Raw genomic sequence first — 71109 nt, forward strand, 5'->3', positions numbered from 1 at the left:
CTCCCAGATGCTCCTCCTCCTTTCTAACATAGGCAGTGATTGCTCTACATGGTGCTGTCCATTGATTGTGCTGTGTCCCACACATTTTCATATGTTGTATGTTCATTTTCCTTCACTTCAAGGCATTGAGATTTGATCTTTGATCTTTGATCATCTAGAAGGTTACTTTCTCAGTGTTTGGATATTTGTTCGTTTTCTCCTTTGGATACCTAGTTTGCTTTTTAAATATATTTTTTTTAATGTTGAAATTGTACTTCCGAGAAATTGATCGATAGGGTTGTCTTTGTTTCAGGTGTACAATAGAGCGATTCCCCTCCCCTACCCCACCTGCTGTCAGCTCGGGTTGCAGGCACTGATGTGCCTTGGAGACTCAGGTGCACCTCCCCCACCCCTCCTCCCTTCAGCTCCTGTTGCCAGGCACTGGTTTGCGTTGGAGACGGAACCCTCGTAGGGGTTCCAAGCACTTCCTAGTGGCCCAGAAGACACTGGTGATCGGAGACCAAGCCACAAGGCTCTTTGGAGCCAGCTGGGGGCCATCCAAATGCCTCCCCACACAGTTCTGGAGCCGCTGTGGGCTGTCCTGGAGCAGCTGTGGGCTGCTGGGTTGGTGATAGACGAACGTTGGCCACATGTGCCACGAGTCTCTGGGTTTCGCTGGGAGATCCTGGTGTGCACTGCAGTGGTGGTGTTCCTGGGAAAGAGTGCACTCAGCTTCCGAAGAAGAAAGGGGCAGTGTGCCCAGAACGAGGAAGTCTCTGGAAAAGGCATGGAGAAGACCGAACCGGACGCACAAGCCCGTGGAGCTGTCGCATCATCCGAGCCGAAGGCCAGTCCTCTCCCGTTCCAGCTTCTTGCTCTGGCTGCCCTGAATCAAGATGCCGGGTATTGGTCAGTGGGAAACACCACGCAACTGCTGAAGGGAGTTCGGGAAAGGCTGTTGAAGAGCCCTCACCAGCTGCCTCCTGAAAATCCCATCTGTGGAGCAGCCCGGGAAGATGGAGAAGCCCTGGTGAGGAAAACACCAGAAGGCTTCAAGGACAGCCGTGATCTGCAGGCAAGTGCAGACCCGCTGGTTCAGGAGATTGGCAGCTGTGGACAGAGAGTGCAGGACGAGGCAGGGCAGGCAGGCAGGCCAGAGCTTCCTGAAGGAGGAGTGCGGCGGCAGGCCAGCGCTGAGGGCCAGAGCCAACAGCACACCCTCAGCCAGATCCTCCTGAAGGGGATGCATGTGCTAGAGCTGCTTGGAGATCATCTGGAAGGTGGGGGCTCAAGGAGGCAGGTGGAGACTGGCTCCTCCTCCCCTGACCACGTGCCCTCAGGCGGGAGCCCCGTGAACCAATTAAAGCCGTCCAGGGCACTGAAGAAGGCACGTCAGAGGAATGAAGAGCTCCCAAGAAACCCAACAAGCCACCAAGCTGAGCAAGGACCTGTTCACCTTCGGAACACCCTCCTGGACGGTGAGATTCCGAAGTTGCGCCTGAAGCTTGAGCCAGAGCCGAAGCTGTGCGAAGAGCACCTCAGACACCTGGAGAGGAAGATGATGGAGGAGAAGGCACGCTGCCTGCAAGTGAAGAACGAGCTTGCCAAGGTGCGCAGGAAGGCGGATGCTGCCCACTGGCACTTGGGCCTCTATAGGAACATGGCCGCCGACCTGCACCGAGAATGGCAGCAAATCGCCTCCTTGCATGAGCGGGAGCGCCTCCTGGTGGAGAAGAGGAGTGAGGAGAGCCAGAAGGCTGTCCTGTGGGCAGAGAGGGAGTTCCAAAGGCTCCAGGCCCAAAACCATTGCCTCAGGCAGAAGCTGGCCAACTCTGGGCCCAAGGTCCAGCCTGTCTCCGGGGGGCCTCCTGCTCCTGCTCCTGCTGTTCCGGGCACAGCCTCAAATACCCTCAAGGGCCAAAGGCTCCCCTGAAACCCAGGAAGCCCAAGAAGGGAGCAAGGGTGCACTGGCCAGACTCCAAGTTCTCGGGTCCCCTGCAGGTCTGATTCCCTTGCCCAGCAGCCACCAACACTCACAACCAGAGCACAGAAGCTCCTGTGCTGACCCCTTCAGCCATACCCATGGCTCCTTTGACTTGAGATCCACCCCATCCTTTAGCCTGATGCTCCATATTCCCTGGAGCCGTATGAGTGTGAGAGAATATTTTTCAGTGTTCAGCGTAACACAAATAAAAATAAAAATATCCAATGGCTGAGACTACTGCTACTGAGAATGGATTTGATTAAGGGATTCTATGCCAAGCAAGGGACGGTTTGAAGTGTCTTGTATCGATCCCTTAATCGTCCCAATAACCCAGTGTGTCATGTGTGACTGAGGTTCAGACAGGGGAAACAACTTGCCCCAAGATCACACAGCTAGTGAATTTCAGAGCTCCTGTTCCAAACCAGGGTTGTCTAATGATCACCTGCTGTGCCAATAACTTCTACTACAATGCCTACTACTGTTCTTCTTCTTCTTCTTCTTCTTCTTCTTCTTCTTCTTCTTCTTCTTCTTCTTCTTCTTCTTCTTCTTCTTCTTCGGAGAGACAGAAAGGTTGACGGCGCACACATACACACACACACTCACAAAGGAACGCACACACATGCAGGCGGGGGAGGGGCCGAGTTAGAGAGATTCCTCGTCAGGCTTCGGACACAAGTGCTGAACCAGACGCTGGTCTGGATTTCCCAGATCACGTGATCAGCCCTGAACCGAAATCAGGAGCCAGACACTGAACTGACAGGCACCCTTGGGCAAGGAACTTCTAGGCAAGCTGCTGAAGGATCCCAGAAGGGCTTGGTAAAATGTTCCCCTCGTTCACGTCCTAGGATGTGATGATTCTATGCAAAGATAATAGTGCATATAATATAATCTAACATAATATATAATAATATAAGGATGCAGAGATTATAGTGGTGGCTAGCTGAGGTCAAGTCCCAGCCAAGTAGGGAGGGCAGCCTTTAAGGGTCTCCAACGATTCCCATCTTGGGTACACATCGTTTTGTGTTCCATACTCTACCTCTTGATTCGAGTCAGAACTACTGACTCCCTTGTAAAGGACAGAATGTGGCCAAAGTGATAGGATGTCCCTTCGGAGGTGAGTTGACAAAGAGACTGGTCTCCTCTTGGGCTTGCCCGCCCTCCGTCCCTCCCTCCCTCATCTGTTCCCAGGGAAGCCAGCTGCTCCTTGGGAGCTTTATGCTGGAGAGGCCCATGGGGCAAGGAATGACTATTTCTTGCTTCCAGCAGTGGAGGGCCTCTGGCTGCTCACAGCCAGCTGAGTGAGCTCAAAAGCAGACTTACCCCCAACAAGCCCGCAGATGACTGAAGATCCAGAGGCCCTCTGGACTGCAGCCTTGGGAGAGATCCTGAGCCACAGGGACCTGGCTAGTTGCACCTGGATGGCTGGCCCACAGAAACCATATCAGGTTATGAATGTTGTTTTAGGCCCATTCGTTCGGGGAAAACCTTCAAGAAAGACAGGAGTGGGAAGCCAAATGTCGGGCTTCTGACCCACCCCCCCTCTCCTGGGGTTGAAATTCCAGGGAAATCAAGAGATGGTAGAAACGCCTGAGAGATGAGGGTAAACAATGGAAGAGAGAGGACATCTAGTCTGATCGCCATGGATCTCTCTGAGAGGACATCCTCCCACTTGATCCTCCTGTGTCGAAGGGTGGCAAATGCAGGGGGAGACACCTGGCAGTGTGGTCCAAGTCGGCTGAGAGCACTCGACCCAGCCCCACAGAGCCTCCTAGAAGGCAGAGAAAGAGCCCAGATGTTCCCTGGGGCCCCTAGAGAAGGCCCCGAGAGAATGAGATGAGTTGAAAGCCTGGGACCTGGTCGTTGCACTTCTAGACTGGAGGGGAGATGGCCTGTGGAAGGGCCACTGCCCGCAACCCCTGTTGGACCAGACCCCTCCTGTCTGCTTTGGGAGCCTGGGGGTGAATATGAGAATGAATTCATGTAGAAGAGATGGTGTTCTAATGCTTGGTTTCAACTTCTTGAAATCCTTTCAACTTCTTGAAATCGTTGACATTCCTTTTCTCCTTGTCCCCAGGACCACCATGAATGGGAAGGGGCCTTCAAAGAAGCAAGATGAGAACATCTCTTACAAGGCTGTCCAGTGTCAATATCCAACCACTGCAGTCACTTCTACCCCCTTGGCAGCCCCACTGCTTCCATCAGGACACAGATCCGTTCCTGTACAGGTTTTTGAGCAAACGTAAGTTTGGATTTCTCTCAGAGAAATGCCAAGAGTGCAATGACTGGGGTCCTAGGGTGGTTGCAAGTCTAGTTTTCAGAGAAACTGTGTGGAGGGTTGGGTCACTCTACTGTGCACCCGAAAAGCATATTCTACTGCTTGTTCCCTGGAATTTAAATCCAGGCCTTGAAAAAGAAAAGGAACTGTGAACTGTTTTCAAGAGGGAGCTCTATCATCTTCCATTCCCAACAGCGATGCAGGAGCGATCCAGTCGTTCCACATCCTGCCTTGCATTGGGGAGTGGGGTCTCTCTCTCCCTCTCGGGTGCATTTGGTTTGCATCATGCTGATAGGTGTGCGGTGAGAGCTCATTGGAGTTTGAATTTGAATTGCCCCGATGGTAACTTTTTATGGGATTTCCATCTGTATACTCTTTGGTAAAGTGTTTCGGTCTTTTGCCCATTTTTTTTGTTTTTGTTCTTTTCAGACTGGATGGCTTGCTTCTTTGGGGGTCAACTTTTGAGGTTCTCTCCTTCCGACAGGAGTCCTTTATCAGGTATGTGGTTTGCACCTATTTTCTCCCAGTTTGTAGCTCCCCTTTTGGGTCTTCTTCACAAGGTGTTTCACACATTACAGACTTCCAATTCTGATTGTTGGATCATGTCTAATGAATCAACTCTTCTTGAACGGAACATGATTTGATGTCCAGTCGGAGGATTCTTTCCCTAGCTGTCCATTCTGGACATTTTTTTCCCTAGAAGATTTATCATTTTACATAGAAGGCGGTGATTAATTTTGAGTTAATTTAACAAATTTTTTTTTCTTTTTGAGAGAGTGAGCATGCGCATGAGTGGGGCGTGGGGTGGAGGGAGAAGCGAAAAGAGCGTCCTTAAGCAGACTCCCCAGTGAGCTTGGAGCCTGATTTTGTCCCGGGACCCTGAGAGCATGACAAGAGCCGAAATGAAGAGCTGGCTGCCTCAGCGACTGAGTCACCCAGGCGCCACGAGTTCAGTTTTGTACAGAGGATGAGCCTTCGATTGTGGTCCTCGTCCTCCTCGTCCTCCACCTCCACCTCCTCCTCCTCTCTGCCCCTCCCTCTTCTTCTTCTCCTTCTTCTTCTTTGTCTCTGGAAGTCCACTTGCTCTAGCACCATTTCTTCAAAACGCTGTCACTCCTCCATTGAATTGCTTTTCCCCTTTGTCAGAATCCCATTGACATGTTGGTGGTTGGTCTCTTTCTGGGTTTGATCCTGTTCCACTTATCTATCTTTATACTGTTCCATTTGTCTATCCCTTCACCAACACCACACATTTTGGATTACTATAGCTGTAGATCTTGAAACTGGGTGGAAGGATTCCTTTGGTTTTCTTCTTTAGTTTTATTTTCTCATCTTTTTCTAGGTTCTGACGTGGAGAGCTTATTGTTTTGAGAGAGAGAGAGAGAGAGAGAGAGAGAGACAGGGAAGGGGTACAGAGAGAGAGAGAGAGAAAGAGATTATTAAACAGCCTCCATGCCCAGCACCAGCACAATGCAGGTTCAGTCTCACAACCTCGAGTTTCATCATGACCCGAGTCAAAATCAAGAGTTGGACTAACTGACTGAGCCTCCCAGATGCTCCTCCTCCTTTCTAACATAGGCAGTGATTGCTCTACATGGTGCTGTCCATTGATTGTGCTGTGTCCCACACATTTTCATATGTTGTATGTTCATTTTCCTTCACTTCAAGGCATTGAGATTTGATCTTTGATCTTTGATCATCTAGAAGGTTACTTTCTCAGTGTTTGGATATTTGTTCGTTTTCTCCTTTGGATACCTAGTTTGCTTTTTAAATATATTTTTTTTAATGTTGAAATTGTACTTCCGAGAAATTGATCGATAGGGTTGTCTTTGTTTCAGGTGTACAATAGAGCGATTCCCCTCCCCTACCCCACCTGCTGTCAGCTCCGGTTGCAGGCACTGATGTGCCTTGGAGACTCAGGTGCACCTCCCCCACCCCTCCTCCCTTCAGCTCCTGTTGCCAGGCACTGGTTTGCGTTGGAGACGGAACCCTCGTAGGGGTTCCAAGCACTTCCTAGTGGCCCAGAAGACACTGGTGATCGGAGACCAAGCCACAAGGCTCTTTGGAGCCAGCTGGGGGCCATCCAAATGCCTCCCCACACAGTTCTGGAGCCGCTGTGGGCTGTCCTGGAGCAGCTGTGGGCTGCTGGGTTGGTGATAGACGAACGTTGGCCACATGTGCCACGAGTCTCTGGGTTTCGCTGGGAGATCCTGGTGTGCACTGCAGTGGTGGTGTTCCTGGGAAAGAGTGCACTCAGCTTCCGAAGAAGAAAGGGGCAGTGTGCCCAGAACGAGGAAGTCTCTGGAAAAGGCATGGAGAAGACCGAACCGGACGCACAAGCCCGTGGAGCTGTCGCATCATCCGAGCCGAAGGCCAGTCCTCTCCCGTTCCAGCTTCTTGCTCTGGCTGCCCTGAATCAAGATGCCGGGTATTGGTCAGTGGGAAACACCACGCAACTGCTGAAGGGAGTTCGGGAAAGGCTGTTGAAGAGCCCTCACCAGCTGCCTCCTGAAAATCCCATCTGTGGAGCAGCCCGGGAAGATGGAGAAGCCCTGGTGAGGAAAACACCAGAAGGCTTCAAGGACAGCCGTGATCTGCAGGCAAGTGCAGACCCGCTGGTTCAGGAGATTGGCAGCTGTGGACAGAGAGTGCAGGACGAGGCAGGGCAGGCAGGCAGGCCAGAGCTTCCTGAAGGAGGAGTGCGGCGGCAGGCCAGCGCTGAGGGCCAGAGCCAACAGCACACCCTCAGCCAGATCCTCCTGAAGGGGATGCATGTGCTAGAGCTGCTTGGAGATCATCTGGAAGGTGGGGGCTCAAGGAGGCAGGTGGAGACTGGCTCCTCCTCCCCTGACCACGTGCCCTCAGGCGGGAGCCCCGTGAACCAATTAAAGCCGTCCAGGGCACTGAAGAAGGCACGTCAGAGGAATGAAGAGCTCCCAAGAAACCCAACAAGCCACCAAGCTGAGCAAGGACCTGTTCACCTTCGGAACACCCTCCTGGACGGTGAGATTCCGAAGTTGCGCCTGAAGCTTGAGCCAGAGCCGAAGCTGTGCGAAGAGCACCTCAGACACCTGGAGAGGAAGATGATGGAGGAGAAGGCACGCTGCCTGCAAGTGAAGAACGAGCTTGCCAAGGTGCGCAGGAAGGCGGATGCTGCCCACTGGCACTTGGGCCTCTATAGGAACATGGCCGCCGACCTGCACCGAGAATGGCAGCAAATCGCCTCCTTGCATGAGCGGGAGCGCCTCCTGGTGGAGAAGAGGAGTGAGGAGAGCCAGAAGGCTGTCCTGTGGGCAGAGAGGGAGTTCCAAAGGCTCCAGGCCCAAAACCATTGCCTCAGGCCGAAGCTGGCCAACTCTGGGCCCAAGGTCCAGCCTGTCTCCGGGGGGCCTCCTGCTCCTGCTCCTGCTGTTCCGGGCACAGCCTCAAATACCCTCAAGGGCCAAAGGCTCCCCTGAAACCCAGGAAGCCCAAGAAGGGAGCAAGGGTGCACTGGCCAGACTCCAAGTTCTCGGGTCCCCTGCAGGTCTGATTCCCTTGCCCAGCAGCCACCAACACTCACAACCAGAGCACAGAAGCTCCTGTGCTGACCCCTTCAGCCATACCCATGGCTCCTTTGACTTGAGATCCACCCCATCCTTTAGCCTGATGCTCCATATTCCCTGGAGCCGTATGAGTGTGAGAGAATATTTTTCAGTGTTCAGCGTAACACAAATAAAAATAAAAATATCCAATGGCTGAGACTACTGCTACTGAGAATGGATTTGATTAAGGGATTCTATGCCAAGCAAGGGACGGTTTGAAGTGTCTTGTATCGATCCCTTAATCGTCCCAATAACCCAGTGTGTCATGTGTGACTGAGGTTCAGACAGGGGAAACAACTTGCCCCAAGATCACACAGCTAGTGAATTTCAGAGCTCCTGTTCCAAACCAGGGTTGTCTAATGATCACCTGCTGTGCCAATAACTTCTACTACAATGCCTACTACTGTTCTTCTTCTTCTTCTTCTTCTTCTTCTTCTTCTTCTTCTTCTTCTTCTTCTTCTTCTTCTTCTTCTTCTTCTTCGGAGAGACAGAAAGGTTGACGGCGCACACATACACACACACACTCACAAAGGAACGCACACACATGCAGGCGGGGGAGGGGCCGAGTTAGAGAGATTCCTCGTCAGGCTTCGGACACAAGTGCTGAACCAGACGCTGGTCTGGATTTCCCAGATCACGTGATCAGCCCTGAACCGAAATCAGGAGCCAGACACTGAACTGACAGGCACCCTTGGGCAAGGAACTTCTAGGCAAGCTGCTGAAGGATCCCAGAAGGGCTTGGTAAAATGTTCCCCTCGTTCACGTCCTAGGATGTGATGATTCTATGCAAAGATAATAGTGCATATAATATAATCTAACATAATATATAATAATATAAGGATGCAGAGATTATAGTGGTGGCTAGCTGAGGTCAAGTCCCAGCCAAGTAGGGAGGGCAGCCTTTAAGGGTCTCCAACGATTCCCATCTTGGGTACACATCGTTTTGTGTTCCATACTCTACCTCTTGATTCGAGTCAGAACTACTGACTCCCTTGTAAAGGACAGAATGTGGCCAAAGTGATAGGATGTCCCTTCGGAGGTGAGTTGACAAAGAGACTGGTCTCCTCTTGGGCTTGCCCGCCCTCCGTCCCTCCCTCCCTCATCTGTTCCCAGGGAAGCCAGCTGCTCCTTGGGAGCTTTATGCTGGAGAGGCCCATGGGGCAAGGAATGACTATTTCTTGCTTCCAGCAGTGGAGGGCCTCTGGCTGCTCACAGCCAGCTGAGTGAGCTCAAAAGCAGACTTACCCCCAACAAGCCCGCAGATGACTGAAGATCCAGAGGCCCTCTGGACTGCAGCCTTGGGAGAGATCCTGAGCCACAGGGACCTGGCTAGTTGCACCTGGATGGCTGGCCCACAGAAACCATATCAGGTTATGAATGTTGTTTTAGGCCCATTCGTTCGGGGAAAACCTTCAAGAAAGACAGGAGTGGGAAGCCAAATGTCGGGCTTCTGACCCACCCCCCCTCTCCTGGGGTTGAAATTCCAGGGAAATCAAGAGATGGTAGAAACGCCTGAGAGATGAGGGTAAACAATGGAAGAGAGAGGACATCTAGTCTGATCGCCATGGATCTCTCTGAGAGGACATCCTCCCACTTGATCCTCCTGTGTCGAAGGGTGGCAAATGCAGGGGGAGACACCTGGCAGTGTGGTCCAAGTCGGCTGAGAGCACTCGACCCAGCCCCACAGAGCCTCCTAGAAGGCAGAGAAAGAGCCCAGATGTTCCCTGGGGCCCCTAGAGAAGGCCCCGAGAGAATGAGATGAGTTGAAAGCCTGGGACCTGGTCGTTGCACTTCTAGACTGGAGGGGAGATGGCCTGTGGAAGGGCCACTGCCCGCAACCCCTGTTGGACCAGACCCCTCCTGTCTGCTTTGGGAGCCTGGGGGTGAATATGAGAATGAATTCATGTAGAAGAGATGGTGTTCTAATGCTTGGTTTCAACTTCTTGAAATCCTTTCAACTTCTTGAAATCGTTGACATTCCTTTTCTCCTTGTCCCCAGGACCACCATGAATGGGAAGGGGCCTTCAAAGAAGCAAGATGAGAACATCTCTTACAAGGCTGTCCAGTGTCAATATCCAACCACTGCAGTCACTTCTACCCCCTTGGCAGCCCCACTGCTTCCATCAGGACACAGATCCGTTCCTGTACAGGTTTTTGAGCAAACGTAAGTTTGGATTTCTCTCAGAGAAATGCCAAGAGTGCAATGACTGGGGTCCTAGGGTGGTTGCAAGTCTAGTTTTCAGAGAAACTGTGTGGAGGGTTGGGTCACTCTACTGTGCACCCGAAAAGCATATTCTACTGCTTGTTCCCTGGAATTTAAATCCAGGCCTTGAAAAAGAAAAGGAACTGTGAACTGTTTTCAAGAGGGAGCTCTATCATCTTCCATTCCCAACAGCGATGCAGGAGCGATCCAGTCGTTCCACATCCTGCCTTGCATTGGGGAGTGGGGTCTCTCTCTCCCTCTCGGGTGCATTTGGTTTGCATCATGCTGATAGGTGTGCGGTGAGAGCTCATTGGAGTTTGAATTTGAATTGCCCCGATGGTAACTTTTTATGGGATTTCCATCTGTATACTCTTTGGTAAAGTGTTTCGGTCTTTTGCCCATTTTTTTTGTTTTTGTTCTTTTCAGACTGGATGGCTTGCTTCTTTGGGGGTCAACTTTTGAGGTTCTCTCCTTCCGACAGGAGTCCTTTATCAGGTATGTGGTTTGCACCTATTTTCTCCCAGTTTGTAGCTCCCCTTTTGGGTCTTCTTCACAAGGTGTTTCACACATTACAGACTTCCAATTCTGATTGTTGGATCATGTCTAATGAATCAACTCTTCTTGAACGGAACATGATTTGATGTCCAGTCGGAGGATTCTTTCCCTAGCTGTCCATTCTGGACATTTTTTTCCCTAGAAGATTTATCATTTTACATAGAAGGCGGTGATTAATTTTGAGTTAATTTAACAAATTTTTTTTTCTTTTTGAGAGAGTGAGCATGCGCATGAGTGGGGCGTGGGGTGGAGGGAGAAGCGAAAAGAGCGTCCTTAAGCAGACTCCCCAGTGAGCTTGGAGCCTGATTTTGTCCCGGGACCCTGAGAGCATGACAAGAGCCGAAATGAAGAGCTGGCTGCCTCAGCGACTGAGTCACCCAGGCGCCACGAGTTCAGTTTTGTACAGAGGATGAGCCTTCGATTGTGGTCCTCGTCCTCCTCGTCCTCCACCTCCACCTCCTCCTCCTCTCTGCCCCTCCCTCTTCTTCTTCTCCTTCTTCTTCTTTGTCTCTGGAAGTCCACTTGCTCTAGCACCATTTCTTCAAAACGCTGTCACTCCTCCATTGAATTGCTTTTCCCCTTTGTCAGAATCCCATTGACATGTTGGTGGTTGGTCTCTTTCTGGGTTTGATCCTGTTCCACTTATCTATCTTTATACTGTTCCATTTGTCTATCCCTTCACCAACACCACACATTTTTGATTACTATAGCTGTAGATCTTGAAACTGGGTGGAAGGATTCCTTTGGTTTTCTTCTTTAGTTTTATTTTCTCATCTTTTTCTAGGTTCTGACGTGGAGAGCTTATTGTTTTGAGAGAGAGAGAGAGAGAGAGAGAGAGAGACAGGGAAGGGGTACAGAGAGAGAGAGAGAGAAAGAGATTATTAAACAGCCTCCATGCCCAGCACCAGCACAATGCAGGTTCAGTCTCACAACCTCGAGTTTCATCATGACCCGAGTCAAAATCAAGAGTTGGACTAACTGACTGAGCCTCCCAGATGCTCCTCCTCCTTTCTAACATAGGCAGTGATTGCTCTACATGGTGCTGTCCATTGATTGTGCTGTGTCCCACACATTTTCATATGTTGTATGTTCATTTTCCTTCACTTCAAGGCATTGAGATTTGATCTTTGATCTTTGATCATCTAGAAGGTTACTTTCTCAGTGTTTGGATATTTGTTCGTTTTCTCCTTTGGATACCTAGTTTGCTTTTTAAATATATTTTTTTTAATGTTGAAATTGTACTTCCGAGAAATTGATCGATAGGGTTGTCTTTGTTTCAGGTGTACAATAGAGCGATTCCCCTCCCCTACCCCACCTGCTGTCAGCTCGGGTTGCAGGCACTGATGTGCCTTGGAGACTCAGGTGCACCTCCCCCACCCCTCCTCCCTTCAGCTCCTGTTGCCAGGCACTGGTTTGCGTTGGAGACGGAACCCTCGTAGGGGTTCCAAGCACTTCCTAGTGGCCCAGAAGACACTGGTGATCGGAGACCAAGCCACAAGGCTCTTTGGAGCCAGCTGGGGGCCATCCAAATGCCTCCCCACACAGTTCTGGAGCCGCTGTGGGCTGTCCTGGAGCAGCTGTGGGCTGCTGGGTTGGTGATAGACGAACGTTGGCCACATGTGCCACGAGTCTCTGGGTTTCGCTGGGAGATCCTGGTGTGCACTGCAGTGGTGGTGTTCCTGGGAAAGAGTGCACTCAGCTTCCGAAGAAGAAAGGGGCAGTGTGCCCAGAACGAGGAAGTCTCTGGAAAAGGCATGGAGAAGACCGAACCGGACGCACAAGCCCGTGGAGCTGTCGCATCATCCGAGCCGAAGGCCAGTCCTCTCCCGTTCCAGCTTCTTGCTCTGGCTGCCCTGAATCAAGATGCCGGGTATTGGTCAGTGGGAAACACCACGCAACTGCTGAAGGGAGTTCGGGAAAGGCTGTTGAAGAGCCCTCACCAGCTGCCTCCTGAAAATCCCATCTGTGGAGCAGCCCGGGAAGATGGAGAAGCCCTGGTGAGGAAAACACCAGAAGGCTTCAAGGACAGCCGTGATCTGCAGGCAAGTGCAGACCCGCTGGTTCAGGAGATTGGCAGCTGTGGACAGAGAGTGCAGGACGAGGCAGGGCAGGCAGGCAGGCCAGAGCTTCCTGAAGGAGGAGTGCGGCGGCAGGCCAGCGCTGAGGGCCAGAGCCAACAGCACACCCTCAGCCAGATCCTCCTGAAGGGGATGCATGTGCTAGAGCTGCTTGGAGATCATCTGGAAGGTGGGGGCTCAAGGAGGCAGGTGGAGACTGGCTCCTCCTCCCCTGACCACGTGCCCTCAGGCGGGAGCCCCGTGAACCAATTCAAGCCGTCCAGGGCACTGAAGAAGGCACGTCAGAGGAATGAAGAGCTCCCAAGAAACCCAACAAGCCACCAAGCTGAGCAAGGACCTGTTCACCTTCGGAACACCCTCCTGGACGGTGAGATTCCGAAGTTGCGCCTGAAGCTTGAGGCAGAGCCGAAGCTGTGCGAAGAGCACCTCAGACACCTGGAGAGGAAGATGATGGAGGAGAAGGCACGCTGCCTGCAAGTGAAGAACGAGCTTGCCAAGGTGCGCAGGAAGGCGGATGCTGCCCACTGGCACTTGGGCCTCTATAGGAACATGGCCGCCGACCTGCACCGAGAATGGCAGCAAATCGCCTCCTTGCATGAGCGGGAGCGCCTCCTGGTGGAGAAGAGGAGTGAGGAGAGCCAGAAGGCTGTCCTGTGGGCAGAGAGGGAGTTCCAAAGGCTCCAGGCCCAAAACCATTGCCTCAGGCAGAAGCTGGCCAACTCTGGGCCCAAGGTCCAGCCTGTCTCCGGGGGGCCTCCTGCTCCTGCTCCTGCTGTTCCGGGCACAGCCTCAAATACCCTCAAGGGCCAAAGGCTCCCCTGAAACCCAGGAAGCCCAAGAAGGGAGCAAGGGTGCACTGGCCAGACTCCAAGTTCTCGGGTCCCCTGCAGGTCTGATTCCCTTGCCCAGCAGCCACCAACACTCACAACCAGAGCACAGAAGCTCCTGTGCTGACCCCTTCAGCCATACCCATGGCTCCTTTGACTTGAGATCCACCCCATCCTTTAGCCTGATGCTCCATATTCCCTGGAGCCGTATGAGTGTGAGAGAATATTTTTCAGTGTTCAGCGTAACACAAATAAAAATAAAAATATCCAATGGCTGAGACTACTGCTACTGAGAATGGATTTGATTAAGGGATTCTATGCCAAGCAAGGGACGGTTTGAAGTGTCTTGTATCGATCCCTTAATCGTCCCAATAACCCAGTGTGTCATGTGTGACTGAGGTTCAGACAGGGGAAACAACTTGCCCCAAGATCACACAGCTAGTGAATTTCAGAGCTCCTGTTCCAAACCAGGGTTGTCTAATGATCACCTGCTGTGCCAATAACTTCTACTACAATGCCTACTACTGTTCTTCTTCTTCTTCTTCTTCTTCTTCTTCTTCTTCTTCTTCTTCTTCTTCTTCTTCTTCTTCTTCTTCGGAGAGACAGAAAGGTTGACGGCGCACACATACACACACACACTCACAAAGGAACGCACACACATGCAGGCGGGGGAGGGGCCGAGTTAGAGAGATTCCTCGTCAGGCTTCGGACACAAGTGCTGAACCAGACGCTGGTCTGGATTTCCCAGATCACGTGATCAGCCCTGAACCGAAATCAGGAGCCAGACACTGAACTGACAGGCACCCTTGGGCAAGGAACTTCTAGGCAAGCTGCTGAAGGATCCCAGAAGGGCTTGGTAAAATGTTCCCCTCGTTCACGTCCTAGGATGTGATGATTCTATGCAAAGATAATAGTGCATATAATATAATCTAACATAATATATAATAATATAAGGATGCAGAGATTATAGTGGTGGCTAGCTGAGGTCAAGTCCCAGCCAAGTAGGGAGGGCAGCCTTTAAGGGTCTCCAACGATTCCCATCTTGGGTACACATCGTTTTGTGTTCCATACTCTACCTCTTGATTCGAGTCAGAACTACTGACTCCCTTGTAAAGGACAGAATGTGGCCAAAGTGATAGGATGTCCCTTCGGAGGTGAGTTGACAAAGAGACTGGTCTCCTCTTGGGCTTGCCCGCCCTCCGTCCCTCCCTCCCTCATCTGTTCCCAGGGAAGCCAGCTGCTCCTTGGGAGCTTTATGCTGGAGAGGCCCATGGGGCAAGGAATGACTATTTCTTGCTTCCAGCAGTGGAGGGCCTCTGGCTGCTCACAGCCAGCTGAGTGAGCTCAAAAGCAGACTTACCCCCAACAAGCCCGCAGATGACTGAAGATCCAGAGGCCCTCTGGACTGCAGCCTTGGGAGAGATCCTGAGCCACAGGGACCTGGCTAGTTGCACCTGGATGGCTGGCCCACAGAAACCATATCAGGTTATGAATGTTGTTTTAGGCCCATTGGTTCGGGGAAAACCTTCAAGAAAGACAGGAGTGGGAAGCCAAATGTCGGGCTTCTGACCCACCCCCCCTCTCCTGGGGTTGAAATTCCAGGGAAATCAAGAGATGGTAGAAACGCCTGAGAGATGAGGGTAAACAATGGAAGAGAGAGGACATCTAGTCTGATCGCCATGGATCTCTCTGAGAGGACATCCTCCCACTTGATCCTCCTGTGTCGAAGGGTGGCAAATGCAGGGGGAGACACCTGGCAGTGTGGTCCAAGTCGGCTGAGAGCACTCGACCCAGCCCCACAGAGCCTCCTAGAAGGCAGAGAAAGAGCCCAGATGTTCCCTGGGGCCCCTAGAGAAGGCCCCGAGAGAATGAGATGAGTTGAAAGCCTGGGACCTGGTCGTTGCACTTCTAGACTGGAGGGGAGATGGCCTGTGGAAGGGCCACTGCCCGCAACCCCTGTTGGACCAGACCCCTCCTGTCTGCTTTGGGAGCCTGGGGGTGAATATGAGAATGAATTCATGTAGAAGAGATGGTGTTCTAATGCTTGGTTTCAACTTCTTGAAATCCTTTCAACTTCTTGAAATCGTTGACATTCCTTTTCTCCTTGTCCCCAGGACCACCATGAATGGGAAGGGGCCTTCAAAGAAGCAAGATGAGAACATCTCTTACAAGGCTGTCCAGTGTCAATATCCAACCACTGCAGTCACTTCTACCCCCTTGGCAGCCCCACTGCTTCCATCAGGACACAGATCCGTTCCTGTACAGGTTTTTGAGCAAACGTAAGTTTGGATTTCTCTCAGAGAAATGCCAAGAGTGCAATGACTGGGGTCCTAGGGTGGTTGCAAGTCTAGTTTTCAGAGAAACTGTGTGGAGGGTTGGGTCACTCTACTGTGCACCCGAAAAGCATATTCTACTGCTTGTTCCCTGGAATTTAAATCCAGGCCTTGAAAAAGAAAAGGAACTGTGAACTGTTTTCAAGAGGGAGCTCTATCATCTTCCATTCCCAACAGCGATGCAGGAGCGATCCAGTCGTTCCACATCCTGCCTTGCATTGGGGAGTGGGGTCTCTCTCTCCCTCTCGGGTGCATTTGGTTTGCATCATGCTGATAGGTGTGCGGTGAGAGCTCATTGGAGTTTGAATTTGAATTGCCCCGATGGTAACTTTTTATGGGATTTCCATCTGTATACTCTTTGGTAAAGTGTTTCGGTCTTTTGCCCATTTTTTTTTGTTTTTGTTCTTTTCAGACTGGATGGCTTGCTTCTTTGGGGGTCAACTTTTGAGGTTCTCTCCTTCCGACAGGAGTCCTTTATCAGGTATGTGGTTTGCACCTATTTTCTCCCAGTTTGTAGCTCCCCTTTTGGGTCTTCTTCACAAGGTGTTTCACACATTACAGACTTCCAATTCTGATTGTTGGATCATGTCTAATGAATCAACTCTTCTTGAACGGAACATGATTTGATGTCCAGTCGGAGGATTCTTTCCCTAGCTGTCCATTCTGGACATTTTTTTCCCTAGAAGATTTATCATTTTACATAGAAGGCGGTGATTAATTTTGAGTTAATTTAACAAATTTTTTTTTCTTTTTGAGAGAGTGAGCATGCGCATGAGTGGGGCGTGGGGTGGAGGGAGAAGCGAAAAGAGCGTCCTTAAGCAGACTCCCCAGTGAGCTTGGAGCCTGATTTTGTCCCGGGACCCTGAGAGCATGACAAGAGCCGAAATGAAGAGCTGGCTGCCTCAGCGACTGAGTCACCCAGGCGCCACGAGTTCAGTTTTGTACAGAGGATGAGCCTTCGATTGTGGTCCTCGTCCTCCTCGTCCTCCACCTCCACCTCCTCCTCCTCTCTGCCCCTCCCTCTTCTTCTTCTCCTTCTTCTTCTTTGTCTCTGGAAGTCCACTTGCTCTAGCACCATTTCTTCAAAACGCTGTCACTCCTCCATTGAATTGCTTTTCCCCTTTGTCAGAATCCCATTGACATGTTGGTGGTTGGTCTCTTTCTGGGTTTGATCCTGTTCCACTTATCTATCTTTATACTGTTCCATTTGTCTATCCCTTCACCAACACCACACATTTTGGATTACTATAGCTGTAGATCTTGAAACTGGGTGGAAGGATTCCTTTGGTTTTCTTCTTTAGTTTTATTTTCTCATCTTTTTCTAGGTTCTGACGTGGAGAGCTTATTGTTTTGAGAGAGAGAGAGAGAGAGAGAGAGAGAGACAGGGAAGGGGTACAGAGAGAGAGAGAGAGAAAGAGATTATTAAACAGCCTCCATGCCCAGCACCAGCACAATGCAGGTTCAGTCTCACAACCTCGAGTTTCATCATGACCCGAGTCAAAATCAAGAGTTGGACTAACTGACTGAGCCTCCCAGATGCTCCTCCTCCTTTCTAACATAGGCAGTGATTGCTCTACATGGTGCTGTCCATTGATTGTGCTGTGTCCCACACATTTTCATATGTTGTATGTTCATTTTCCTTCACTTCAAGGCATTGAGATTTGATCTTTGATCTTTGATCATCTAGAAGGTTACTTTCTCAGTGTTTGGATATTTGTTCGTTTTCTCCTTTGGATACCTAGTTTGCTTTTTAAATATATTTTTTTTAATGTTGAAATTGTACTTCCGAGAAATTGATCGATAGGGTTGTCTTTGTTTCAGGTGTACAATAGAGCGATTCCCCTCCCCTACCCCACCTGCTGTCAGCTCGGGTTGCAGGCACTGATGTGCCTTGGAGACTCAGGTGCACCTCCCCCACCCCTCCTCCCTTCAGCTCCTGTTGCCAGGCACTGGTTTGCGTTGGAGACGGAACCCTCGTAGGGGTTCCAAGCACTTCCTAGTGGCCCAGAAGACACTGGTGATCGGAGACCAAGCCACAAGGCTCTTTGGAGCCAGCTGGGGGCCATCCAAATGCCTCCCCACACAGTTCTGGAGCCGCTGTGGGCTGTCCTGGAGCAGCTGTGGGCTGCTGGGTTGGTGATAGACGAACGTTGGCCACATGTGCCACGAGTCTCTGGGTTTCGCTGGGAGATCCTGGTGTGCACTGCAGTGGTGGTGTTCCTGGGAAAGAGTGCACTCAGCTTCCGAAGAAGAAAGGGGCAGTGTGCCCAGAACGAGGAAGTCTCTGGAAAAGGCATGGAGAAGACCGAACCGGACGCACAAGCCCGTGGAGCTGTCGCATCATCCGAGCCGAAGGCCAGTCCTCTCCCGTTCCAGCTTCTTGCTCTGGCTGCCCTGAATCAAGATGCCGGGTATTGGTCAGTGGGAAACACCACGCAACTGCTGAAGGGAGTTCGGGAAAGGCTGTTGAAGAGCCCTCACCAGCTGCCTCCTGAAAATCCCATCTGTGGAGCAGCCCGGGAAGATGGAGAAGCCCTGGTGAGGAAAACACCAGAAGGCTTCAAGGACAGCCATGATCTGCAGGCAAGTGCAGACCCGCTGGTTCAGGAGATTGGCAGCTGTGGACAGAGAGTGCAGGACGAGGCAGGGCAGGCAGGCAGGCCAGAGCTTCCTGAAGGAGGAGTGCGGCGGCAGGCCAGCGCTGAGGGCCAGAGCCAACAGCACACCCTCAGCCAGATCCTCCTGAAGGGGATGCATGTGCTAGAGCTGCTTGGAGATCATCTGGAAGGTGGGGGCTCAAGGAGGCAGGTGGAGACTGGCTCCTCCTCCCCTGACCACGTGCCCTCAGGCGGGAGCCCCGTGAACCAATTAAAGCCGTCCAGGGCACTGAAGAAGGCACGTCAGAGGAATGAAGAGCTCCCAAGAAACCCAACAAGCCACCAAGCTGAGCAAGGACCTGTTCACCTTCGGAACACCCTCCTGGACGGTGAGATTCCGAAGTTGCGCCTGAAGCTTGAGCCAGAGCCGAAGCTGTGCGAAGAGCACCTCAGACACCTGGAGAGGAAGATGATGGAGGAGAAGGCACGCTGCCTGCAAGTGAAGAACGAGCTTGCCAAGGTGCGCAGGAAGGCGGATGCTGCCCACTGGCACTTGGGCCTCTATAGGAACATGGCCGCCGACCTGCACCGAGAATGGCAGCAAATCGCCTCCTTGCATGAGCGGGAGCGCCTCCTGGTGGAGAAGAGGAGTGAGGAGAGCCAGAAGGCTGTCCTGTGGGCAGAGAGGGAGTTCCAAAGGCTCCAGGCCCAAAACCATTGCCTCAGGCCGAAGCTGGCCAACTCTGGGCCCAAGGTCCAGCCTGTCTCCGGGGGGCCTCCTGCTCCTGCTCCTGCTGTTCCGGGCACAGCCTCAAATACCCTCAAGGGCCAAAGGCTCCCCTGAAACCCAGGAAGCCCAAGAAGGGAGCAAGGGTGCACTGGCCAGACTCCAAGTTCTCGGGTCCCCTGCAGGTCTGATTCCCTTGCCCAGCAGCCACCAACACTCACAACCAGAGCACAGAAGCTCCTGTGCTGACCCCTTCAGCCATACCCATGGCTCCTTTGACTTGAGATCCACCCCATCCTTTAGCCTGATGCTCCATATTCCCTGGAGCCGTATGAGTGTGAGAGAATATTTTTCAGTGTTCAGCGTAACACAAATAAAAATAAAAATATCCAATGGCTGAGACTACTGCTACTGAGAATGGATTTGATTAAGGGATTCTATGCCAAGCAAGGGACGGTTTGAAGTGTCTTGTATCGATCCCTTAATCGTCCCAATAACCCAGTGTGTCATGTGTGACTGAGGTTCAGACAGGGGAAACAACTTGCCCCAAGATCACACAGCTAGTGAATTTCAGAGCTCCTGTTCCAAACCAGGGTTGTCTAATGATCACCTGCTGTGCCAATAACTTCTACTACAATGCCTACTACTGTTCTTCTTCTTCTTCTTCTTCTTCTTCTTCTTCTTCTTCTTCTTCTTCTTCTTCTTCTTCTTCTTCTTCGGAGAGACAGAAAGGTTGACGGCGCACACATACACACACACACTCACAAAGGAACGCACACACATGCAGGCGGGGGAGGGGCCGAGTTAGAGAGATTCCTCGTCAGGCTTCGGACACAAGTGCTGAACCAGACGCTGGTCTGGATTTCCCAGATCACGTGATCAGCCCTGAACCGAAATCAGGAGCCAGACACTGAACTGACAGGCACCCTTGGGCAAGGAACTTCTAGGCAAGCTGCTGAAGGATCCCAGAAGGGCTTGGTAAAATGTTCCCCTCGTTCACGTCCTAGGATGTGATGATTCTATGCAAAGATAATAGTGCATATAATATAATCTAACATAATATATAATAATATAAGGATGCAGAGATTATAGTGGTGGCTAGCTGAGGTCAAGTCCCAGCCAAGTAGGGAGGGCAGCCTTTAAGGGTCTCCAACGATTCCCATCTTGGGTACACATCGTTTTGTGTTCCATACTCTACCTCTTGATTCGAGTCAGAACTACTGACTCCCTTGTAAAGGACAGAATGTGGCCAAAGTGATAGGATGTCCCTTCGGAGGTGAGTTGACAAAGAGACTGGTCTCCTCTTGGGCTTGCCCGCCCTCCGTCCCTCCCTCCCTCATCTGTTCCCAGGGAAGCCAGCTGCTCCTTGGGAGCTTTATGCTGGAGAGGCCCATGGGGCAAGGAATGACTATTTCTTGCTTCCAGCAGTGGAGGGCCTCTGGCTGCTCACAGCCAGCTGAGTGAGCTCAAAAGCAGACTTACCCCCAACAAGCCCGCAGATGACTGAAGATCCAGAGGCCTTCTGGACTGCAGCCTTGTGAGAGATCCTGAGCCACAGGGACCTGGCTAGTTGCACCTGGATGGCTGGCCCACAGAAACCATATCAGGTTATGAATGTTGTTTTAGGCCCATTGGTTCGGGGAAAACCTTCAAGAAAGACAGGAGTGGGAAGCCAAATGTCGGGCTTCTGACCCACCCCCCCTCTCCTGGGGTTGAAATTCCAGGGAAATCAAGAGATGGTAGAAACGCCTGAGAGATGAGGGTAAACAATGGAAGAGAGAGGACATCTAGTCTGATCGCCATGGATCTCTCTGAGAGGACATCCTCCCACTTGATCCTCCTGTGTCGAAGGGTGGCAAATGCAGGGGGAGACACCTGGCAGTGTGGTCCAAGTCGGCTGAGAGCACTCGACCCAGCCCCACAGAGCCTCCTAGAAGGCAGAGAAAGAGCCCAGATGTTCCCTGGGGCCCCTAGAGAAGGCCCCGAGAGAATGAGATGAGTTGAAAGCCTGGGACCTGGTCGTTGCACTTCTAGACTGGAGGGGAGATGGCCTGTGGAAGGGCCACTGCCCGCAACCCCTGTTGGACCAGACCCCTCCTGTCTGCTTTGGGAGCCTGGGGGTGAATATGAGAATGAATTCATGTAGAAGAGATGGTGTTCTAATGCTTGGTTTCAACTTCTTGAAATCCTTTCAACTTCTTGAAATCGTTGACATTCCTTTTCTCCTTGTCCCCAGGACCACCATGAATGGGAAGGGGCCTTCAAAGAAGCAAGATGAGAACATCTCTTACAAGGCTGTCCAGTGTCAATATCCAACCACTGCAGTCACTTCTACCCCCTTGGCAGCCCCACTGCTTCCATCAGGACACAGATCCGTTCCTGTACAGGTTTTTGAGCAAACGTAAGTTTGGATTTCTCTCAGAGAAATGCCAAGAGTGCAATGACTGGGGTCCTAGGGTGGTTGCAAGTCTAGTTTTCAGAGAAACTGTGTGGAGGGTTGGGTCACTCTACTGTGCACCCGAAAAGCATATTCTACTGCTTGTTCCCTGGAATTTAAATCCAGGCCTTGAAAAAGAAAAGGAACTGTGAACTGTTTTCAAGAGGGAGCTCTATCATCTTCCATTCCCAAAAGCGATGCAGGAGCGATCCAGTCGTTCCACATCCTGCCTTGCATTGGGGAGTGGGGTCTCTCTCTCCCTCTCGGGTGCATTTGGTTTGCATCATGCTGATAGGTGTGCGGTGAGAGCTCATTGGAGTTTGAATTTGAATTGCCCCGATGGTAACTTTTTATGGGATTTCCATCTGTATACTCTTTGGTAAAGTGTTTCGGTCTTTTGCCCATTTTTTTTGTTTTTGTTCTTTTCAGACTGGATGGCTTGCTTCTTTGGGGGTCAACTTTTGAGGTTCTCTCCTTCCGACAGGAGTCCTTTATCAGGTATGTGGTTTGCACCTATTTTCTCCCAGTTTGTAGCTCCCCTTTTGGGTCTTCTTCACAAGGTGTTTCACACATTACAGACTTCCAATTCTGATTGTTGGATCATGTCTAATGAATCAACTCTTCTTGAACGGAACATGATTTGATGTCCAGTCGGAGGATTCTTTCCCTAGCTGTCCATTCTGGACATTTTTTTCCCTAGAAGATTTATCATTTTACATAGAAGGCGGTGATTAATTTTGAGTTAATTTAACAAATTTTTTTTTCTTTTTGAGAGAGTGAGCATGCGCATGAGTGGGGCGTGGGGTGGAGGGAGAAGCGAAAAGAGCGTCCTTAAGCAGACTCCCCAGTGAGCTTGGAGCCTGATTTTGTCCCGGGACCCTGAGAGCATGACAAGAGCCGAAATGAAGAGCTGGCTGCCTCAGCGACTGAGTCACCCAGGCGCCACGAGTTCAGTTTTGTACAGAGGATGAGCCTTCGATTGTGGTCCTCGTCCTCCTCGTCCTCCACCTCCACCTCCTCCTCCTCTCTGCCCCTCCCTCTTCTTCTTCTCCTTCTTCTTCTTTGTCTCTGGAAGTCCACTTGCTCTAGCACCATTTCTTCAAAACGCTGTCACTCCTCCATTGAATTGCTTTTCCCCTTTGTCAGAATCCCATTGACATGTTGGTGGTTGGTCTCTTTCTGGGTTTGATCCTGTTCCACTTATCTATCTTTATACTGTTCCATTTGTCTATCCCTTCACCAACACCACACATTTTTGTTTACTATAGCTGTAGATCTTGAAACTGGGTGGAAGGATTCCTTTGGTTTTCTTCTTTAGTTTTATTTTCTCATCTTTTTCTAGGTTCTGACGTGGAGAGCTTATTGTTTTGAGAGAGAGAGAGAGAGAGAGAGAGAGAGACAGGGAAGGGGTACAGAGAGAGAGAGAGAGAAAGAGATTATTAAACAGCCTCCATGCCCAGCACCAGCACAATGCAGGTTCAGTCTCACAACCTCGAGTTTCATCATGACCCGAGTCAAAATCAAGAGTTGGACTAACTGACTGAGCCTCCCAGATGCTCCTCCTCCTTTCTAACATAGGCAGTGATTGCTCTACATGGTGCTGTCCATTGATTGTGCTGTGTCCCACACATTTTCATATGTTGTATGTTCATTTTCCTTCACTTCAAGGCATTGAGATTTGATCTTTGATCTTTGATCATCTAGAAGGTTACTTTCTCAGTGTTTGGATATTTGTTCGTTTTCTCCTTTGGATACCTAGTTTGCTTTTTAAATATATTTTTTTTAATGTTGAAATTGTACTTCCGAGAAACTGATCGATAGGGTTGTCTTTGTTTCAGGTGTACAATAGAGCGATTCCCCTCCCCTACCCCACCTGCTGTCAGCTCGGGTTGCAGGCACTGATGTGCCTTGGAGACTCAGGTGCACCTCCCCCACCCCTCCTCCCTTCAGCTCCTGTTGCCAGGCACTGGTTTGCGTTGGAGACGGAACCCTCGTAGGGGTTCCAAGCACTTCCTAGTGGCCCAGAAGACACTGGTGATCGGAGACCAAGCCACAAGGCTCTTTGGAGCCAGCTGGGGGCCATCCAAATGCCTCCCCACACAGTTCTGGAGCCGCTGTGGGCTGTCCTGGAGCAGCTGTGGGCTGCTGGGTTGGTGATAGACGAACGTTGGCCACATGTGCCACGAGTCTCTGGGTTTCGCTGGGAGATCCTGGTGTGCACTGCAGTGGTGGTGTTCCTGGGAAAGAGTGCACTCAGCTTCCGAAGAAGAAAGGGGCAGTGTGCCCAGAACGAGGAAGTCTCTGGAAAAGGCATGGAGAAGACCGAACCGGACGCACAAGCCCGTGGAGCTGTCGCATCATCCGAGCCGAAGGCCAGTCCTCTCCCGTTCCAGCTTCTTGCTCTGGCTGCCCTGAATCAAGATGCCGGGTATTGGTCAGTGGGAAACACCACGCAACTGCTGAAGGGAGTTCGGGAAAGGCTGTTGAAGAGCCCTCACCAGCTGCCTCCTGAAAATCCCATCTGTGGAGCAGCCCGGGAAGATGGAGAAGCCCTGGTGAGGAAAACACCAGAAGGCTTCAAGGACAGCCGTGATCTGCAGGCAAGTGCAGACCCGCTGGTTCAGGAGATTGGCCGCTGTGGACAGAGAGTGCAGGACGAGGCAGGGCAGGCAGGCAGGCCAGAGCTTCCTGAAGGAGGAGTGCGGCGGCAGGCCAGCGCTGAGGGCCAGAGCCAACAGCACACCCTCAGCCAGATCCTCCTGAAGGGGATGCATGTGCTAGAGCTGCTTGGAGATCATCTGGAAGGTGGGGGCTCAAGGAGGCAGGTGGAGACTGGCTCCTCCTCCCCTGACCACGTGCCCTCAGGCGGGAGCCCCGTGAACCAATTAAAGCCGTCCAGGGCACTGAAGAAGGCACGTCAGAGGAATGAAGAGCTCCCAAGAAACCCAACAAGCCACCAAGCTGAGCAAGGACCTGTTCACCTTCGGAACACCCTCCTGGACGGTGAGATTCCGAAGTTGCGCCTGAAGCTTGAGCCAGAGCCGAAGCTGTGCGAAGAGCACCTCAGACACCTGGAGAGGAAGATGATGGAGGAGAAGGCACGCTGCCTGCAAGTGAAGAACGAGCTTGCCAAGGTGCGCAGGAAGGCGGATGCTGCCCACTGGCACTTGGGCCTCTATAGGAACATGGCCGCCGACCTGCACCGAGAATGGCAGCAAATCGCCTCCTTGCATGAGCGGGAGCGCCTCCTGGTGGAGAAGAGGAGTGAGGAGAGCCAGAAGGCTGTCCTGTGGGCAGAGAGGGAGTTCCAAAGGCTCCAGGCCCAAAACCATTGCCTCAGGCAGAAGCTGGCCAACTCTGGGCCCAAGGTCCAGCCTGTCTCCGGGGGGCCTCCTGCTCCTGCTCCTGCTGTTCCGGGCACAGCCTCCAAATACCCTCAAGGGCCAAAGGCTCCCCTGAAACCCAGGAAGCCCAAGAAGGGAGCAAGGGTGCACTGGCCAGACTCCAAGTACTCGGGTCCCCTGCAGGTCTGGTTCCCTTGCCCAGCAGCCACCAACACTCACAACCAGAGCACAGAAGCTCCTGTGCTGACCCCTTCAGCCATACCCATGGCTCCTTTGACTTGAGATCCACCCCATCCTTTAGCCTGATGCTCCATATTCCCTGGAGCCGTATGAGTGTGAGAGAATATTTTTCAGTGTTCAGCGTAACACAAATAAAAATAAAAATATCCAATGGCTGAGACTACTGCTACTGAGAATGGATTTGATTAAGGGATTCTATGCCAAGCAAGGGACGGTTTGAAGTGTCTTGTATCGATCCCTTAATCGTCCCAATAACCCAGTGTGTCATGTGTGACTGAGGTTCAGACAGGGGAAACAACTTGCCCCAAGATCACACAGCTAGTGAATTTCAGAGCTCCTGTTCCAAACCAGGGTTGTCTAATGATCACCTGCTGTGCCAATAACTTCTACTACAATGCCTACTACTGTTCTTCTTCTTCTTCTTCTTCTTCTTCTTCTTCTTCTTCTTCTTCTTCTTCTTCTTCTTCGGAGAGACAGAAAGGGTGACGGCGCACACATACACACACACACACACACAAAGGAACGCACACACATGCAGGCGGGGGAGGGGCCGACTTAGAGAGATTCCTCGTCAGGCTTCGGACACAAGTGCTGAACCAGACGCTGGTCTGGATTTCCCAGATCATGTGATCAGCCCTGAACCGAAATCAGGAGCCAGACACTGAACTGACAGGCACCCTTGGGCAAGGAACTTCTAGGCAAGCTGCTGAAGGATCCCAGAAGGGCTTGGTAAAATGTTCCCCTCGTTCACGTCCTAGGATGTGATGATTCTATGCAAAGATAATAGTGCATATAATATAATCTAACATAATATATAATAATATAAGGATGCAGAGATTATAGTGGTGGCTAGCTGAGGTCAAGTCCCAGCCAAATAGGGAGGGCAGCCTTTAAGGGTCTCCAACGATTCCCATCTTGGGTACACATCGTTTTGTGTTCCATAGTCTACCTCTTGCTTCGAGTCAGAACTACTGACTCCCTTGTAAAGGACAGAATGTGGCCAAAGTGATAGGATGTCCCTTCGGAGGTGAGTTGACAAAGAGACTGGTCTCCTCTTGGGCTTGCCCGCCCTCCGTCCCTCCCTCCCTCATCTGTTCCCAGGGAAGCCAGCTGCTCCTTGGGAGCTTTATGCTGGAGAGGCCCATGGGGCAAGGAATGACTATTTCTTGCTTCCAGCAGTGGAGGGCCTCTGGCTGCTCACAGCCAGCTGAGTGAGCTCAAAAGCAGACTTACCCCCAACAAGCCCGCAGATGACTGAAGATCCAGAGGCCCTCTGGACTGAAGCCTTGGGAGAGATCCTGAGCCACAGGGACCTGGCTAGTTGCACCTGGATGGCTGGCCCACAGAAACCATATCAGGTTATGAATGTTGTTTTAGGCCCATTGGTTCAGGGAAAACCTTCAAGAAAGACAGGAGTGGGAAGCCAAATGTTGGGCTTCTGACCCACCCCCCCTCTCCTGGGGTTGAAATTCCAGGGAAATCAAGAGATGGTAGAAACGCCTGAGAGATGAGGGTAAACAATGGAAGAGAGAGGACATCTAGTCTGATCGCCATGGATCTCTCTGAGAGGACATCCTCCCACTTGATCCTCCTGTGTCGAAGGGTGGCAAATGCAGGGGGAGACACCTGGCAGTGTGGTCCAAGTCGGCTGAGAGCACTCGACCCAGCCCCACAGAGCCTCCTAGAAGGCAGAGAAAGAGCCCAGATGTTCCCTGGGGCCCCTAGAGAAGGCCCCGAGAGAATGAGATGAGTTGAAAGCCTGGGACCTGGTCGTTGGACTTCTAGACTGGAGGGGAGATGGCCTGTGGAAGGGCCACTGCCCGCAACCCCTGTTGGACCAGACCCCTCCTGTCTGCTTTGGGAGACTGGGGGTGAATATGAGAATGAATTCATGTAGAAGAGATGGTGTTCTAATGCTTGGTTTCAACTTCTTGAAATCCTTTCAACTTCTTGAAATCGTTGACATTCCTTTTCACCTTGTCCCCAGGACCACCATGAATGGGAAGGGGCCTTCAAAGAAGCAAGATGAGAACATCTCTTACAAGGCTGTCCAGTGTCAATATCCAACCACTGCAGTCACTTCTACCCCCTTGGCAGCCCCACTGCTTCCATCAGGACACAGATCCGTTCCTGTACAGGTTTTTGAGCAAACGTAAGTTTGGATTTCTCGCAGAGAAATGCCAAGAGTGCAATGACTGGGGTCCTAGGGTGGTTGCAAGTCTAGTTTTCAGAGAAACTGTGTGGAGGGTTGGGTCACTCTACTGTGCACCCGAAAAGCATATTCTACTGCTTGTTCCCTGGAATTTAAATCCAGGCCTTGAAAAAGAAAAGGAACTGTGAACTGTTTTCAAGAGGGAGCTCTATCATCTTCCATTCCCAACAGCGATGCAGGAGCGATCCAGTCGTTCCACATCCTGCCTTGCATTGGGGAGTGGGGTCTCTCTCTCCCTCTCGGGTGCATTTGGTTTGCATCATGCTGATAGGTGTGCAGTGAGAGCTCATTGGAGTTTGAATTTGAATTGCCCCGATGGTGACTTTTTATGGGATTTCCATCTGTATACTCTGTGGTAAAGTATTTCGGTCTTTTACCCATTTTTTTTTGTTTTTGTTCTTTTCAGACTGGATGGCTTGCTTCTTTGGGGGTCAACTTTTGAGGTTCTCTCCTTCCGACAGGAGTCCTTTATCAGGTATGTGGTTTGCACCTATTTTCTCCCAGTTTGTAGCTCCCCTTTTGGGTCTTCTTCACAAGGTGTTTCACACATTACAGACTTCCAATTCTGATTGTTGGATCATGTCTAATGAATCAACTCTTCTTGAACGGAACATGATTTGATGTCCAGTCGGAGGATTCTTTACCTAGCTGTCCATTCTGGACATTTTTTTCCCTAGAAGATTTATCATTTTACATAGAAGGCGGTGATTAATTTTGAGTTAATTTAACAAATTTTTTTTTCTTTTTGAGAGAGTGAGCATGCGCATGAGTGGGGCGTGGGGTGGAGGGAGAAGCGAAAAGAGCGTCCTTAAGCAGACTCCCCAGTGAGCTTGGAGCCTGATTTTGTCCCGGGACCCTGAGAGCATGACAAGAGCCGAAATTAAGAGCTGGCTGCCTCAGCGACTGAGTCACCCAGGCGCCACGAGTTCAGTTTTGTACAGAGGATGAGCCTTCGATTGTGGTCCTCGTCCTCCTCGTCCTCCACCTCCACCTCCTCCTCCTCTCTGCCCCTCCCTCTTCTTCTTCTCCTTCTTCTTCTTTGTCTCTGGAAGTCCACTTGCTCTAGCACCATTTCTTCAAAACGCTGTCACTCCTCCATTGAATTGCTTTTCCCCTTTGTCAGAATCCCATTGACATGTTGGTGGTTGGTCTCTTTCTGGGTTTGATCCTGTTCCACTTATCTATCTTTATACTGTTCCATTTGTCTATCCCTTCACCAACACCACACATTTTTGATTACTATAGCTGTAGATCTTGAAACTGGGTGGAAGGATTCCTTTGGTTTTCTTCTTTAGTTTTATTTTCTCATCTTTTTCTAGGTTCTGACGTGGAGAGCTTATTGTTTTGAGACAGAGAGAGAGAGAGAGAGAGAGAGAGACAGGGAAGGGGTACAGAGAGAGAGAGAGAGAGAGAGAGAGAGATTATTAAACAGCCTCCATGCCCAGCACCAGCACAATGCAGGTTCAGTCTCACAACCTCGAGTTTCATCATGACCCGAGTCAAAATCAAGAGTTGGACTAACTGACTGAGCCTCCCAGATGCTCCTCCTCCTTTCTAACATAGGCAGTGATTGCTCTACATGGTGCTGTCCATTGATTGTGCTGTGTCCCACACATTTTCATATGTTGTATGTTCATTTTCCTTCACTTCAAGGCATTGAGATTTGATCTTTGATCTTTGATCATCTAGAAGGTTACTTTCTCAGTGTTTGGATATTTGTTCGTTTTCTCCTTTGGATACCTAGTTTGCTTTTTAAATATATTTTTTTTAAATGTTGAAATTGTACTTCCGAGAAATTGATCGATAGGGTTGTCTTTGTTTCAGGTGTACAATAGAGCGATTCCCCTCCCCTACCCCACCTGCTGTCAGCTCCGGTTGCAGGCACTGATGTGCCTTGGAGACTCAGGTGCACCTCCCCCACCCCTCCTCCCTTCAGCTCCTGTTGCCAGGCACTGGTTTGCGTTGGAGACGGAACCCTCGTAGGGGTTCCAAGCACTTCCTAGTGGCCCAGAAGACACTGGTGATCGGAGACCAAGCCACAAGGCTCTTTGGAGCCAGCTGGGGGCCATCCAAATGCCTCCCCACACAGTTCTGGAGCCGCTGTGGGCTGTCCTGGAGCAGCTGTGGGCTGCTGGGTTGGTGATAGGCGAACGTTGGCCACATGTGCCACGAGTCTCTGGGTTTCGCTGGGAGATCCTGGTGTGCACTGCAGTGGTGGTGTTCCTGGGAAAGAGTGCACTCAGCTTCCGAAGAAGAAAGTGGCAGTGTGCCCAGAACGAGGAAGTCTCTGGAAAAGGCATGGAGAAGACCGAACCGGACGCACAAGCCCGTGGAGCTGTCGCATCATCCGAGCCGAAGGCCAGTCCTCTCCCGTTCCAGCTTCTTGCTCTGGCTGCCCTGAATCAAGATGCCGGGTATTGGTCAGTGGGAAACACCACGCAACTGCTGAAGGGAGTTCGGGAAAGGCTGTTGAAGAGCCCTCACCAGCTGCCTCCTGAAAATCCCATCTGTGGAGCAGCCCGGGAAGATGGAGAAGCCCTGGTGAGGAAAACACCAGAAGGCTTCAAGGACAGCCGTGATCTGCAGGCAAGTGCAGACCCGCTGGTTCAGGAGATTGGCAGCTGTGGACAGAGAGTGCAGGACGAGGCAGGGCAGGCAGGCAGGCCAGAGCTTCCTGAAGGAGGAGTGCGGCGGCAGGCCAGCGCTGAGGGCCAGAGCCAACAGCACACCCTCAGCCAGATCCTCCTGAAGGGGATGCATGTGCTAGAGCTGCTTGGAGATCATCTGGAAGGTGGGGGCTCAAGGAGGCAGGTGGAGACTGGCTCCTCCTCCCCTGACCACGTGCCCTCAGGCGGGAGCCCCGTGAACCAATTAAAGCCGTCCAGGGCACTGAAGAAGGCACGTCAGAGGAATGAAGAGCTCCCAAGAAACCCAACAAGCCACCAAGCTGAGCAAGGACCTGTTCACCTTCGGAAGACCCTCCTGGACGGTGAGATTCCGAAGTTGCGCCTGAAGCTTGAGCCAGAGCCGAAGCTGTGCGAAGAGCACCTCAGACACCTGGAGAGGAAGATGATGGAGGAGAAGGCACGCTGCCTGCAAGTGAAGAACGAGCTTGCCAAGGTGCGCAGGAAGGCGGATGCTGCCCACTGGCACTTGGGCCTCTATAGGAACATGGCCGCCGACCTGCACCGAGAATGGCAGCAAATCGCCTCCTTGCATGAGCGGGAGCGCCTCCTGGTGGAGAAGAGGAGTGAGGAGAGCCAGAAGGCTGTCCTGTGGGCAGAGAGGGAGTTCCAAAGGCTCCAGGCCCAAAACCATTGCCTCAGGCAGAAGCTGGCCAACTCTGGGCCCAAGGTCCAGCCTGTCTCCGGGGGGCCTCCTGCTCCTGCTCCTGCTCCTGCTGTTCCGGGCACAGCCTCCAATTACCCTCAAGGGCCAAAGGCTCCCCTGAAACCCAGGAAGCCCAAGAAGGGAGCAAGGGTGCACTGGCCAGACTCCAAGTTCTCGGGTCCCCTGCAGGTCTGATTCCCTTGCCCAGCAGCCACCAACACTCACAACCAGAGCACAGAAGCTCCTGTGCTGACCCCTTCAGCCATACCCATGGCTCCTTTGACTTGAGATCCACCCCATCCTTTAGCCTGATGCTCCATATTCCCTGGAGCCGTATGAGTGTGAGAGAATATTTTTCAGTGTTCAGCGTAACACAAATAAAAATAAAAATATCCAATGGCTGAGACTACTGCTACTGAGAATGGATTTGATTAAGGGATTCTATGCCAAGCAAGGGACGGTTTGAAGTGTCTTGTATCGATCCCTTAATCGTCCCAATAACCCAGTGTGTCATGTGTGACTGAGGTTCAGACAGGGGAAACAACTTGCCCCAAGATCACACAGCTAGTGAATTTCAGAGCTCCTGTTCCAAACCAGGGTTGTCTAATGATCACCTGCTGTGCCAATAACTTCTACTACAATGCCTACTACTGTTCTTCTTCTTCTTCTTCTTCTTCTTCTTCTTCTTCTTCTTCTTCTTCTTCTTCTTCTTCTTCTTCTTCAGAGAGACAGAAAGGGTGACGGCGCACACATACACACACACACTCACAAAGGAACGCACACACATGCAGGCGGGGGAGGGGCCGACTTAGAGAGATTCCTCGTCAGGCTTCGGACACAAGTGCTGAACCAGACGCTGGTCTGGATTTCCCAGATCACGTGATCAGCCCTGAACCGAAATCAGGAGCCAGACACTGAACTGACAGGCACCCTTGGGCAAGGAACTTCTAGGCAAGCTGCTGAAGGATCCCAGAAGGGCTTGGTAAAATGTTCCCCTCGTTCACGTCCTAGGATGTGATGATTCTATGCAAAGATAATAGTGCATATAATATAATCTAACATAATATATAATAATATAAGGATGCAGAGATTATAGTGGTGGCTAGCTGAGGTCAAGTCCCAGCCAAGTAGGGAGGGCAGCCTTTAAGGGTCTCCAACGATTCCCATCTTGGGTACACATCGTTTTGTGTTCCATAGTCTACCTCTTGCTTCGAGTCAGAACTACTGACTCCCTTGTAAAGGACAGAATGTGGCCAAAGTGATAGGATGTCCCTTCGGAGGTGAGTTTACAAAGAGACTGGTCTCCTCTTGGGCTTGCCCGCCCTCCGTCCCTCCCTCCCTCATCTGTTCCCAGGGAAGCCAGCTGCTCCTTGGGAGCTTTATGCTGGAGAGGCCCATGGGGCAAGGAATGACTATTTCTTGCTTCCAGCAGTGGAGGGCCTCTGGCTGCTCACAGCCAGCTGAGTGAGCTCAAAAGCAGACTTACCCCCAACAAGCCCGCAGATGACTGAAGATCCAGAGGCCCTCTGGACTGCAGCCTTGGGAGAGATCCTGAGCCACAGGGACCTGGCTAGTTGCACCTGGATGGCTGGCCCACAGAAACCATATCAGGTTATGAATGTTGTTTTAGGCCCATTGGTTCAGGGAAAACCTTCAAGAAAGACAGGAGTGGGAAGCCAAATGTTGGGCTTCTGACCCACCCCCCCTCTCCTGGGGTTGAAATTCCAGGGAAATCAAGAGATGGTAGAAACGCCTGAGAGATGAGGGTAAACAATGGAAGAGAGAGGACATCTAGTCTGATCGCCATGGATCTCTCTGAGAGGACATCCTCCCACTTGATCCTCCTGTGTCGAAGGGTGGCAAATGCAGGGGGAGACACCTGGCAGTGTGGTCCAAGTCGGCTGAGAGCACTCGACCCAGCCCCACAGAGCCTCCTAGAAGGCAGAGAAAGAGCCCAGATGTTCCCTGGGGCCCCTAGAGTAGGCCCCGAGAGAATGAGATGAGTTGAAAGCCTGGGACCTGGTAGTTGGACTTCTAGACTGGAGGGGAGATGGCCTGTGGAAGGGCCACTGCCCGCAACCCCTGTTGGACCAGACCCCTCCTGTCTGCTTTGGGAGACTGGGGGTGAATATGAGAATGAATTCATGTAGAAGAGATGGTGTTCTAATGCTTGGTTTCAACTTCTTGAAATCCTTTCAACTTCTTGAAATCGTTGACATTCCTTTTCTCCTTGTCCCCAGGACCACCATGAATGGGAAGGGGCCTTCAAAGAAGCAAGATGAGAACATCTCTTACAAGGCTGTCCAGTGTCAATATCCAACCACTGCAGTCACTTCTACCCCCTTGGCAGCCCCACTGCTTCCATCAGGACACAGATCCGTTCCTGTACAGGTTTTTGAGCAAACGTAAGTTTGGATTTCTCGCAGAGAAATGCCAAGAGTGCAATGACTGGGGTCCTAGGGTGGTTGCAAGTCTAGTTTTCAGAGAAACTGTGTGGAGGGTTGGGTCACTCTACTGTGCACCCGAAAAGCATATTCTACTGCTTGTTCCCTGGAATTTAAATCCAGGCCTTGAAAAAGAAAAGGAACTGTGAACTGTTTTCAAGAGGGAGCTCTATCATCTTCCATTCCCAACAGCGATGCAGGAGCGATCCAGTCGTTCCACATCCTGCCTTGCATTGGGGAGTGGGGTCTCTCTCTCCCTCTCGGGTGCATTTGGTTTGCATCATGCTGATAGGTGTGCAGTGAGAGCTCATTGGAGTTTGAATTTGAATTGCCCCGATGGTAACTTTTTATGGGATTTCCATCTGTATACTCTTTGGTAAAGGGTTTCGGTCTTTTGCCCATTTTTTTTGTTTTTGTTCTTTTCAGACTGGATGGCTTGCTTCTTTGGGGGTCCACTTTTGAGGTTCTCTCCTTCTGACAGGAGTCCTTTATCAGGTATGTGGTTTGCACCTATTTTCTCCCAGTTTGTAGCTCCCCTTTTGGGTCTTCTTCACAAGGTGTTTCACACATTACAGACTTCCAATTCTGATTGTTGGATCATGTCTAATGAATCAACTCTTCTTGAACGGAACATGATTTGATGTCCAGTCGGAGGATTCTTTCCCTAGCTGTCCATTCTGGACATTTTTTTCCCTAGAAGATTTATCATTTTACATAGAAGGCGGTGATTAATTTTGAGTTAATTTAACAAATTTTTTTTTCTTTTTGAGAGAGTGAGCATGCGCATGAGTGGGGCGTGGGGTGGAGGGAGAAGCGAAAAGAGCGTCCTTAAGCAGACTCCCCAGTGAGCTTGGAGCCTGATTTTGTCCCGGGACCCTGAGAGCATGACAAGAGCCGAAATGAAGAGCTGGCTGCCTCAGCGACTGAGTCACCCAGGCGCCACGAGTTCAGTTTTGTACAGAGGATGAGCCTTCGATTGTGGTCCTCGTCCTCCTCGTCCTCCACCTCCACCTCCTCCTCCTCTCTGCCCCTCCCTCTTCTTCTTCTCCTTCTTCTTCTTTGTCTCTGGAAGTCCACTTGCTCTAGCACCATTTCTTCAAAACGCTGTCACTCCTCCATTGAATTGCTTTTCCACTTTGTCAGAATCCCATTGACATGTTGGTGGTTGGTCTCTTTCTGGGTTTGATCCTGTTCCACTTATCTATCCTTATACTGTTCCATTTGTCTATCCCTTCACCAACACCACACATTTTTGATTACTATAGCTGTAGATCTTGAAACTGGGTGGAAGGATTCCTTTGGTTTTCTTCTTTAATTTTATTTTCTCATCTTTTTCTAGGTTCTGACGTGGAGAGCTTTTTGTTTTGAGACAGAGAGAGAGAGAGAGAGAGAGACAGGGAAGGGGTACAGAGAGAGAGAGAGAGAGAGAGAGAGAGAGAGATTATTAAACAGCCTCCATGCCCAGCACCAGCACAATGCAGGTTCAGTCTCACAACCTCGAGTTTAATCATGACCCGAGTCAAAATCAAGAGTTGGACTAACTGACTGAGCCTCCCAGATGCTCCTCCTCCTTTCTAACATAGGCAGTGATTGCTCTACATGGTGCTGTCCATTGATTGTGCTGTGTCCCACACATTTTCATATGTTGTATGTTCATTTTCCCTCACTTCAAGGCATTGAGATTTGATCTTTGATCTTTGATCATCTAGAAGGTTACTTTCTCAGTGTTTGGATATTTGTTCGTTTTCTCCTTTGGATACCTAGTTTGCTTTTTAAATATATTTTTTTTAATGTTGAAATTGTACTTCCGAGAAATTGATCGATAGGGTTGTCTTTGTTTCAGGTGTACAATAGAGCGATTCCCCTCCCCTACCCCACCTGCTGTCAGCTCCGGTTGCAGGCACTGATGTGCCTTGGAGACTCAGGTGCACCTCCCCCACCCCTCCTCCCTTCAGCTCCTGTTGCCAGGCACTGGTTTGCGTTGGAGACGGAACCCTCGTAGGGGTTCCAAGCACTTCCTAGTGGCCCAGAAGACACTGGTGATCGGAGACCAAGCCACAAGGCTCTTTGGAGCCAGCTGGGGGCCATCCAAATGCCTCCCCACACAGTTCTGGAGCCGCTGTGGGCTGTCCTGGAGCAGCTGTGGGCTGCTGGGTTGGTGATAGACGAACGTTGGCCACATGTGCCACGAGTCTCTGGGTTTCGCTGGGAGATCCTGGTGTGCAATGCAGTGGTGGTGTTCCTGGGAAAGAGTGCACTCAGCTTCCGAAGAAGAAAGGGGCAGTGTGCCCAGAACGAGGAAGTCTCTGGAAAAGGCATGGAGAAGACCGAACCGGACGCACAAGCCCGTGGAGCTGTCGCATCATCCGAGCCGAAGGCCAGTCCTCTCCCGTTCCAGCTTCTTGCTCTGGCTGCCCTGAATCAAGATGCCGGGTATTGGTCAGTGGGAAACACCACGCAACTGCTGAAGGGAGTTCGGGAAAGGCTGTTGAAGAGCCCTCACCAGCTGCCTCATGAAAATCCCATCTGTGGAGCAGCCCGGGAAGATGGAGAAGCCCTGGTGAGGAAAACACCAGAAGGCTTCAAGGACAGCCGTGATCTGCAGGCAAGTGCAAACCCGCTGGTTCAGGAGATTGGCAGCTGTGGACAGAGAGTGCAGGACGAGGCAGGGCAGGCAGGCAGGCCAGAGCTTCCTGAAGGAGGAGTGCGGCGGCAGGCCAGCGCTGAGGGCCAGAGCCAACAGCACACCCTCAGCCAGATCCTCCTGAAGGGGATGCATGTGCTAGAGCTGCTTGGAGATCATCTGGAAGGTGGGGGCTCAAGGAGGCAGGTGGAGACTGGCTCCTCCTCCCCTGACCACGTGCCCTCAGGCGGGAGCCCCGTGAACCAATTCAAGCCGTCCAGGGCACTGAAGAAGGCACGTCAGAGGAATGAAGAGCTCCCAAGAAACCCAACAAGCCACCAAGCTGAGCAAGGACCTGTTCACCTTCGGAACACCCTCCTGGACGGTGAGATTCCGAAGTTGCGCCTGAAGCTTGAGCCAGAGCCGAAGCTGTGCGAAGAGCACCTCAGACACCTGGAGAGGAAGATGATGGAGGAGAAGGCACGCTGCCTGCAAGTGAAGAACGAGCTTGCCAAGGTGCGCAGGAAGGCGGATGCTGCCCACTGGCACTTGGGCCTCTATAGGAACATGGCCGCCGACCTGCACCGAGAATGGCAGCAAATCGCCTCCTTGCATGAGCGGGAGCGCCTCCTGGTGGAGAAGAGGAGTGAGGAGAGCCAGAAGGCTGTCCTGTGGGCAGAGAGGGAGTTCCAAAGGCTCCAGGCCCAAAACCATTGCCTCAGGCAGAAGCTGGCCAACTCTGGGCCCAAGGTCCAGCCTGTCTCCGGGGGGCCTCCTGCTCCTGCTCCTGCTGTTCCGGGCACAGCCTCCAAATACCCTCAAGGGCCAAAGGCTCCCCTGAAACCCAGGAAGCCCAAGAAGGGAGCAAGGGTGCACTGGCCAGACTCCAAGTTCTCGGGTCCCCTGCAGGTCTGATTCCCTTGCCCAGCAGCCACCAACACTCACAACCAGAGCACAGAAGCTCCTGTGCTGACCCCTTCAGCCATACCCATGGCTCCTTTGACTTGAGATCCACCCCATCCTTTAGCCTGATGCTCCATATTCCCTGGAGCCGTATGAGTGTGAGAGAATATTTTTCAGTGTTCAGCGTAACACAAATAAAAATAAAAATATCCAATGGCTGAGACTACTGCTACTGAGAATGGATTTGATTAAGGGATTCTATGCCAAGCAAGGGACGGTTTGAAGTGTCTTGTATCGATCCCTTAATCGTCCCAATAACCCAGTGTGTCATGTTTGACTGAGGTTCAGACAGGGGAAACAACTTGCCCCAAGATCACACAGCTAGTGAATTTCAGAGCTCCTGTTCCAAACCAGGGTTGTCTAATGATCACCTGCTGTGCCAATAACTTCTACTACAATGCCTACTACTGTTCTTCTTCTTCTTCTTCTTCTTCTTCTTCTTCTTCTTCTTCTTCTTCTTCTTCTTCTTCTTCTTCTTCTTCGGAGAGACAGAAAGGGTGATGGCGCACACATACACACAGACACACACACAAAGGAACGCACACACATGCAGGCGGGGGAGGGGCCGACTTAGAGAGATTCCTCGTCAGGCTTCGGACACAAGTGCTGAACCAGACGCTGGTCTGGATTTCCCAGATCACGTGATCAGCCCTGAACCGAAATCAGGAGCCAGACACTGAACTGACAGGCACCCTTGGGCAAGGAACTTCTAGGCAAGCTGCTGAAGGATCCCAGAAGGGCTTGGTAAAATGTTCCCCTCGTTCACGTCCTAGGATGTGATGATTCTATGCAAAGATAATAGTGCATATAATATAATCTAACATAATATATAATAATATAAGGATGCAGAGATTATAGTGGTGGCTAGCTGAGGTCAAGTCCCAGCCAAGTAGGGAGGGCAGCCTTTAAGGGTCTCCAACGATTCCCATCTTGGGTACACATCGTTTTGTGTTCCATAGTCTACCTCTTGCTTCGAGTCAGAACTACTGACTCCCTTGTAAAGGACAGAATGTGGCCAAAGTGATAGGATGTCCCTTCGGAGGTGAGTTTACAAAGAGACTGGTCTCCTCTTGGGCTTGCCCGCCCTCCGTCCCTCCCTCCCTCATCTGTTCCCAGGGAAGCCAGCTGCTCCTTGGGAGCTTTATGCTGGAGAGGCCCATGGGGCAAGGAATGACTATTTCTTGCTTCCAGCAGTGGAGGGCCTCTGGCTGCTCACAGCCAGCTGAGTGAGCTCAAAAGCAGACTTACCCCCAACAAGCCCGCAGATGACTGAAGATCCAGAGGCCCTCTGGACTGCAGCCTTGGGAGAGATCCTGAGCCACAGGGACCTGGCTAGTTGCACCTGGATGGCTGGCCCACAGAAACCATATCAGGTTATGAATGTTGTTTTAGGCCCATTGGTTCAGGGAAAACCTTCAAGAAAGACAGGAGTGGGAAGCCAAATGTTGGGCTTCTGACCCACCCCCCCTCTCCTGGGGTTGAAATTCCAGGGAAATCAAGAGATGGTAGAAACGCCTGAGAGATGAGGGTAAACAATGGAAGAGAGAGGACATCTAGTCTGATCGCCATGGATCTCTCTGAGAGGACATCCTCCCACTTGATCCTCCTGTGTCGAAGGGTGGCAAATGCAGGGGGAGACACCTGGCAGTGTGGTCCAAGTCGGCTGAGAGCACTCGACCCAGCCCCACAGAGCCTCCTAGAAGGCAGAGAAAGAGCCCAGATGTTCCCTGGGGCCCCGAGAGAAGGCCCCGAGAGAATGAGATGAGTTGAAAGCCTGGGACCTGGTCGTTGCACTTCTAGACTGGAGGGGAGATGGTCTGTGGAAGGGCCACTGCCCGCAACCCCTGTTGGACCAGACCCCTCCTGTCTGCTTTGGGAGCCTGGGGGTGAATATGAGAATGAATTCATGTAGAAGAGATGGTGTTCTAATGCTTGGTTTCAACTTCTTGAAATCCTTTCAACTTCTTGAAATCGTTGACATTCCTTTTCTCCTTGTCCCCAGGACCACCATGAATGGGAAGGGGCCTTCAAAGAAGCAAGATGAGAACATCTCTTACAAGGCTGTCCAGTGTCAATATCCAACCACTGCAGTCACTTCTACCCCCTTGGCAGCCCCACTGCTTCCATCAGGAACAGATCCGTTCCTGTACAGGTTTTTGAGCAAACGTAAGTTTGGATTTCTCGCAGAGAAATGCCAAGAGTGCAATGACTGGGGTCCTAGGGTGGTTGCAAGTCTAGTTTTCAGAGAAACTGTGTGGAGGGTTGGGTCACTCTACTGTGCACCCGAAAAGCATATTCTACTGCTTGTTCCCTGGAATTTAAATCCAGGCCTTGAAAAAGAAAAGGAACTGTGAACTGTTTTCAAGAGGGAGCTCTATCATCTTCCATTCCCAACAGCGATGCAGGAGCGATCCAGTCGTTCCACATCCTGCCTTGCATTGGGGAGTGGGGTCTCTCTCTCCCTCTCGGGTGCATTTGGTTTGCACCATGCTGATAGGTGTGCAGTGAGAGCTCATTGGAGTTTGAATTTGAATTGCCCCGATGGTGACTTTTTATGGGATTTCCATCTGTATACTCTTTGGTAAAGTGTTTCGGTCTTTTACCCATTTTTTTTTGTTTTTGTTCTTTTCAGACTGGATGGCTTGCTTCTTTGGGGGTCAACTTTTGAGGTTCTCTCCTTCCGACAGGAGTCCTTTATCAGGTATGTGGTTTGCACCTATTTTCTCCCAGTTTGTAGCTCCCCTTTTGGGTCTTCTTCACAAGGTGTTTCACACATTACAGACTTCCAATTCTCATTGTTGGATCATGTCTAATGAATCAACTCTTCTTGAACGGAACATGATTTGATGTCCAGTCGGAGGATTCTTTACCTAGCTGTCCATTCTGGACATTTTTTTCCCTAGAAGATTTATCATTTTACATAGAAGGCGGTGATTAATTTTGAGTTAATTTAACAAATTTTTTTTTCTTTTAGAGAGTGAGCATGCGCATGAGTGGGGCATGGGGTGGAGGGAGAAGCGAAAAGAGCGTCCTTAAGCAGACTCCCCAGTGAGCTTGGAGCCTGATTTTGTCCCGGGACCCTGAGAGCATGACAAGAGCCGAAATTAAGAGCTGGCTGCCTCAGCGACTGAGTCACCCAGGCGCCACGAGTTCAGTTTTGTACAGAGGATGAGCCTTCGATTGTGGTCCTCGTCCTCCTCGTCCTCCACCTCCACCTCCTCCTCCTCTCTGCCCCTCCCTCTTCTTCTTCTCCTTCTTCTTCTTTGTCTCTGGAAGTCCACTTGCTCTAGCACCATTTCTTCAAAACGCTGTCACTCCTCCATTGAATTGCTTTTCCCCTTTGTCAGAATCCCATTGACATGTTGGTGGTTGGTCTCTTTCTGGGTTTGATCCTGTTCCACTTATCTATCTTTATACTGTTCCATTTGTCTATCCCTTCACCAACACCACACCTTTTTGATTACTATAGCTGTAGATCTTGAAACTGGGTGGAAGGATTCCTTTGGTTTTCTTCTTTAGTTTTATTTTCTCATCTTTTTCTAGGTTCTGACGTGGAGAGCTTATTGTTTTGAGACAGAGAGAGAGAGAGAGAGAGAGACAGGGAAGGGGTACAGAGAGAGAGAGAGAGAGAGAGAGAGAGATTATTAAACAGCCTCCATGCCCAGCACCAGCACAATGCAGGTTCAGTCTCACAACCTCGAGTTTAATCATGACCCGAGTCAAAATCAAGAGTTGGACTAACTGACTGAGCCTCCCAGATGCTCCTCCTCCTTTCTAACATAGGCAGTGAGTGCTCTACATGGTGCTGTCCATTGATTGTGCTGTGTCCCACACATTTTCATATGTTGTATGTTCATTTTCCTTCACTTCAAGGCATTGAGATTTGATCTTTGATCTTTGATCATCTAGAAGGTTACTTTCTCAGTGTTTGGATATTTGTTCGTTTTCTCCTTTGGATACCTAGTTTGCTTTTTAAATATATTTTTTTTAATGTTGAAATTGTACTTCCGAGAAATTGATCGATAGGGTTGTCTTTGTTTCAGGTGTACAATAGAGCGATTCCCTTCCCCTACCCCACCTGCTGTCAGCTCCGGTTGCAGGCACTGATGTGCCTTGGAGACTCAGGTGCACCTCCCCCACCCCTCCTCCCTTCAGCTCCTGTTGCCAGGCACTGGTTTGCGTTGGAGACGGAACCCTCGTAGGGGTTCCAAGCACTTCCTAGTGGCCCAGAAGACACTGGTGATCGGAGACCAAGCCACAAGGCTCTTTGGAGCCAGCTGGGGGCCATCCAAATGCCTCCCCACACAGTTCTGGAGCCGCTGTGGGCTGTCCTGGAGCAGCTGTGGGCTGCTGGGTTGGTGATAGACGAACGTTGGCCACATGTGCCACGAGTCTCTGGGTTTCGCTGGGAGATCCTGGTGTGCACTGCAGTGGTGGTGTTCCTGGGAAAGAGTGCACTCAGCTTCCGAAGAAGAAAGTGGCAGTGTGCCCAGAACGAGGAAGTCTCTGGAAAAGGCATGGAGAAGACCGAACCGGACGCACAAGCCCGTGGAGCTGTCGCATCATCCGAGCCGAAGGCCAGTCCTCTCCCGTTCCAGCTTCTTGCTCTGGCTGCCCTGAATCAAGATGCCGGGTATTGGTCAGTGGGAAACACCACGCAACTGCTGAAGGGAGTTCGGGAAAGGCTGTTGAAGAGCCCTCACCAGCTGCCTCCTGAAAATCCCATCTGTGGAGCAGCCCGGGAAGATGGAGAAGCCCTGGTGAGGAAAACACCAGAAGGCTTCAAGGACAGCCGTGATCTGCAGGCAAGTGCAGACCCGCTGGTTCAGGAGATTGGCAGCTGTGGACAGAGAGTGCAGGACGAGGCAGGGCAGGCAGGCAGGCCAGAGCTTCCTGAAGGAGGAGTGCGGCGGCAGGCCAGCGCTGAGGGCCAGAGCCAACAGCACACCCTCAGCCAGATCCTCCTGAAGGGGATGCATGTGCTAGAGCTGCTTGGAGATCATCTGGAAGGTGGGGGCTCAAGGAGGCAGGTGGAGACTGGCTCCTCCTCCCCTGACCACGTGCCCTCAGGCGGGAGCCCCGTGAACCAATTAAAGCCGTCCAGGGCACTGAAGAAGGCACGTCAGAGGAATGAAGAGCTCCCAAGAAACCCAACAAGCCACCAAGCTGAGCAAGGACCTGTTCACCTTCGGAACACCCTCCTGGACGGTGAGATTCCGAAGTTGCGCCTGAAGCTTGAGCCAGAGCCGAAGCTGTGCGAAGAGCACCTCAGACACCTGGAGAGGAAGATGATGGAGGAGAAGGCACGCTGCCTGCAAGTGAAGAACGAGCTTGCCAAGGTGCGCAGGAAGGCGGATGCTGCCCACTGGCACTTGGGCCTCTATAGGAACATGGCCGCCGACCTGCACCGAGAATGGCAGCAAATCGCCTCCTTGCATGAGCGGGAGCGCCTCCTGGTGGAGAAGAGGAGTGAGGAGAGCCAGAAGGCTGTCCTGTGGGCAGAGAGGGAGTTCCAAAGGCTCCAGGCCCAAAACCATTGCCTCAGGCAGAAGCTGGCCAACTCTGGGCCCAAGGTCCAGCCTGTCTCCGGGGGGCCTCCTGCTCCTGCTCCTGCTGTTCCGGGCACAGCCTCCAAATACCCTCAAGGGCCAAAGGCTCCCCTGAAACCCAGGAAGCCCAAGAAGGGAGCAAGGGTGCACTGGCCAGACTCCAAGTTCTCGGGTCCCCTGCAGGTCTGATTCCCTTGCCCAGCAGCCACCAACACTCACAACCAGAGCACAGAAGCTCCTGTGCTGACCCCTTCAGCCATACCCATGGCTCCTTTGACTTGAGATCCACCCCATCCTTTAGCCTGATGCTCCATATTCCCTGGAGCCGTATGAGTGTGAGAGAATATTTTTCAGTGTTCAGCGTAACACAAATAAAAATAAAAATATCCAATGGCTGAGACTACTGCTACTGAGAATGGATTTGATTAAGGGATTCTATGCCAAGCAAGGGACGGTTTGAAGTGTCTTGTATCGATCCCTTAATCGTCCCAATAACCCAGTGTGTCATGTCTGACTGAGGTTCAGACAGGGGAAACAACTTGCCCCAAGATCACACAGCTAGTGAATTTCAGAGCTCCTGTTCCAAACCAGGGTTGTCTAATGATCACCTGCTGTGCCAATAACTTCTACTACAATGCCTACTACTGTTCTTCTTCTTCTTCTTCTTCTTCTTCTTCTTCTTCTTCTTCTTCTTCTTCTTCTTCTTCGGAGAGACAGAAAGGGTGACGGCGCACACATACACACACACACTCACAAAGGAACGCACACACATGCAGGCGGGGGAGGGGCCGAGTTAGAGAGATTCCTCGTCAGGCTTCGGACACAAGTGCTGAACCAGACGCTGGTCTGGATTTCCCAGATCACGTGATCAGCCCTGAACCGAAATCAGGAGCCAGACACTGAACTGACAGGCACCCTTGGGCAAGGAACTTCTAGGCAAGCTGCTGAAGGATCCCAGAAGGGCTTGGTAAAATGTTCCCCTCGTTCACGTCCTAGGATGTGATGATTCTATGCAAAGATAATAGTGCATATAATATAATCTAACATAATATATAATAATATAAGGATGCAGAGATTATAGTGGTGGCTAGCTGAGGTCAAGTCCCAGCCAAGTAGGGAGGGCAGCCTTTAAGGGTCTCCAACGATTCCCATCTTGGGTACACATCGTTTTGTGTTCCATAGTCTACCTCTTGCTTCGAGTCAGAACTACTGACTCCCTTGTAAAGGACAGAATGTGGCCAAAGTGATAGGATGTCCCTTCGGAGGTGAGTTTACAAAGAGACTGGTCTCCTCTTGGGCTTGCCCGCCCTCCGTCCCTCCCTCCCTCATCTGTTCCCAGGGAAGCCAGCTGCTCCTTGGGAGCTTTATGCTGGAGAGGCCCATGGGGCAAGGAATGACTATTTCTTGCTTCCAGCAGTGGAGGGCCTCTGGCTGCTCACAGCCAGCTGAGTGAGCTCAAAAGCAGACTTACCCCCAACAAGCCCGCAGATGACTGAAGATCCAGAGGCCCTCTGGACTGCAGCCTTGGGAGAGATCCTGAGCCACAGGGACCTGGCTAGTTGCACCTGGATGGCTGGCCCACAGAAACCATATCAGGTTATGAATGTTGTTTTAGGCCCATTGGTTCAGGGAAAACCTTCAAGAAAGACAGGAGTGGGAAGCCAAATGTTGGGCTTCTGACCCACCCCCCCTCTCCTGGGGTTGAAATTCCAGGGAAATCAAGAGATGGTAGAAACGCCTGAGAGATGAGGGTAAACAATGGAAGAGAGAGGACATCTAGTCTGATCGCCATGGATCTCTCTGAGAGGACATCCTCCCACTTGATCCTCCTGTGTCGAAGGGTGGCAAATGCAGGGGGAGACACCTGGCAGTGTGGTCCAAGTCGGCTGAGAGCACTCGACCCAGCCCCACAGAGCCTCCTAGAAGGCAGAGAAAGAGCCCAGATGTTCCCTGGGGCCCCTAGAGAAGGCCCCGAGAGAATGAGATGAGTTGAAAGCCTGGGACCTGGTCGTTGGACTTCTAGACTGGAGGGGAGATGGCCTGTGGAAGGGCCACTGCCCGCAACCCCTGTTGGACCAGACCCCTCCTGTGTGCTTTGGGAGACTGGGGGTGAATATGAGAATGAATTCATGTAGAAGAGATGGTGTTCTAATGCTTGGTTTCAACTTCTTGAAATCCTTTCAACTTCTTGAAATCGTTGACATTCCTTTTCTCCTTGTCCCCAGGACCACCATGAATGGGAAGGGGCCTTCAAAGAAGCAAGATGAGAACATCTCTTACAAGGCTGTCCAGTGTCAATATCCAACCACTGCAGTCACTTCTACCCCCTTGGCAGCCCCACTGCTTCCATCAGGACACAGATCCGTTCCTGTACAGGTTTTTGAGCAAACGTAAGTTTGGATTTCTCGCAGAGAAATGCCAAGAGTGCCATGACTGGGGTCCTAGGGTGGTTGCAAGTCTAGTTTTCAGAGAAACTGTGTGGAGGGTTGGGTCACTCTACTGTGCACCCGAAAAGCATATTCTACTGCTTGTTCCCTGGAATTTAAATCCAGGCCTTGAAAAAGAAAAGGAACTGTGAACTGTTTTCAAGAGGGAGCTCTATCATCTTCCATTCCCAACAGCGATGCAGGAGCGATCCAGTCGTTCCACATCCTGCCTTGCATTGGGGAGTGGGGTCTCTCTCTCCCTCTCGGGTGCATTTGGTTTGCATCATGCTGATAGGTGTGCAGTGAGAGCTCATTGGAGTTTGAATTTGAATTGCCCCGATGGTAACTTTTTATGGGATTTCCATCTGTATACTCTTTGGTAAAGTGTTTCGGTCTTTTGCCCATTTTTTTTGTTTTTGTTCTTTTCAGACTGGATGGCTTGCTTCTTTGGGGGTCAACTTTTGAGGTTCTCTCCTTCCGACAGGAGTCCTTTATCAGGTATGTGGTTTGCACCTATTTTCTCCCAGTTTGTAGCTCCCCTTTTGGGTCTTCTTCACAAGGTGTTTCACACATTACAGACTTCCAATTCTGATTGTTGGATCATGTCTAATGAATCAACTCTTCTTGAACGGAACATGATTTGATGTCCAGTCGGAGGATTCTTTACCTAGCTGTCCATTCTGGACATTTTTTTCCCTAGAAGATTTATCATTTTACATAGAAGGCGGTGATTAATTTTGAGTTAATTTAACAAATTTTTTTTTCTTTTTGAGACAGTGAGCATGCGCATGAGTGGGGCGTGGGGTGGAGGGAGAAGCGAAAAGAGCGTCCTTAAGCAGACTCCCCAGTGAGCTTGGAGCCTGATTTTGTCCCGGGACCCTGAGAGCATGACAAGAGCCGAAATGAAGAGCTGGCTGCCTCAGCGACTGAGTCACCCAGGCGCCACGAGTTCAGTTTTGTACAGAGGATGAGCCTTCGATTGTGGTCCTCGTCCTCCTCGTCCTCCACCTCCACCTCCTCCTCCTCTCTGCCCCTCCCTCTTCTTCTTCTCCTTCTTCTTCTTTGTCTCTGGAAGTCCACTTGCTCTAGCACCATTTCTTCAAAACGCTGTCACTCCTCCATTGAATTGCTTTTCCCCTTTGTCAGAATCCCATTGACATGTTGGTGGTTGGTCTCTTTCTGGGTTTGATCCTGTTCCACTTATCTATCTTTATACTGTTCCATTTGTCTATCCCTTCACCAACACCACACCTTTTTGATTACTATAGCTGTAGATCTTGAAACTGGGTGGAAGGATTCCTTTGGTTTTCTTTTTAGTTTTATTTTCTCATCTTTTTCTAGGTTCTGACGTGGAGAGCTTATTGTTTTGAGACAGAGAGAGAGAGAGAGAGACAGGGAAGGGGTACAGAGAGAGAGAGAGAGAGAGAGAGAGAGATTATTAAACAGCCTCCATGCCCAGCACCAGCACAATGCAGGTTCAGTCTCACAACCTCGAGTTTAATCATGACCCGAGTCAAAATCAAGAGTTGGACTAACTGACTGAGCCTCCCAGATGCTCCTCCTCCTTTCTAACATAGGCAGTGATTGCTCTACATGGTGCTGTCCATTGATTGTGCTGTGTCCCACACATTTTCATATGTTGTATGTTCATTTTCCTTCACTTCAAGGCATTGAGATTTGATCTTTGATCTTTGATCATCTAGAAGGTTACTTTCTCAGTGTTTGGATATTTGTTCGTTTTCTCCTTTGGATACCTAGTTTGCTTTTTAAATATATTTTTTTTAATGTTGAAATTGTACTTCCGAGAAATTGATCGATAGGGTTGTCTTTGTTTCAGGTGTACAATAGAGCGATTCCCCTCCCCTACCCCACCTGCTGTCAGCTCCGGTTGCAGGCACTGATGTGCCTTGGAGACTCAGGTGCACCTCCCCCACCCCTCCTCCCTTCAGCTCCTGTTGCCAGGCACTGGTTTGCGTTGGAGACGGAACCCTCGTAGGGGTTCCAAGCACTTCCTAGTGGCCCAGAAGACACTGGTGATCGGAGACCAAGCCACAAGGCTCTTTGGAGCCAGCTGGGGGCCATCCAAATGCCTCCCCACACAGTTCTGGAGCCGCTGTGGGCTGTCCTGGAGCAGCTGTGGGCTGCTGGGTTGGTGATAGACGAACGTTGGCCACATGTGCCACGAGTCTCTGGGTTTCGCTGGGAGATCCTGGTGTGCACTGCAGTGGTGGTGTTCCTGGGAAAGAGTGCACTCAGCTTCCGAAGAAGAAAGTGGCAGTGTGCCCAGAACGAGGAAGTCTCTGGAAAAGGCATGGAGAAGACCGAACCGGACGCACAAGCCCGTGGAGCTGTCGCATCATCCGAGCCGAAGGCCAGTCCTCTCCCGTTCCAGCTTCTTGCTCTGGCTGCCCTGAATCAAGATGCCGGGTATTGGTCAGTGGGAAACACCACGCAACTGCTGAAGGGAGTTCGGGAAAGGCTGTTGAAGAGCCCTCACCAGCTGCCTCCTGAAAATCCCATCTGTGGAGCAGCCCGGGAAGATGGAGAAGCCCTGGTGAGGAAAACACCAGAAGGCTTCAAGGACAGCCGTGATCTGCAGGCAAGTGCAGACCCGCTGGTTCAGGAGATTGGCAGCTGTGGACAGAGAGTGCAGGACGAGGCAGGGCAGGCAGGCAGGCCAGAGCTTCCTGAAGGAGGAGTGCGGCGGCAGGCCAGCGCTGAGGGCCAGAGCCAACAGCACACCCTCAGCCAGATCCTCCTGAAGGGGATGCATGTGCTAGAGCTGCTTGGAGATCATCTGGAAGGTGGGGGCTCAAGGAGGCAGGTGGAGACTGGCTCCTCCTCCCCTGACCACGTGCCCTCAGGCGGGAGCCCCGTGAACCAATTAAAGCCGTCCAGGGCACTGAAGAAGGCACGTCAGAGGAATGAAGAGCTCCCAAGAAACCCAACAAGCCACCAAGCTGAGCAAGGACCTGTTCACCTTCGGAACACCCTCCTGGACGGTGAGATTCCGAAGTTGCGCCTGAAGCTTGAGGCAGAGCCGAAGCTGTGCGAAGAGCACCTCAGACACCTGGAGAGGAAGATGATGGAGGAGAAGGCACGCTGCCTGCAAGTGAAGAACGAGCTTGCCAAGGTGCGCAGGAAGGCGGATGCTGCCCACTGGCACTTGGGCCTCTATAGGAACATGGCCGCCGACCTGCACCGAGAATGGCAGCAAATCGCCTCCTTGCATGAGCGGGAGCGCCTCCTGGTGGAGAAGAGGAGTGAGGAGAGCCAGAAGGCTGTCCTGTGGGCAGAGAGGGAGTTCCAAAGGCTCCAGGCCCAAAACCATTGCCTCAGGCAGAAGCTGGCCAACTCTGGGCCCAAGGTCCAGCCTGTCTCCGGGGGGCCTCCTGCTCCTGCTCCTGCTGTTCCGGGCACAGCCTCCAAATACCCTCAAGGGCCAAAGGCTCCCCTGAAACCCAGGAAGCCCAAGAAGGGAGCAAGGGTGCACTGGCCAGACTCCAAGTTCTCGGGTCCCCTGCAGGTCTGATTCCCTTGCCCAGCAGCCACCAACACTCACAACCAGAGCACAGAAGCTCCTGTGCTGACCCCTTCAGCCATACCCATGGCTCCTTTGACTTGAGATCCACCCCATCCTTTAGCCTGATGCTCCATATTCCCTGGAGCCGTATGAGTGTGAGAGAATATTTTTCAGTGTTCAGCGTAACACAAATAAAAATAAAAATATCCAATGGCTGAGACTACTGCTACTGAGAATGGATTTGATTAAGGGATTCTATGCCAAGCAAGGGACGGTTTGAAGTGTCTTGTATCGATCCCTTAATCGTCCCAATAACCCAGTGTGTCATGTGTGACTGAGGTTCAGACAGGGGAAACAACTTGCCCCAAGATCACACAGCTAGTGAATTTCAGAGCTCCTGTTCCAAACCAGGGTTGTCTAATGATCACCTGCTGTGCCAATAACTTCTACTACAATGCCTACTACTGTTCTTCTTCTTCTTCTTCTTCTTCTTCTTCTTCTTCTTCTTCTTCTTCTTCTTCTTCTTCTTCGGAGAGACAGAAAGGGTGATGGCGCACACATACACACAGACACACACACAAAGGAACGCACACACATGCAGGCGGGGGAGGGGCCGACTTAGAGAGATTCCTCGTCAGGCTTGGGACACAAGTGCTGAACCAGACGCTGGTCTGGATTTCCCAGATCACGTGATCAGCCCTGAACCGAAATCAGGAGCCAGACACTGAACTGACAGGCACCCTTGGGCAAGGAACTTCTAGGCAAGCTGCTGAAGGATCCCAGAAGGGCTTGGTAAAATGTTCCCCTCGTTCACGTCCTAGGATGTGATGATTCTATGCAAAGATAATAGTGCATATAATATAATCTAACATAATATATAATAATATAAGGATGCAGAGATTATAGTGGTGGCTAGCTGAGGTCAAGTCCCAGCCAAGTAGGGAGGGCAGCCTTTAAGGGTCTCCAACGATTCCCATCTTGGGTACACATCGTTTTGTGTTCCATAGTCTACCTCTTGCTTCGAGTCAGAACTACTGACTCCCTTGTAAAGGACAGAATGTGGCCAAAGTGATAGGATGTCCCTTCGGAGGTGAGTTTACAAAGAGACTGGTCTCCTCTTGGGCTTGCCCGCCCTCCGTCCCTCCCTCCCTCATCTGTTCCCAGGGAAGCCAGCTGCTCCTTGGGAGCTTTATGCTGGAGAGGCCCATGGGGCAAGGAATGACTATTTCTTGCTTCCAGCAGTGGAGGGCCTCTGGCTGCTCACAGCCAGCTGAGTGAGCTCAAAAGCAGACTTACCCCCAACAAGCCCGCAGATGACTGAAGATCCACAGGCACTCTGGACTGCAGCCTTGGGAGAGATCCTGAGCCACAGGGACCTGGCTAGTTGCACCTGGATGGCTGGCCCACAGAAACCATATCAGGTTATGAATGTTGTTTTAGGCCCATTGGTTCAGGGAAAACCTTCAAGAAAGACAGGAGTGGGAAGCCAAATGTTGGGCTTCTGACCCACCCCCCCTCTCCTGGGGTTGAAATTCCAGGGAAATCAAGAGATGGTAGAAACGCCTGAGAGATGAGGGTAAACAATGAAAGAGAGAGGACATCTAGTCTGATCGCCATGGATCTCTCTGAGAGGACATCCTCCCACTTGATCCTCCTGTGTCGAAGGGTGGCAAATGCAGGGGGAGACACCTGGCAGTGTGGTCCAAGTCGGCTGAGAGCACTCGACCCAGCCCCACAGAGCCTCCTAGAAGGCAGAGAAAGAGCCCAGATGTTCCCTGGGGCCCCTAGAGAAGGCCCCGAGAGAATGAGATGAGTTGAAAGCCTGGGACCTGGTCGTTGCACTTCTAGACTGGAGGGGAGATGGCCTGTGGAAGGGCCACTGCCCGCAACCCCTGTTGGACCAGACCCCTCCTGTCTGCTTTGGGAGACTGGGGGTGAATATGAGAATGAATTCATGTAGAAGAGATGGTGTTCTAATGCTTGGTTTCAACTTCTTGAAATCCTTTCAACTTCTTGAAATCGTTGACATTCCTTTTCTCCTTGTCCCCAGGACCACCATGAATGGGAAGGGGCCTTCAAAGAAGCAAGATGAGAACATCTCTTACAAGGCTGTCCAGTGTCAATATCCAACCACTGCAGTCACTTCTACCCCCTTGGCAGCCCCACTGCTTCCATCAGGACACAGATCCGTTCCTGTACAGGTTTTTGAGCAAACGTAAGTTTGGATTTCTCTCAGAGAAATGCCAAGAGTGCAATGACTGGGGTCCTAGGGTGGTTGCAAGTCTAGTTTACAGAGAAACTGTGTGGAGGGTTGGGTCACTCTACTGTGCACCCGAAAAGCATATTCTACTGCTTGTTCCCTGGAATTTAAATCCAGGCCTTGAAAAAGAAAAGGAACTGTGAACTGTTTTCAAGAGGGAGCTCTATCATCTTCCATTCCCAACAGCGATGCAGGAGCGATCCAGTCGTTCCACATCCTGCCTTGCATTGGGGAGTGGGGTCTCTCTCTCCCTCTCGGGTGCATTTGGTTTGCATCATGCTGATAGGTGTGCAGTGAGAGCTCATTGGAGTTTGAATTTGAATTGCCCCGATGGTAACTTTTTATGGGATTTCCATCTGTATACTCTTTGGTAAAGTGTTTCGGTCTTTTGCCCATTTTTTTGGTTTTTGTTCTTTTCAGACTGGATGGCTTGCTTCTTTGGGGGTCAACTTTTGAGGTTCTCTCCTTCCGACAGGAGTCCTTTATCAGGTATGTGGTTTGCACCTATTTTCTCCCAGTTTGTAGCTCCCCTTTTGGGTCTTCTTCACAAGGTGTTTCACACATTACAGACTTCCAATTCTGATTGTTGGATCATGTCTAATGAATCAACTCTTCTTGAACGGAACATGATTTGATGTCCAGTCGGAGGATTCTTTCCCTAGCTGTCCATTCTGGACATTTTTTTCCCTAGAAGATTTATCATTTTACATAGAAGGCGGTGATTAATTTTGAGTTAATTTAGCAAATTTTTTTTTCTTTTTGAGAGAGTGAGCATGCGCATGAGTGGGGCGTGGGGTGGAGGGAGAAGCGAAAAGAGCGTCCTTAAGCAGACTCCCCAGTGAGCTTGGAGCCTGATTTTGTCCCGGGACCCTGAGAGCATGACAAGAGCCGAAATTAAGAGCTGGCTGCCTCAGCGACTGAGTCACCCAGGCGCCACGAGTTCAGTTTTGTACAGAGGATGAGCCTTCGATTGTGGTCCTCGTCCTCCTCGTCCTCCACCTCCACCTCCTCCTCCTCTCTGCCCCTCCCTCTTCTTCTTCTCCTTCTTCTTCTTTGTCTCTGGAAGTCCACTTGCTCTAGCACCATTTCTTCAAAACGCTGTCACTCCTCCATTGAATTGCTTTTCCCCTTTGTCAGAATCCCATTGACATGTTGGTGGTTGGTCTCTTTCTGGGTTTGATCCTGTTCCACTTATCTATCTTTATACTGTTCCATTTGTCTATCCCTTCACCAACACCACACCTTTTTGATTACTATAGCTGTAGATCTTGAAACTGGGTGGAAGGATTCCTTTGGTTTTCTTTTTAGTTTTATTTTCTCATCTTTTTCTAGGTTCTGACGTGGAGAGCTTATTGTTTTGAGACAGAGAGAGAGAGAGAGAGAGAGACAGGGAAGGGGTACAGAGAGAGAGAGAGAGAGAGAGAGAGAGAGATTATTAAACAGCCTCCATGCCCAGCACCAGCACAATGCAGGTTCAGTCTCACAACCTCGAGTTTAATCATGACCCGAGTCAAAATCAAGAGTTGGACTAACTGACTGAGCCTCCCAGATGCTCCTCCTCCTTTCTAACATAGGCAGTGATTGCTCTACATGGTGCTGTCCATTGATTGTGCTGTGTCCCACACATTTTCATATGTTGTATGTTCATTTTCCTTCACTTCAAGGCATTGAGATTTGATCTTTGATCTTTGATCATCTAGAAGGTTACTTTCTCAGTGTTTGGATATTTGTTCGTTTTCTCCTTTGGATACCTAGTTTGCTTTTTAAATATATTTTTTTTAATGTTGAAATTGTACTTCCGAGAAATTGATCGATAGGGTTGTCTTTGTTTCAGGTGTACAATAGAGCGATTCCCTTCCCCTACCCCACCTGCTGTCAGCTCCGGTTGCAGGCACTGATGTGCCTTGGAGACTCAGGTGCACCTCCCCCACCCCTCCTCCCTTCAGCTCCTGTTGCCAGGCACTGGTTTGCGTTGGAGACGGAACCCTCGTAGGGGTTCCAAGCACTTCCTAGTGGCCCAGAAGACACTGGTGATCGGAGACCAAGCCACAAGGCTCTTTGGAGCCAGCTGGGGGCCATCCAAATGCCTCCCCACACAGTTCTGGAGCCGCTGTGGGCTGTCCTGGAGCAGCTGTGGGCTGCTGGGTTGGTGATAGACGAACGTTGGCCACATGTGCCACGAGTCTCTGGGTTTCGCTGGGAGATCCTGGTGTGCACTGCAGTGGTGGTGTTCCTGGGAAAGAGTGCACTCAGCTTCCGAAGAAGAAAGTGGCAGTGTGCCCAGAACGAGGAAGTCTCTGGAAAAGGCATGGAGAAGACCGAACCGGACGCACAAGCCCGTGGAGCTGTCGCATCATCCGAGCCGAAGGCCAGTCCTCTCCCGTTCCAGCTTCTTGCTCTGGCTGCCCTGAATCAAGATGCCGGGTATTGGTCAGTGGGAAACACCACGCAACTGCTGAAGGGAGTTCGGGAAAGGCTGTTGAAGAGCCCTCACCAGCTGCCTCCTGAAAATCCCATCTGTGGAGCAGCCCGGGAAGATGGAGAAGCCCTGGTGAGGAAAACACCAGAAGGCTTCAAGGACAGCCGTGATCTGCAGGCAAGTGCAGACCCGCTGGTTCAGGAGATTGGCAGCTGTGGACAGAGAGTGCAGGACGAGGCAGGGCAGGCAGGCAGGCCAGAGCTTCCTGAAGGAGGAGTGCGGCGGCAGGCCAGCGCTGAGGGCCAGAGCCAACAGCACACCCTCAGCCAGATCCTCCTGAAGGGGATGCATGTGCTAGAGCTGCTTGGAGATCATCTGGAAGGTGGGGGCTCAAGGAGGCAGGTGGAGACTGGCTCCTCCTCCCCTGACCACGTGCCCTCAGGCGGGAGCCCCGTGAACCAATTAAAGCCGTCCAGGGCACTGAAGAAGGCACGTCAGAGGAATGAAGAGCTCCCAAGAAACCCAACAAGCCACCAAGCTGAGCAAGGACCTGTTCACCTTCGGAACACCCTCCTGGACGGTGAGATTCCGAAGTTGCGCCTGAAGCTTGAGCCAGAGCCGAAGCTGTGCGAAGAGCACCTCAGACACCTGGAGAGGAAGATGATGGAGGAGAAGGCACGCTGCCTGCAAGTGAAGAACGAGCTTGCCAAGGTGCGCAGGAAGGCGGATGCTGCCCACTGGCACTTGGGCCTCTATAGGAACATGGCCGCCGACCTGCACCGAGAATGGCAGCAAATCGCCTCCTTGCATGAGCGGGAGCGCCTCCTGGTGGAGAAGAGGAGTGAGGAGAGCCAGAAGGCTGTCCTGTGGGCAGAGAGGGAGTTCCAAAGGCTCCAGGCCCAAAACCATTGCCTCAGGCAGAAGCTGGCCAACTCTGGGCCCAAGGTCCAGCCTGTCTCCGGGGGGCCTCCTGCTCCTGCTCCTGCTGTTCCGGGCACAGCCTCCAAATACCCTCAAGGGCCAAAGGCTCCCCTGAAACCCAGGAAGCCCAAGAAGGGAGCAAGGGTGCACTGGCCAGACTCCAAGTTCTCGGGTCCCCTGCAGGTCTGATTCCCTTGCCCAGCAGCCACCAACACTCACAACCAGAGCACAGAAGCTCCTGTGCTGACCCCTTCAGCCATACCCATGGCTCCTTTGACTTGAGATCCACCCCATCCTTTAGCCTGATGCTCCATATTCCCTGGAGCCGTATGAGTGTGAGAGAATATTTTTCAGTGTTCAGCGTAACACAAATAAAAATAAAAATATCCAATGGCTGAGACTACTGCTACTGAGAATGGATTTGATTAAGGGATTCTATGCCAAGCAAGGGACGGTTTGAAGTGTCTTGTATCGATCCCTTAATCGTCCCAATAACCCAGTGTGTCATGTGTGACTGAGGTTCAGACAGGGGAAACAACTTGCCCCAAGATCACACAGCTAGTGAATTTCAGAGCTCCTGTTCCAAACCAGGGTTGTCTAATGATCACCTGCTGTGCCAATAACTTCTACTACAATGCCTACTACTGTTCTTCTTCTTCTTCTTCTTCTTCTTCTTCTTCTTCTTCTTCTTCTTCTTCTTCGGAGAGGCAGAAAGGGTGATGGCGCACACATACACACAGACACACACACAAAGGAACGCACACACATGCAGGCGGGGGAGGGGCCGACTTAGAGAGATTCCTCGTCAGGCTTGGGACACAAGTGCTGAACCAGACGCTGGTCTGGATTTCCCAGATCACGTGATCAGCCCTGAACCGAAATCAGGAGCCAGACACTGAACTGACAGGCACCCTTGGGCAAGGAACTTCTAGGCAAGCTGCTGAAGGATCCCAGAAGGGCTTGGTAAAATGTTCCCCTCGTTCACGTCCTAGGATGTGATGATTCTATGCAAAGATAATAGTGCATATAATATAATCTAACATAATATATAATAATATAAGGATGCAGAGATTATAGTGGTGGCTAGCTGAGGTCAAGTCCCAGCCAAGTAGGGAGGGCAGCCTTTAAGGGTCTCCAACGATTCCCATCTTGGGTACACATCGTTTTGTGTTCCATAGTCTACCTCTTGCTTCGAGTCAGAACTACTGACTCCCTTGTAAAGGACAGAATGTGGCCAAAGTGATAGGATGTCCCTTCGGAGGTGAGTTTACAAAGAGACTGGTCTCCTCTTGGGCTTGCCCGCCCTCCGTCCCTCCCTCCCTCATCTGTTCCCAGGGAAGCCAGCTGCTCCTTGGGAGCTTTATGCTGGAGAGGCCCATGGGGCAAGGAATGACTATTTCTTGCTTCCAGCAGTGGAGGGCCTCTGGCTGCTCACAGCCAGCTGAGTGAGCTCAAAAGCAGACTTACCCCCAACAAGCCCGCAGATGACTGAAGATCCAGAGGCCCTCTGGACTGCAGCCTTGGGAGAGATCCTGAGCCACAGGGACCTGGCTAGTTGCACCTGGATGGCTGGCCCACAGAAACCATATCAGGTTATGAATGTTGTTTTAGGCCCATTGGTTCAGGGAAAACCTTCAAGAAAGACAGGAGTGGGAAGCCAAATGTTGGGCTTCTGACCCACCCCCCCTCTCCTGGGGTTGAAATTCCAGGGAAATCAAGAGATGGTAGAAACGCCTGAGAGATGAGGGTAAACAATGGAAGAGAGAGGACATCTAGTCTGATCGCCATGGATCTCTCTGAGAGGACATCCTCCCACTTGATCCTCCTGTGTCGAAGGGTGGCAAATGCAGGGGGAGACACCTGGCAGTGTGGTCCAAGTCGGCTGAGAGCACTCGACCCAGCCCCACAGAGCCTCCTAGAAGGCAGAGAAAGAGCCCAGATGTTCCCTGGGGCCCCTAGAGAAGGCCCCGAGAGAATGAGATGAGTTGAAAGCCTGGGACCTGGTCGTTGGACTTCTAGACTGGAGGGGAGATGGCCTGTGGAAGGGCCACTGCCCGCAACCCCTGTTGGACCAGACCCCTCCTGTCTGCTTTGGGAGACTGGGGGTGAATATGAGAATGAATTCATGTAGAAGAGATGGTGTTCTAATGCTTGGTTTCAACTTCTTGAAATCCTTTCAACTTCTTGAAATCGTTGACATTCCTTTTCTCCTTGTCCCCAGGACCACCATGAATGGGAAGGGGCCTTCAAAGAAGCAAGATGAGAACATCTCTTACAAGGCTGTCCAGTGTCAATATCCAACCACTGCAGTCACTTCTACCCCCTTGGCAGCCCCACTGCTTCCATCAGGACACAGATCCGTTCCTGTACAGGTTTTTGAGCAAACGTAAGTTTGGATTTCTCGCAGAGAAATGCCAAGAGTGCCATGACTGGGGTCCTAGGGTGGTTGCAAGTCTAGTTTTCAGAGAAACTGTGTGGAGGGTTGGGTCACTCTACTGTGCACCCGAAAAGCATATTCTACTGCTTGTTCCCTGGAATTTAAATCCAGGCCTTGAAAAAGAAAAGGAACTGTGAACTGTTTTCAAGAGGGAGCTCTATCATCTTCCATTCCCAACAGCAATGCAGGAGCGATCCAGTCGTTCCACATCCTGCCTTGCATTGGGGAGTGGGGTCTCTCTCTCCCTCTCGGGTGCATTTGGTTTGCATCATGCTGATAGGTGTGCAGTGAGAGCTCATTGGAGTTTGAATTTGAATTGCCCCGATGGTAACTTTTTATGGGATTTCCATCTGTATACTCTTTGGTAAAGTGTTTCGGTCTTTTGCCCATTTTTTTTCTTTTTGTTCTTTTCAGACTGGATGGCTTGCTTCTTTGGGGGTCCACTTTTGAGGTTCTCTCCTTCCGACAGGAGTCCTTTATCAGGTATGTGGTTTGCACCTATTTTCTCCCAGTTTGTAGCTCCCCTTTTGGGTCTTCTTCACAAGGTGTTTCACACATTACAGACTTCCAATTCTGATTGTTGGATCATGTCTAATGAATCAACTCTTCTTGAACGGAACATGATTTGATGTCCAGTCGGAGGATTCTTTACCTAGCTGTCCATTCTGGACATTTTTTTCCCTAGAAGATTTATCATTTTACATAGAAGGCGGTGATTAATTTTGAGTTAATTTAACAAAATTTTTTTTCTTTTTGAGAGAGTGAGCATGCGCATGAGTGGGGCGTGGGGTGGAGGGAGAAGCGAAAAGAGCGTCCTTAAGCAGACTCCCCAGTGAGCTTGGAGCCTGATTTTGTCCCGGGACCCTGAGAGCATGACAAGAGCCGAAATTAAGAGCTGGCTGCCTCAGCGACTGAGTCACCCAGGCGCCACGAGTTCAGTTTTGTACAGAGGATGAGCCTTCGATTGTGGTCCTCGTCCTCCTCGTCCTCCACCTCCAACTCCTCCTCCTCTCTGCCCCTCCCTCTTCTTCTTCTCCTTCTTCTTCTTTGTCTCTGGAAGTCCACTTGCTCTAGCACCATTTCTTCAAAACGCTGTCACTCCTCCATTGAATTGCTTTTCCCCTTTGTCAGAATCCCATTGACATGTTGGTGGTTGGTCTCTTTCTGGGTTTGATCCTGTTCCACTTATCTATCTTTATACTGTTCCATTTGTCTATCCCTTCACCAACACCACACATTTTTGATTACTATAGCTGTAGATCTTGAAACTGGGTGGAAGGATTCCTTTGGTTTTCTTCTTTAGTTTTATTTTCTCATCTTTTTCTAGGTTCTGACATGGAGAGCTTATTGTTTTGAGACAGAGAGAGAGAGAGAGAGAGAGAGACAGGGAAGGGGTACAGAGAGGGAGAGAGAGAGAGAGATTATTAAACAGCCTCCATGCCCAGCAGCAGCACAATGCAGGTTCAGTCTCACAACCTCGAGTTTCATCATGACCCGAGTCAAAATCAAGAGTTGGACTAACTGACTGAGCCTCCAAGATGCTCCTCCTCCTTTCTAACTTAGGCAGTGATTGCTCTACATGGTGCAGTCCATTGATTGTGCTGTGTCCCACACATTTTCATATGTTGTATGTTCATTTTCCTTCACTTCAAGGCATTGAGATTTGATCTTTGATCTTTGATCATCTAGAAGGTTACTTTCTCAGTGTTTGGATATTTGTTTGTTTTCTCCTTTGGATACCTAGTTTGCTTTTTAAATATATTTTTTTTAATGTTGAAATTGTACTTCCGAGAAATTGATCGATAGGGTTGTCTTTGTTTCAGGTGTACAATAGAGCGATTCCCCTCCCCTACCCCACCTGCTGTCAGCTCGGGTTGCAGGCACTGATGTGCCTTGGAGACTCAGGTGCACCTCCCCCACCCCTCCTCCCTTCAGCTCCTGTTGCCAGGCACTGGTTTGCGTTGGAGACGGAACCCTCGTAGGGGTTCCAAGCACTTCCTAGTGGCCCAGAAGACACTGGTGATCGGAGACCAAGCCACAAGGCTCTTTGGAGCCAGCTGGGGGCCATCCAAATGCCTCCCCACACAGTTCTGGAGCCGCTGTGGGCTGTCCTGGAGCAGCTGTGGGCTGCTGGGTTGGTGATAGACGAACGTTGGCCACATGTGCCACGAGTCTCTGGGTTTCGCTGGGAGATCCTGGTGTGCACTGCAGTGGTGGTGTTCCTGGGAAAGAGTGCACTCAGCTTCCGAAGAAGAAAGGGGCAGTGTGCCCAGAACGAGGAAGTCTCTGGAAAAGGCATGGAGAAGACCGAACCGGACGCACAAGCCCGTGGAGCTGTCGCATCATCCGAGCCGAAGGCCAGTCCTCTCCCGTTCCAGCTTCTTGCTCTGGCTGCCCTGAATCAAGATGCCGGGTATTGGTCAGTGGGAAACACCACGCAACTGCTGAAGGGAGTTCGGGAAAGGCTGTTGAAGAGCCCTCACCAGCTGCCTCCTGAAAATCCCATCTGTGGAGCAGCCCGGGAAGATGGAGAAGCCCTGGTGAGGAAAACACCAGAAGGCTTCAAGGACAGCCGTGATCTGCAGGCAAGTGCAGACCCGCTGGTTCAGGAGATTGGCAGCTGTGGACAGAGAGTGCAGGACGAGGCAGGGCAGGCAGGCAGGCCAGAGCTTCCTGAAGGAGGAGTGCGGCGGCAGGCCAGCGCTGAGGGCCAGAGCCAACAGCACACCCTCAGCCAGATCCTCCTGAAGGGGATGCATGTGCTAGAGCTGCTTGGAGATCATCTGGAAGGTGGGGGCTCAAGGAGGCAGGTGGAGACTGGCTCCTCCTCCCCTGACCACGTGCCCTCAGGCGGGAGCCCCGTGAACCAATTAAAGCCGTCCAGGGCACTGAAGAAGGCACGTCAGAGGAATGAAGAGCTCCCAAGAAACCCAACAAGCCACCAAGCTGAGCAAGGACCTGTTCACCTTCGGAACACCCTCCTGGACGGTGAGATTCCGAAGTTGCGCCTGAAGCTTGAGCCAGAGCCGAAGCTGTGCGAAGAGCACCTCAGACACCTGGAGAGGAAGATGATGGAGGAGAAGGCACGCTGCCTGCAAGTGAAGAACGAGCTTGCCAAGGTGCGCAGGAAGGCGGATGCTGCCCACTGGCACTTGGGCCTCTATAGGAACATGGCCGCCGACCTGCACCGAGAATGGCAGCAAATCGCCTCCTTGCATGAGCGGGAGCGCCTCCTGGTGGAGAAGAGGAGTGAGGAGAGCCAGAAGGCTGTCCTGTGGGCAGAGAGGGAGTTCCAAAGGCTCCAGGCCCAAAACCATTGCCTCAGGCAGAAGCTGGCCAACTCTGGGCCCAAGGTCCAGCCTGTCTCCGGGGGGCCTCCTGCTCCTGCTCCTGCTGTTCCGGGCACAGCCTCCAAATACCCTCAAGGGCCAAAGGCTCCCCTGAAACCCAGGAAGCCCAAGAAGGGAGCAAGGGTGCACTGGCCAGACTCCAAGTTCTCGGGTCCCCTGCAGGTCTGATTCCCTTGCCCAGCAGCCACCAACACTCACAACCAGAGCACAGAAGCTCCTGTGCTGACCCCTTCAGCCATACCCATGGCTCCTTTGACTTGAGATCCACCCCATCCTTTAGCCTGATGCTCCATATTCCCTGGAGCCGTATGAGTGTGAGAGAATATTTTTCAGTGTTCAGCGTAACACAAATAAAAATAAAAATATCCAATGGCTGAGACTACTGCTACTGAGAATGGATTTGATTAAGGGATTCTATGCCAAGCAAGGGACGGTTTGAAGTGTCTTGTATCGATCCCTTAATCGTCCCAATAACCCAGTGTGTCATGTGTGACTGAGGTTCAGACAGGGGAAACAACTTGCCCCAAGATCACACAGCTAGTGAATTTCAGAGCTCCTGTTCCAAACCAGGGTTGTCTAATGATCACCTGCTGTGCCAATAACTTCTACTACAATGCCTACTACTGTTCTTCTTCTTCTTCTTCTTCTTCTTCTTCTTCTTCTTCTTCTTCTTCTTCTTCTTCTTCTTCGGAGAGACAGAAAGGGTGACGGCGCACACATACACACACACACTCACAAAGGAACGCACACACATGCAGGCGGGGGAGGGGCCGAGTTAGAGAGATTCCTCGTCAGGCTTCGGACACAAGTGCTGAACCAGACGCTGGTCTGGATTTCCCAGATCACGTGATCAGCCCTGAACCGAAATCAGGAGCCAGACACTGAACTGACAGGCACCCTTGGGCAAGGAACTTCTAGGCAAGCTGCTGAAGGATCCCAGAAGGGCTTGGTAAAATGTTCCCCTCGTTCACGTCCTAGGATGTGATGATTCTATGCAAAGATAATAGTGCATATAATATAATCTAACATAATATATAATAATATAAGGATGCAGAGATTATAGTGGTGGCTAGCTGAGGTCAAGTCCCAGCCAAGTAGGGAGGGCAGCCTTTAAGGGTCTCCAACGATTCCCATCTTGGGTACACATCGTTTTGTGTTCCATAGTCTACCTCTTGCTTCGAGTCAGAACTACTGACTCCCTTGTAAAGGACAGAATGTGGCCAAAGTGATAGGATGTCCCTTCGGAGGTGAGTTTACAAAGAGACTGGTCTCCTCTTGGGCTTGCCCGCCCTCCGTCCCTCCCTCCCTCATCTGTTCCCAGGGAAGCCAGCTGCTCCTTGGGAGCTTTATGCTGGAGAGGCCCATGGGGCAAGGAATGACTATTTCTTGCTTCCAGCAGTGGAGGGCCTCTGGCTGCTCACAGCCAGCTGAGTGAGCTCAAAAGCAGACTTACCCCCAACAAGCCCGCAGATGACTGAAGATCCAGAGGCCCTCTGGACTGCAGCCTTGGGAGAGATCCTGAGCCACAGGGACCTGGCTAGTTGCACCTGGATGGCTGGCCCACAGAAACCATATCAGGTTATGAATGTTGTTTTAGGCCCATTGGTTCAGGGAAAACCTTCAAGAAAGACAGGAGTGGGAAGCCAAATGTTGGGCTTCTGACCCACCCCCCCTCTCCTGGGGTTGAAATTCCAGGGAAATCAAGAGATGGTAGAAACGCCTGAGAGATGAGGGTAAACAATGGAAGAGAGAGGACATCTAGTCTGATCGCCATGGATCTCTCTGAGAGGACATCCTCCCACTTGATCCTCCTGTGTCGAAGGGTGGCAAATGCAGGGGGAGACACCTGGCAGTGTGGTCCAAGTCGGCTGAGAGCACTCGACCCAGCCCCACAGAGCCTCCTAGAAGGCAGAGAAAGAGCCCAGATGTTCCCTGGGGCCCCTAGAGAAGGCCCCGAGAGAATGAGATGAGTTGAAAGCCTGGGACCTGGTCGTTGGACTTCTAGACTGGAGGGGAGATGGCCTGTGGAAGGGCCACTGCCCGCAACCCCTGTTGGACCAGACCCCTCCTGTGTGCTTTGGGAGACTGGGGGTGAATATGAGAATGAATTCATGTAGAAGAGATGGTGTTCTAATGCTTGGTTTCAACTTCTTGAAATCCTTTCAACTTCTTGAAATCGTTGACATTCCTTTTCTCCTTGTCCCCAGGACCACCATGAATGGGAAGGGGCCTTCAAAGAAGCAAGATGAGAACATCTCTTACAAGGCTGTCCAGTGTCAATATCCAACCACTGCAGTCACTTCTACCCCCTTGGCAGCCCCACTGCTTCCATCAGGACACAGATCCGTTCCTGTACAGGTTTTTGAGCAAACGTAAGTTTGGATTTCTCGCAGAGAAATGCCAAGAGTGCCATGACTGGGGTCCTAGGGTGGTTGCAAGTCTAGTTTTCAGAGAAACTGTGTGGAGGGTTGGGTCACTCTACTGTGCACCCGAAAAGCATATTCTACTGCTTGTTCCCTGGAATTTAAATCCAGGCCTTGAAAAAGAAAAGGAACTGTGAACTGTTTTCAAGAGGGAGCTCTATCATCTTCCATTCCCAACAGCGATGCAGGAGCGATCCAGTCGTTCCACATCCTGCCTTGCATTGGGGAGTGGGGTCTCTCTCTCCCTCTCGGGTGCATTTGGTTTGCATCATGCTGATAGGTGTGCAGTGAGAGCTCATTGGAGTTTGAATTTGAATTGCCCCGATGGTAACTTTTTATGGGATTTCCATCTGTATACTCTTTGGTAAAGTGTTTCGGTCTTTTGCCCATTTTTTTTGTTTTTGTTCTTTTCAGACTGGATGGCTTGCTTCTTTGGGGGTCAACTTTTGAGGTTCTCTCCTTCCGACAGGAGTCCTTTATCAGGTATGTGGTTTGCACCTATTTTCTCCCAGTTTGTAGCTCCCCTTTTGGGTCTTCTTCACAAGGTGTTTCACACATTACAGACTTCCAATTCTGATTGTTGGATCATGTCTAATGAATCAACTCTTCTTGAACGGAACATGATTTGATGTCCAGTCGGAGGATTCTTTACCTAGCTGTCCATTCTGGACATTTTTTTCCCTAGAAGATTTATCATTTTACATAGAAGGCGGTGATTAATTTTGAGTTAATTTAACAAATTTTTTTTTCTTTTTGAGACAGTGAGCATGCGCATGAGTGGGGCGTGGGGTGGAGGGAGAAGCGAAAAGAGCGTCCTTAAGCAGACTCCCCAGTGAGCTTGGAGCCTGATTTTGTCCCGGGACCCTGAGAGCATGACAAGAGCCGAAATTAAGAGCTGGCTGCCTCAGCGACTGAGTCACCCAGGCGCCACGAGTTCAGTTTTGTACAGAGGATGAGCCTTCGATTGTGGTCCTCGTCCTCCTCGTCCTCCACCTCCACCTCCTCCTCCTCTCTGCCCCTCCCTCTTCTTCTTCTCCTTCTTCTTCTTTGTCTCTGGAAGTCCACTTGCTCTAGCACCATTTCTTCAAAACGCTGTCACTCCTCCATTGAATTGCTTTTCCCCTTTGTCAGAATCCCATTGACATGTTGGTGGTTGGTCTCTTTCTGGGTTTGATCCTGTTCCACTTATCTATCTTTATACTGTTCCATTTGTCTATCCCTTCACCAACACCACACCTTTTTGATTACTATAGCTGTAGATCTTGAAACTGGGTGGAAGGATTCCTTTGGTTTTCTTTTTAGTTTTATTTTCTCATCTTTTTCTAGGTTCTGACGTGGAGAGCTTATTGTTTTGAGACAGAGAGAGAGAGAGAGAGACAGGGAAGGGGTACAGAGAGAGAGAGAGAGAGAGAGAGAGAGATTATTAAACAGCCTCCATGCCCAGCACCAGCACAATGCAGGTTCAGTCTCACAACCTCGAGTTTAATCATGACCCGAGTCAAAATCAAGAGTTGGACTAACTGACTGAGCCTCCCAGATGCTCCTCCTCCTTTCTAACATAGGCAGTGATTGCTCTACATGGTGCTGTCCATTGATTGTGCTGTGTCCCCCACATTTTCATATGTTGTATGTTCATTTTCCTTCACTTCAAGGCATTGAGATTTGATCTTTGATCTTTGATCATCTAGAAGGTTACTTTCTCAGTGTTTGGATATTTGTTCGTTTTCTCCTTTGGATACCTAGTTTGCTTTTTAAATATATTTTTTTTAATGTTGAAATTGTACTTCCGAGAAATTGATCGATAGGGTTGTCTTTGTTTCAGGTGTACAATAGAGCGATTCCCCTCCCCTACCCCACCTGCTGTCAGCTCCGGTTGCAGGCACTGATGTGCCTTGGAGACTCAGGTGCACCTCCCCCACCCCTCCTCCCTTCAGCTCCTGTTGCCAGGCACTGGTTTGCGTTGGAGACGGAACCCTCGTAGGGGTTCCAAGCACTTCCTAGTGGCCCAGAAGACACTGGTGATCGGAGACCAAGCCACAAGGCTCTTTGGAGCCAGCTGGGGGCCATCCAAATGCCTCCCCACACAGTTCTGGAGCCGCTGTGGGCTGTCCTGGAGCAGCTGTGGGCTGCTGGGTTGGTGATAGACGAACGTTGGCCACATGTGCCACGAGTCTCTGGGTTTCGCTGGGAGATCCTGGTGTGCACTGCAGTGGTGGTGTTCCTGGGAAAGAGTGCACTCAGCTTCCGAAGAAGAAAGTGGCAGTGTGCCCAGAACGAGGAAGTCTCTGGAAAAGGCATGGAGAAGACCGAACCGGACGCACAAGCCCGTGGAGCTGTCGCATCATCCGAGCCGAAGGCCAGTCCTCTCCCGTTCCAGCTTCTTGCTCTGGCTGCCCTGAATCAAGATGCCGGGTATTGGTCAGTGGGAAACACCACGCAACTGCTGAAGGGAGTTCGGGAAAGGCTGTTGAAGAGCCCTCACCAGCTGCCTCCTGAAAATCCCATCTGTGGAGCAGCCCGGGAAGATGGAGAAGCCCTGGTGAGGAAAACACCAGAAGGCTTCAAGGACAGCCGTGATCTGCAGGCAAGTGCAGACCCGCTGGTTCAGGAGATTGGCAGCTGTGGACAGAGAGTGCAGGACGAGGCAGGGCAGGCAGGCAGGCCAGAGCTTCCTGAAGGAGGAGTGCGGCGGCAGGCCAGCGCTGAGGGCCAGAGCCAACAGCACACCCTCAGCCAGATCCTCCTGAAGGGGATGCATGTGCTAGAGCTGCTTGGAGATCATCTGGAAGGTGGGGGCTCAAGGAGGCAGGTGGAGACTGGCTCCTCCTCCCCTGACCACGTGCCCTCAGGCGGGAGCCCCGTGAACCAATTAAAGCCGTCCAGGGCACTGAAGAAGGCACGTCAGAGGAATGAAGAGCTCCCAAGAAACCCAACAAGCCACCAAGCTGAGCAAGGACCTGTTCACCTTCGGAACACCCTCCTGGACGGTGAGATTCCGAAGTTGCGCCTGAAGCTTGAGGCAGAGCCGAAGCTGTGCGAAGAGCACCTCAGACACCTGGAGAGGAAGATGATGGAGGAGAAGGCACGCTGCCTGCAAGTGAAGAACGAGCTTGCCAAGGTGCGCAGGAAGGCGGATGCTGCCCACTGGCACTTGGGCCTCTATAGGAACATGGCCGCCGACCTGCACCGAGAATGGCAGCAAATCGCCTCCTTGCATGAGCGGGAGCGCCTCCTGGTGGAGAAGAGGAGTGAGGAGAGCCAGAAGGCTGTCCTGTGGGCAGAGAGGGAGTTCCAAAGGCTCCAGGCCCAAAACCATTGCCTCAGGCAGAAGCTGGCCAACTCTGGGCCCAAGGTCCAGCCTGTCTCCGGGGGGCCTCCTGCTCCTGCTCCTGCTGTTCCGGGCACAGCCTCCAAATACCCTCAAGGGCCAAAGGCTCCCCTGAAACCCAGGAAGCCCAAGAAGGGAGCAAGGGTGCACTGGCCAGACTCCAAGTTCTCGGGTCCCCTGCAGGTCTGATTCCCTTGCCCAGCAGCCACCAACACTCACAACCAGAGCACAGAAGCTCCTGTGCTGACCCCTTCAGCCATACCCATGGCTCCTTTGACTTGAGATCCACCCCATCCTTTAGCCTGATGCTCCATATTCCCTGGAGCCGTATGAGTGTGAGAGAATATTTTTCAGTGTTCAGCGTAACACAAATAAAAATAAAAATATCCAATGGCTGAGACTACTGCTACTGAGAATGGATTTGATTAAGGGATTCTATGCCAAGCAAGGGACGGTTTGAAGTGTCTTGTATCGATCCCTTAATCGTCCCAATAACCCAGTGTGTCATGTGTGACTGAGGTTCAGACAGGGGAAACAACTTGCCCCAAGATCACACAGCTAGTGAATTTCAGAGCTCCTGTTCCAAACCAGGGTTGTCTAATGATCACCTGCTGTGCCAATAACTTCTACTACAATGCCTACTACTGTTCTTCTTCTTCTTCTTCTTCTTCTTCTTCTTCTTCTTCTTCTTCTTCTTCTTCGGAGAGACAGAAAGGGTGATGGCGCACACATACACACAGACACACACACAAAGGAACGCACACACATGCAGGCGGGGGAGGGGCCGACTTAGAGAGATTCCTCGTCAGGCTTGGGACACAAGTGCTGAACCAGACGCTGGTCTGGATTTCCCAGATCACGTGATCAGCCCTGAACCGAAATCAGGAGCCAGACACTGAACTGACAGGCACCCTTGGGCAAGGAACTTCTAGGCAAGCTGCTGAAGGATCCCAGAAGGGCTTGGTAAAATGTTCCCCTCGTTCACGTCCTAGGATGTGATGATTCTATGCAAAGATAATAGTGCATATAATATAATCTAACATAATATATAATAATATAAGGATGCAGAGATTATAGTGGTGGCTAGCTGAGGTCAAGTCCCAGCCAAGTAGGGAGGGCAGCCTTTAAGGGTCTCCAACGATTCCCATCTTGGGTACACATCGTTTTGTGTTCCATAGTCTACCTCTTGCTTCGAGTCAGAACTACTGACTCCCTTGTAAAGGACAGAATGTGGCCAAAGTGATAGGATGTCCCTTCGGAGGTGAGTTTACAAAGAGACTGGTCTCCTCTTGGGCTTGCCCGCCCTCCGTCCCTCCCTCCCTCATCTGTTCCCAGGGAAGCCAGCTGCTCCTTGGGAGCTTTATGCTGGAGAGGCCCATGGGGCAAGGAATGACTATTTCTTGCTTCCAGCAGTGGAGGGCCTCTGGCTGCTCACAGCCAGCTGAGTGAGCTCAAAAGCAGACTTACCCCCAACAAGCCCGCAGATGACTGAAGATCCAGAGGCCCTCTGGACTGCAGCCTTGGGAGAGATCCTGAGCCACAGGGACCTGGCTAGTTGCACCTGGATGGCTGGCCCACAGAAACCATATCAGGTTATGAATGTTGTTTTAGGCCCATTGGTTCAGGGAAAACCTTCAAGAAAGACAGGAGTGGGAAGCCAAATGTTGGGCTTCTGACCCACCCCCCCTCTCCTGGGGTTGAAATTCCAGGGAAATCAAGAGATGGTAGAAACGCCTGAGAGATGAGGGTAAACAATGAAAGAGAGAGGACATCTAGTCTGATCGCCATGGATCTCTCTGAGAGGACATCCTCCCACTTGATCCTCCTGTGTCGAAGGGTGGCAAATGCAGGGGGAGACACCTGGCAGTGTGGTCCAAGTCGGCTGAGAGCACTCGACCCAGCCCCACAGAGCCTCCTAGAAGGCAGAGAAAGAGCCCAGATGTTCCCTGGGGCCCCTAGAGAAGGCCCCGAGAGAATGAGATGAGTTGAAAGCCTGGGACCTGGTCGTTGCACTTCTAGACTGGAGGGGAGATGGCCTGTGGAAGGGCCACTGCCCGCAACCCCTGTTGGACCAGACCCCTCCTGTCTGCTTTGGGAGACTGGGGGTGAATATGAGAATGAATTCATGTAGAAGAGATGGTGTTCTAATGCTTGGTTTCAACTTCTTGAAATCCTTTCAACTTCTTGAAATCGTTGACATTCCTTTTCTCCTTGTCCCCAGGACCACCATGAATGGGAAGGGGCCTTCAAAGAAGCAAGATGAGAACATCTCTTACAAGGCTGTCCAGTGTCAATATCCAACCACTGCAGTCACTTCTACCCCCTTGGCAGCCCCACTGCTTCCATCAGGACACAGATCCGTTCCTGTACAGGTTTTTGAGCAAACGTAAGTTTGGATTTCTCTCAGAGAAATGCCAAGAGTGCAATGACTGGGGTCCTAGGGTGGTTGCAAGTCTAGTTTACAGAGAAACTGTGTGGAGGGTTGGGTCACTCTACTGTGCACCCGAAAAGCATATTCTACTGCTTGTTCCCTGGAATTTAAATCCAGGCCTTGAAAAAGAAAAGGAACTGTGAACTGTTTTCAAGAGGGAGCTCTATCATCTTCCATTCCCAACAGCGATGCAGGAGCGATCCAGTCGTTCCACATCCTGCCTTGCATTGGGGAGTGGGGTCTCTCTCTCCCTCTCGGGTGCATTTGGTTTGCATCATGCTGATAGGTGTGCAGTGAGAGCTCATTGGAGTTTGAATTTGAATTGCCCCGATGGTAACTTTTTATGGGATTTCCATCTGTATACTCTTTGGTAAAGTGTTTCGGTCTTTTGCCCATTTTTTTGGTTTTTGTTCTTTTCAGACTGGATGGCTTGCTTCTTTGGGGGTCAACTTTTGAGGTTCTCTCCTTCCGACAGGAGTCCTTTATCAGGTATGTGGTTTGCACCTATTTTCTCCCAGTTTGTAGCTCCCCTTTTGGGTCTTCTTCACAAGGTGTTTCACACATTACAGACTTCCAATTCTGATTGTTGGATCATGTCTAATGAATCAACTCTTCTTGAACGGAACATGATTTGATGTCCAGTCGGAGGATTCTTTCCCTAGCTGTCCATTCTGGACATTTTTTTCCCTAGAAGATTTATCATTTTACATAGAAGGCGGTGATTAATTTTGAGTTAATTTAGCAAATTTTTTTTTCTTTTTGAGAGAGTGAGCATGCGCATGAGTGGGGCGTGGGGTGGAGGGAGAAGCGAAAAGAGCGTCCTTAAGCAGACTCCCCAGTGAGCTTGGAGCCTGATTTTGTCCCGGGACCCTGAGAGCATGACAAGAGCCGAAATTAAGAGCTGGCTGCCTCAGCGACTGAGTCACCCAGGCGCCACGAGTTCAGTTTTGTACAGAGGATGAGCCTTCGATTGTGGTCCTCGTCCTCCTCGTCCTCCACCTCCACCTCCTCCTCCTCTCTGCCCCTCCCTCTTCTTCTTCTCCTTCTTCTTCTTTGTCTCTGGAAGTCCACTTGCTCTAGCACCATTTCTTCAAAACGCTGTCACTCCTCCATTGAATTGCTTTTCCCCTTTGTCAGAATCCCATTGACATGTTGGTGGTTGGTCTCTTTCTGGGTTTGATCCTGTTCCACTTATCTATCTTTATACTGTTCCATTTGTCTATCCCTTCACCAACACCACACCTTTTTGATTACTATAGCTGTAGATCTTGAAACTGGGTGGAAGGATTCCTTTGGTTTTCTTTTTAGTTTTATTTTCTCATCTTTTTCTAGGTTCTGACGTGGAGAGCTTATTGTTTTGAGACAGAGAGAGAGAGAGAGAGAGAGACAGGGAAGGGGTACAGAGAGAGAGAGAGAGAGAGAGAGAGAGAGATTATTAAACAGCCTCCATGCCCAGCACCAGCACAATGCAGGTTCAGTCTCACAACCTCGAGTTTAATCATGACCCGAGTCAAAATCAAGAGTTGGACTAACTGACTGAGCCTCCCAGATGCTCCTCCTCCTTTCTAACATAGGCAGTGATTGCTCTACATGGTGCTGTCCATTGATTGTGCTGTGTCCCACACATTTTCATATGTTGTATGTTCATTTTCCTTCACTTCAAGGCATTGAGATTTGATCTTTGATCTTTGATCATCTAGAAGGTTACTTTCTCAGTGTTTGGATATTTGTTCGTTTTCTCCTTTGGATACCTAGTTTGCTTTTTAAATATATTTTTTTTAATGTTGAAATTGTACTTCCGAGAAATTGATCGATAGGGTTGTCTTTGTTTCAGGTGTACAATAGAGCGATTCCCTTCCCCTACCCCACCTGCTGTCAGCTCCGGTTGCAGGCACTGATGTGCCTTGGAGACTCAGGTGCACCTCCCCCACCCCTCCTCCCTTCAGCTCCTGTTGCCAGGCACTGGTTTGCGTTGGAGACGGAACCCTCGTAGGGGTTCCAAGCACTTCCTAGTGGCCCAGAAGACACTGGTGATCGGAGACCAAGCCACAAGGCTCTTTGGAGCCAGCTGGGGGCCATCCAAATGCCTCCCCACACAGTTCTGGAGCCGCTGTGGGCTGTCCTGGAGCAGCTGTGGGCTGCTGGGTTGGTGATAGACGAACGTTGGCCACATGTGCCACGAGTCTCTGGGTTTCGCTGGGAGATCCTGGTGTGCACTGCAGTGGTGGTGTTCCTGGGAAAGAGTGCACTCAGCTTCCGAAGAAGAAAGTGGCAGTGTGCCCAGAACGAGGAAGTCTCTGGAAAAGGCATGGAGAAGACCGAACCGGACGCACAAGCCCGTGGAGCTGTCGCATCATCCGAGCCGAAGGCCAGTCCTCTCCCGTTCCAGCTTCTTGCTCTGGCTGCCCTGAATCAAGATGCCGGGTATTGGTCAGTGGGAAACACCACGCAACTGCTGAAGGGAGTTCGGGAAAGGCTGTTGAAGAGCCCTCACCAGCTGCCTCATGAAAATCCCATCTGTGGAGCAGCCCGGGAAGATGGAGAAGCCCTGGTGAGGAAAACACCAGAAGGCTTCAAGGACAGCCGTGATCTGCAGGCAAGTGCAGACCCGCTGGTTCAGGAGATTGGCAGCTGTGGACAGAGAGTGCAGGACGAGGCAGGGCAGGCAGGCAGGCCAGAGCTTCCTGAAGGAGGAGTGCGGCGGCAGGCCAGCGCTGAGGGCCAGAGCCAACAGCACACCCTCAGCCAGATCCTCCTGAAGGGGATGCATGTGCTAGAGCTGCTTGGAGATCATCTGGAAGGTGGGGGCTCAAGGAGGCAGGTGGAGACTGGCTCCTCCTCCCCTGACCACGTGCCCTCAGGCGGGAGCCCCGTGAACCAATTAAAGCCGTCCAGGGCACTGAAGAAGGCACGTCAGAGGAATGAAGAGCTCCCAAGAAACCCAACAAGCCACCAAGCTGAGCAAGGACCTGTTCACCTTCGGAACACCCTCCTGGACGGTGAGATTCCGAAGTTGCGCCTGAAGCTTGAGCCAGAGCCGAAGCTGTGCGAAGAGCACCTCAGACACCTGGAGAGGAAGATGATGGAGGAGAAGGCACGCTGCCTGCAAGTGAAGAACGAGCTTGCCAAGGTGCGCAGGAAGGCGGATGCTGCCCACTGGCACTTGGGCCTCTATAGGAACATGGCCGCCGACCTGCACCGAGAATGGCAGCAAATCGCCTCCTTGCATGAGCGGGAGCGCCTCCTGGTGGAGAAGAGGAGTGAGGAGAGCCAGAAGGCTGTCCTGTGGGCAGAGAGGGAGTTCCAA

Source organism: Meles meles, unplaced genomic scaffold, assembly GCF_922984935.1.
Source record: "Meles meles unplaced genomic scaffold, mMelMel3.1 paternal haplotype, whole genome shotgun sequence".
Taxonomy (NCBI): Eukaryota; Metazoa; Chordata; class Mammalia; order Carnivora; family Mustelidae; genus Meles; species Meles meles.